The sequence below is a fragment of the Pteronotus mesoamericanus genome, unplaced genomic scaffold, assembly GCF_021234165.1.
Source record: "Pteronotus mesoamericanus isolate MK-2021 breed Mesoamerican mustached bat unplaced genomic scaffold, CSHL_Meso_final contig_56, whole genome shotgun sequence".
Classification (NCBI taxonomy): Eukaryota; Metazoa; Chordata; class Mammalia; order Chiroptera; family Mormoopidae; genus Pteronotus; species Pteronotus mesoamericanus.
Genome location: NW_026555201.1, coordinates 25,110,028 through 25,182,116, shown reverse-complemented (window position 1 = coordinate 25,182,116; position 72,089 = coordinate 25,110,028). Strand labels below are relative to the sequence as shown.

Sequence of the window (72,089 nt, the reverse complement as noted above, 5' to 3'; positions counted from 1 at the left end):
CTAGGCACTATGTTAAGCATTTTACAGGCATTTTTACCTTAACATCACAACAGTCCTAAGAATTGAAAATTAGTTATTATTACAAATTTATCGATAAGAAAACCTTCTATTAGTTAGGAAAGTCACATTGCTAGCAAATGATGGAACTGGAAAACAACCTAAAAGTTGGTCATCAATTTCCAGAACTTTTCTTAAATAATAAGTTGTCATTTTATTCATGTGTGTATGTGTGTATAGTGTATGTATTTTCTAAATCCCTATCATGTTTATATTGAACTATGTATCCATATTCTGCTCCCTTTCTGTCAAATTATATGATTTTAAAAAAGGCTAGGCTAATGGGACATTAAACATATTTATTTAAGATAAAGCTTATCCCAGCTATACAAACTCAGGTGAGATTTTTGGAAACCCTCCCTAGCAATGATTTACCAGGATAATCACAATGAATGACTATTTCTTAGTCTCACAGCTGCAAAATGTTTTTGCTCCTACGAAAATGTCCAATTCTGTAATCTCTAGCAGTCAGCTTTTATTCTTTTATAAGTTGAACTTGAAGTGGTTTTTGAATTGCTTAGTGAGTAACTCTGCTTACAATTCTAACATTTTAATTGACTATATAAGAACTGTTAGCCACTGTCCCATCTATGATACTTATTTGTGTAATAAAGAAGCATCGTACACACAGAATTGATTGTAGAACTGCAACAATGGTAACTCTGTTGATTTTTGGTTTTGATTGGTATGGTGGTTGACTTCTTGATGTTTATTTTCTGTTGCTCTACTATTAATTTGGGCTGTCCTTGTAACCCCATCTACCTTGCCAGAGATTTAGCAATAGAACTGGGACTTAATCTTTGCCTACAAGGTATGAGTGGAAACCTGCTGGGATGAGAGTAGAGGTGTTGAGATTTCTTTTTCCTAAAATAGACACAGAGATGATGAAATCCCTTTTGTGGAACGGCTGCAGATGTCTTGGCAGCCTTAAGTGTAAAAGGGCCTGATAAATTAGCAGAGGAGCCTGGAGAGCAAGAAAGCATTCAGGTCTTTGAGCTGATCCTGAAAACTCCCTACATTTAGACTGTTAGGTGAGACTGAAACCTTCATTATTATTTGTATCTTCTTATTTTTCTTGGATTTCATTATTTCTTGTATTGTACATATTCAGTGAAAACATATGCATTTTCATGACTATGAACCATATGTTTCTGTAATGTCAGTACCACATCTACACTCACATCTTGAATGGCCATAATAAGAACTTTCAGTCTGCTGCAAAGATTGATTTTCATTTATAATTGTGACATAATACTATATTAGTTCAAGACTGTATCTTAATATATTAATTATTTTTATTACAGAGCCTGGACTCAGATTTTTGTAGTAGTTGTTAGTGGTCATGGTTTTTAACTCACATCACAAGTATCTATTTAACAGTAACTTTGTTCGAGGCTCTCTAAGGAAAATAACCGTGAATATGACCCAGCACCAGCCTTCAGAGTTACACTTTAGGGAAGGAAGCAAGAAGGAACTTAGGAGTGAGTATAAGGTACTATGGGATTCACAGTAAGGTGATTAATAATCTTGTCTACAACACTAAGAGAAGATTTCCAGGAGGAGTGTCTTCTAAGCTTAGGTTGAATTAAAATAAAAACAAACAGTAGAATATAACCAAGTAAAATGTCACAGCATTTCAGTTTGCATATACAAACACTTAGAGAAATAAGGCACAGAGAGCCATATTGACCAATATACAAATAGTCAGTATGAACGAAAGCTTCAGTTAAGTGACAGAGGTTGGGAACAAGAAGACAAGGGAAAAGATGAGGCTGGAGGAGTCGGTAGGGAGGAGAGAAAATATTACAAAAGGAACCCTTTAAAGCCTTAGTATGAAACTTGTGCTGTTACCTGTATGAAGGAGGAAGTCACTAGAGAGTTTTAGTTTTATAAAAGGAATAACACAGAGATATTTATATTTTGGGGGGGAAAGTGTCCTTTTGCTTTTCTGTGGATGGAATGGGAGTAGACAACTTTAGAGCAGAGATGTCACTCAAATGTTTATTAAGAGCTATTAAGGAAAGAAATGATGTGGTCTGAACAGAGATTGTGGCATGGGAAAGAAGAGAAGCAGATGAATTTGAACAAGTATGACCAAAAAAATATTCATTAAGCAACTGAACTGGAGTTCATTAAAAGAGCTGCCCTGGGAATCAGCCCTGGGTGGTGTGGCTCAGCAGATTAAGTGCTGGCCTGAGAAGCAAGATGTTACTGGTTCGATTCCCAGTCAGGACACATGCCTGGAGTCTCAGCCAGGTCCCCTGTGGGGGATCTTGCAAGAAGCAACCACATATTGATGTTTCTCTCCCTCTTTCTCCCTTCCTTCCCCTCTAAAAATAAATAAATTAAATCTTTTTAAAAAATAAAAGAGCTGCCCTGGGAATCATAAGAATATAATAAACCTATGGAAATAAATGAAGTATCTCAGCAAAAAAAGAAAATAAATAAAATAGAAAAGAACTAAGGTCAGGTCTTTGAAACACAACAACATTTAGAAAAGGCAAAGGTAACAAAGCCCAAATAAGCAAATAAAAAGCTAAAAGTAATAAGAGTTAAGAGAAAACAGTATTTCATGGAAGTGGGAGGAGGCAAGAGTGTCCGAGGCAATACTAGTTGATGTGAGGGAAAATTAAAAACTGGGAAGTGCTCAATGGTTTTAGCAAAAACGAGATCATTAGTGACTTTGGGAATAGCGGTTTCAGTAGAGTAGTGTGGGAAGAATGCAAACTAGCAGTGGGGTTAGGAATAAATTAGAGGTAAATAAGGGGAGACAAATCTCAAGCTACTAATGTGAAGGGAGCAAGAGAAGGCATTAAATAGAAGGGACAACTAGTATTGGCCAAACACTCTGCACTGATGTATGAGTTGTCAAGAATTCTGACTATGTAACCCAAGAACTGTCAGTGCAAACTGGGACTTATGCTTATATATATACTGCTTACCAGACACAGAGTGGTACCTGTTTTGCATTTAGAATGATACTTAAACCACAACAGCGTGCTGACTCAGCAGACTGATTCATACTTGATGGAGAGTTTCTCTCAAGTACGCATGCAAAGTGCAGCGTTAGGCGTACAGTCATTCTTCAGCGAGCACCCACATGACGCAGTTAAAGCACTGCGTCTATTAATCTTGGGTTGCCTCTCAAATTTTGTGAAAATCATCTCGGATCTTTAGTTTTCTTTGCTTGTAATTTTTTTCCCCACTAATGCCAGTGTTATATTAGTGTAAGAAAAGGTTATATCACTTTCTATTTGAAATAATTCAATTTAAATGTTATCTTTAAATGTTCTTTAAAACAAACATTATTAGAATAAAATGTCTTTATGAAAAACCAAATCAGAAGACTTTTGAAACTAAGTTCTATGTACTAAATAAGAAATCCTAGTCTTATCACAATTTCATGCCTTTTTATTATCACTATTGCTACTATGATAACATACATCATTTTGAATACAGAAAATAAATAATTATTAACAAGTATTAAGTGAGACTAGAATGTCTATTTTCAGATAAAAACAATCAATTTCCAAATACATACACCATACTTGGCATAAATATTAAAAAATAAATCACAAACTGTTGAAACCATAACAAAAATAACATAGTTAAGTTGTTCTTTAACTGATTTCAATAGTAAAAAATGCTAGAAATATAATTTATACATATACTTACTAAATTTTATTTTATAGGGAAACTTATTTTGAAAGATTTTTAGCTAAAAAGGAAAAAATAGTTATTTCAATAAACAAAAGTTATGGATACCATTAGATGTTCATACTGTACATATTTAGAAAGAAAATTCCTAATCATAATAACAATAACAAACTGTAAAATAAATGAAGTTGTATTCTTCTGCTTTGTTATTATTGTGGAAATGTAACTTACCCTTCTCTTTAGTCATAGCAGAAAGAAAATGTCCTGGAACTTATCAACAAACCATCAAGGGCACAGTGAAATCTAAAAATTCAGAAGGAGATTAGAGATTCCACTCATTGAAGCACAACAAGCCTGTCACTTATTAAAGGCTGCACCTTTGGAGTCTTTGTAATAAAGTCTGAGGAGTAAACTAATGTGCCATTAACATCAATGTGTCTGCCAGCCTACAGTATTGCTTCTGCTTTAAAAATGAGTACCAACCACCTGACTTGCTTCCACAGTCCTAGATGCTCATGGGGTAAGCACTGGAACTTTATCATAGTTCCTTGAAAACAGAGTGGCATATAAAAGGCTTATAGAGAAAACTGTTTCTTGCAAAGTATCATTTTCTTTTCTAAAACCTATTTAATTCACATTGACCACCAAGGGCATTAATGGTGCAAAATACATAATATTCCACCACATGTAAGACAATATAGTAAACCTAGGTCTAAAAATCTAGAACAGAATAACCTAAATTTCTCAGTCACTGTATGCATCCCTGAGTCCCTACAACATTGCTGATTATTGCAGCTTCCCCCCCCCTACAGTTTGTTAGATCTTCATCATTTAATATGTAGGTAAACGCCATGTATTTATTTCTGTATAGGATCAAAAAGTGCTTCTCCACATAACATCAAATAACATCTCACAAGTTCTCACTTAAGAACATCATTATTTCCTATTATTCGGCATATCCACATATTTCTTTTTCTTTTCTCTTTGATATAAATAAATATGCATATACATATTCACTGAATCAATACCACATGGGCAGGGATCTACTCTTTATTCTGCATTCCTTTTAACTAGATTAAAATATCAAATAGGCACTCTTCTGAACTTTGTGCACATTTTACTTCATACAGTCACACCACAGCCTTCTCAAGTGGGTGAAGAATAGAGAGAAAAAGGTCCAAGAATGTATAAACAGAGTGGGGCAAATGTAGGTTTCCAGTTGCGAATGTGTGAAACATGGTTTATTCTCGTATTATTATTTATTAATTATTGTATTCCATATGAACACGTAAACCTACTTTTGTCCCATGCTATATGTAGTTTTTAAGCCTCGTCAGGGTTTAAACCAAGACACACTGGACTCAGATGCTTTGCACTCAGATACCCTGCTTTTTGCTTTCTCTTTCAGACCTGGCCACACTTGAAACACTTGGGGATATATCTTCTGTTAATTTATTTTTAGAAGAAATGTCTAGAGCCACTTTGTCAGTTCTTAGTGAAGCAACAACAAAAACCAATGTTATTGAGCTTATACTGATTTGTTAAATAAACAGAATTTTTATTTTTTCTCAAATAATTAGAGTAGTGGGACTATCTTGCCGAACTGTCAAACATTCGCAAGTTACATGTTTTGAGCTTTGATTTGAATTTGAACACTTTGACCATCTAATATTTGCCTTTGTTAGAAGGCTGTTGTTTGAGATTGACTAACACTATTAATGTACATTTTTATTTTCAGCTATCAATTTCTATCGGAATGCAAAATATCGGTATTATAATATTACCAAAATGAAAATTAGAATTTTATAGCCTCTAAAAGTTGGGTGAATCAAATAAAACTTCAAATAAGAAATATATAAATACCTTTTAAATTACTTATACATGTTCAGAAAAAGGCAAATTCATAAATTCTGAGGTTTTCAGCTCTACTTAGTGACATAAAAACATTGTTTATTGGCACTTAGATTATAATGATTCTTCTACATATTTGGTTTTCAGAACTAGATTATTTGCTGAATTAAACATTCTCTTCATAATAAATCAGTTTCCTTCTAAATGTTACATAGGTATTTAGGTGGCCAAAAGATTAGAAAGTCAGGAAATAACCCACCAGTTAGGTGCACATATATAATAAGACAGGACTTTCGCATATACCCCAAGGGTATGAGAACTTATGAAAAAGAAATCAAAATATGTTTGAAGGGTGTTGTCTAAGGATAAGTCTCTCTTTGAACATAAAGATAACTTGGTGCCAGAAACATTCTCTTCTCAATGATGTGGCAAATATAATCTGGGCAACTTCCCGGCAAATAATTTGCTAAAAAGGCTGTTTTAGAAAGTTGTTATTAGTGGGGAAAAAAATCTGATTTATACTTTTTATAGATTTTTTAACACATTACATCTGATAACCAAAACCATCAGTGATACTAAAACTCCAGACATACATTTTTAGTAGGTTTTTATTTCAATTTGACTAGACTCCCCTACCACCTCAACTGCAGTAGACATCCATTACTGTTCACAATTTTTGACCCTGAGAAAATGCAGTGAGGGAAGGGATGACCTGTTCATAATGTAATGGAAATTACTTTTCCCATTTGGCACATAAATTAGGAAGGAAGTGGAAAAAAAAAGGTGGGGGGGTGGGAGGAGTGTTTGAAGTGTATAGCCATCTGTTCAAAGTCAAACTGAGAGAGACATCTTTGCTACAAATCTGTGGAAAGAAATTATTCAAAATCCTTTGCTTCACCCTGGCTAGTGTGCCTCAGTGGATTGAGCGCTGGCCTGTGAACCAAAGCGTTGCAGGCTCAGTTCTCAGTCATGGCATGTGCCTGGGTTGCAGGCCAGATGCCCAGTTGGGGGGCTTGCAAGAGGCAACCCTGTATCTCTCACACATCAATGTATCTCTCCCTCTCTTTCTCTCTTCTGTACCCTCTCTCTAAAAAAATAAAATAATAAAATAATAAAAATAAAATAAATAAAACCTTTTGCTTCATCCTGCAAGAGATACAGGTGAAATTCCTTCAGGGTTACTCAGAAGATTTTTTCTTTTGGAGTGTTCTCACATAAACACATGAAAGTACAATTTATTGCTGCATTTTCAGTTCCTTTTCCTGATCAGAATAACAATATATTGGCATCAGCTTCTCCTTTGTGACAAATTCTGATTTTCTACTACATAATTAGATCACTTACACAGGACACATTTTGCTTTCTCCCAAAGATAACTAGTTGAATTGAAGTTCATTTACACAAGCATTGTAATTTAAGTGCTAATAACGTCTTTGAGTTAAAGGATGAGTGAAATTGAAAAGGTCAAAACCTATTTGACTTCCTTTAAAATGTCTGATAGCTTGTTTACTTGAATTTATTCTATTTGAAATGCCAAGACATTTGCCCTTTTCATGTAGATTGCAGGGTTCTTCATTAATATTTTTTTCTGACATCCATTCATTCCAAAACATTAAATATTGCCCAGTACAGCTATCTGTTTAGTAGTTTCTACATTCAAATAGCACACAGTCTGGTGAATGGAAACCACTACTTAACAACATCTAATAGCCACCATTTTTAGTGCCTTTTAATTCATTCAACACATATTTATAAGCACTTTTATTATATATCAGCCATATTCTTGGATCTTGGTGCACATCAGTACATAAAACCTCTAAAACCACCACCCAAAGACAAATATATCCAATGGAATAAACAGATAATGTATTATAGAATTGTACACTTAAAATTATGTAATTTTATTAACTAATGTCATCCAATGAATTTAATAAAATTAAAAAAAAAAATTTCCTCCCCTCATGGGGAACTTTAACATTAATGAGGAACAATTATAATGTTTTGGCTTCTAATTAGTAAGATCAAATCTTTGCTTCCCATGGGAATTTGCCAGAGCATAGGTGGGTAGAGATGGAGGCTGAGTAAGTATGCTCTCCTTCCTGCAATAAGGACAATATTTTGTGTTGCTAATATTAAGAAAAATCTACACAATCATATTGTGCTTTTTAATATTGTTTTTGCTACAAATTATATAAAAGCTAATATTTTGCTTATATAAGTAAAGTATAATACTGTTTCCTACCACATAAACCACACTTTCATCACTTTCACCATAAAGCTTTTCCTGACTATTTCTGACAGAAGGCTATTCACTTTATTCTTAAAAAATCTTAACCCTTAAAAAAAAAACTCTTGTATCATGCCCATTTTGTTTTTAATTATGTGCTTCCTATACCATTACTATATTTCAAGCTACCTAAAGGTAGAAACTATGCAGTAGTCATGATTCCATTATTTCTGGGACCTAATACAGGTCATGGCTCATACTAAATAGATAGTTGCTGTATTAAGTTGAAATATAACCAGTCTTCCCTGGGTGGTGTGGCCCAGTGGATTGAGCAGCGGACTGTGAAGCAAAGGCAGGGCACATGCCTGGGTTGCGGGCCAGGTCCCTGGGAGGGGGCGCGTGAGTGGCAACCACACATTGATGTTTCTCTCCCTCTCTTTCTCCATCCTTTCCCCTCTCTCTAAGAATAATAAATAAATAAAATCTTTTCAAAAATAAAAAAACAGTATATTAAAAAATAAATATAACCAATTTAAATTAAGCATTAAACAAAAAAACACACAGTATTCTTTATTCTTTGTCAATTTCAATTTAATTTTGAATGTCATGTGTTTGCATCCACATAAATATTTTAATATTTCCCATAGCCTCACAATATATTAGATACAGAACTGTAGTTTCTGATTTCTATAAGTGAACTTTTTTCCCCAAAAAGATAGAAAAAACATCATATTAAATTATGTTTATTGTATTGATATGATATTTTTAGCATCATCCCTATAATTTATGTTTTAATAGTGTGCATTTCTAAAATCATCTGTATTACTTTACATCATGAACACATATATCTATAATATTGTGTGAGAGAATACAACTGTAATATACTTATTCATTTATTATTTATAACTTTATTATTCACTTGTTTTCCATTATATTTGAACTTTTATGGTTTTCAATATTCAGGTTGTTCATTAATGTATAGATAATACCTGTTATAGTATATGAAGCAAAATTAGAAAAAGCATCAGGCTAATTACTTTTCTCTTTTCCAACCTGGATATATTTCTTAATTGCACTCACTAGACATAAGAAGCCACAAGTTCACATCTTCTGAACAATGGCTTTGATAATCCCTGATAACATTCACTAGCTAGTGTATGTTATTTCCCTGAGGAGTTCATCAGTTGGCAGGCTCTGTCTGTTTAGTTTGACTTTCTGGTGTTAATAAGAATTAACTCTCCTAGCTGTGGTGAATATATAACTATTGTAATGACATACATCTGATTGTTCCTTGCTGACTAAATTTTTTTTTTAAATAGGAGTCATACATAAAAGAAAACATTAGGATTTATTGGCATATCTGTTTCAAAAATATAAACAATCACTCCTGTTTCAAAGAGAAAATTTGGGGAATAGTGTTAACTCTATTAGAGTGCAGAGAGATCCTGTGAATGTTAAATTACCCTTGTTTCCCCCCCCAAAATTTATTTTAATTGCTTCCCCTGGTTAATTGACAGCTCTAGAAACTCTCTTTTGGGGTTCAGAGCTCCTGTAGTTTAAGCCAAAGATATTTATTCCATTGGTTTAAAGAAAACTTTTACAAAAAGCATTTATTGTATGAATTTTAGATTTTATATAAAATAGGCATAAAAAGCTATCTTAAATGAAAATTATCTATACAAATTTTTAAATTTGTATAGAAAAGAGCACTCAGGTACTATTTTAGGCTATGTTCTTGTCTGCAAGACAGAAGATAGAAGTGATGAATGTGAATGTACAGTTTCCAGAGAAAACTGGAGCCATGTAGCTCAGAGCAGGGTCCATGTGTTATTCATCCTTTGTCCCCTTAACATCTAAATGAGTGTTTGACAGAGTTCAGTAAATATTTGTTGATGTGAACAAGTTGTACAAGGAGAGCATGGGCAAGATCTCCCAAATCAACATGTTATTATACTTGGAGAAAGCGGCACACAAGGAATACAGGAGTCATGAGTTAGAAACTTGCAACGTAAAGTTCTAGTCTAATATTAAGATACGGATTAATTAGGGATCATGTTTATTGATGCCCTACTATATCATTTAATTCTGTTATGGAATAGTAACACTAATTCTTTATTATATTACTCCTTTCCCCTGTCATACATACAAAATAATGTTTTCAAATCAGGAGAGAGAATCGTTTGGATCAGATATCCCTATTTTTGCACTGAATCTTCTCAAACACATATATTGAAATATTATGAACATATTTAAATACAGACTAATGAAAAATACTAATTATGCAATGTTAAGTAAAAGCAGTCAGGATAGTAAAGTGTGCTTATAACTATATTTATCACATACCTGAATTTGAAAATCTATTCTATATACACGATACAATACTGGAACCATGATTTGGGACCTAACAAAAATTCATTTATCGGAGGGGCTAAGTCACTTGAAATATCAACAATTTTATCCTGAAGAAGCTGTATCTGAGTCCAAGATTCTATGCAGGAATATTTTTTAAATCTTCTAATGAGACCTCAGAACACGTTAACATTTTGAAGAGTGTGGGAGCGGCAGTGAGGACCAGGACATTAATTCTCTACCTAGAGCTACTATGGGTGCGAGGGAATTGCTCTGGGGAGAGGTTTATTTAGAGGACATTCAAGAGCATCTCAACTTTATTCCTGCCTAAGGCAGGTTTCAGAAGCCCTGTGAATGGAAAGAACAGTGGCATGGAAGTCTCAGAAAATATTAAAATTATGAGCCAATACTTGTAAGGAACAAAATGATAGAAGTTAACTGGAAACAAGATGATACTATAAATACTCTTGAGACATTTCCCGGAGAAAAGAAAACAAGATGGGAAATGATTTGAGGAGACTGGAGACCCTAAAATGAGCAGGCTAGTGTGATCCAGACAAAGGCATTTTTATGTTAGTTTGACATTAGCATGATAAGAGAAAACATAGTTATATATGTTTGGGGTTTTTTAGTTATTAAATTTATTTTTATTTTTATTGATTTTATTGAGATGACACTAGTTAATAAAATTATATAGGTTTCAGGTATACTATTCTGTAATATACCATCTATATATCGTATTATGTGTTCACGACCCCAAGTCAACTTCCATCGCCATTTCCCCCATTTCCTCTTATACCTCATTCCATCCTCTCTTTTTCCCTCTGGTAATCAAGCCAAAAAACAAAACAAAACAAAAGACAAACAAAGAAAAACAACGTTATAGACACAGATAAGTTATGTATGTTTTTAATGCATGGGAAAAATTGAGAATTATTTATACTAAAACAGTAACAATGTATATGTCATGGTGCTGAATTTACATGTAGTTTTTCTATTGTTCAAATGTTCTGTAGTGTAGTTAAATTTTCTTTTCATTAAAAAATATTGCATGCACCTGTTTGTAATATAGCTTTAACAGAAACCAATGAGGGTCTTGGCTGGTGTGACTCAGTTAGCAGGGCATCCTCCCGTAAACCAAAAGGTCACTTGTTCAATTCCCTTTCGGTGCACAAGCCTGAATTGCGGGTCTGGTCCCCAGTTGGGGCACATACAATTGGATCAGTGTCTCTCTCTCACATTGTTTCTGTCCCTCTCTCTTTCCCACTTTTCTCCTCTCTCTAAAGTCAATGAATGTGTCCTTGGGTGAAGACAAAAAAAAAAAAAGGAAGAATGAGTGTAGTCAAAACTACCCTGCTCCAGATGATTTATGTTCTGACAACTTGTGTGTCTCGTTTCTATTTATTTGTCTCTCCATCTAACATATCCTCAGTTTTTCAGGTTGATTTTTGAGTTCGCAATATCTTTGAAATCCTAAATGTAAACATTTGGAAAAGACTCAAGATATGCAGTATAAAAACTCATTATTTTGATTGATGGTATGAAAATGACTACTGTCAGGCAGTCAAGTTACTATCCAAACACTAAATATAGTCATGCACCATGCAATGATTTTTCAGTCAGTGACAGATCACATATACCATAATGGTCCCATAAGATTATAAGAAAGCTGAAAAATTCCTGTCACCTAATGACATCATAGCTTTTATAATGTCATAAGGCGACATATTACTCACTGCTTACACATTTGTGATGATGGTGGTATAAACAAATGTACTGCACTGAGAATCATATAAAAGTACTCTATAGCACATACAATTACTTACAATACATAATACTTGATAATTACAAACAACTTTGTTACTGGTTTACATATTTAGTATACTATACTTGTTATCATTATTTTGGAGTGCACTCTTCCTACTTATAAAAAAATAGTTTGCTGTAAAACAATTGCAGGGTTATGCCAACAACGGACTCATACATCTTTTGATTTCCATGTCTCTTGGTTGCACCATTTTCTCTTGTGCTTGACTTAAATTTCTGTTGCTTTAATTTAGTGTAGCTTCAGTGTACAGTGTTCTGAAAGTCTGCAGTAGTACGCACTAATGTCCTAGGCCTTCCCATTCACTCATCAGTCACTGACTGACTCACCCAGAAAAACTTCCAGTTGTGCAACCTCTCTTCACTCTAGGTACCTTCTGTGATTTTCACAGAAAATGAAATTGTCTAATGATTAATTTCTCAGAATGTATCCCCATTTTGCCCATTTTGCTATATGCCTTGGGCTCCAGTAAGGACATAATTATCTCTGTTACATCCCTTTTGTGAAATCTCACCCTGTTGAATATTAGCAGTAATCCTATTTAGGTCTGTGGAAGAAGACATAGTTTGCAGTATTTGGATGAGTTTTTTCACTCTTGTTTTAATTTTTAAATGTAAAATCTGAAATAATATGACTTGTTCTCAAACCCCTAAAATTAAGTAACTGACTCTTTCTTATAATACCAAGGAAGCAATGCCTGCCTGGTAAAGGTAACGATGCAGAGATTTAATATGAGTACTTGAACCTTGTCATCAAACTATTCAGAACATTTGTATTGTGTGTACATCACAGGATTGGGAACATGTGTGAGCATGAAAAGAAGGATGGGGATTTTAAAAAGCAGGCATTGAAGAGATTACATTTTATACCTAAAACATTTTACCATCAGTAATATGTATATTTTCAGAAAGTGAAAGGCCCCATCTGCCATTCCTGCCAAAGTTGAAGGAAAATTCAGTTTAGCAAAAGAAAAAGAAGCAAGTCCAGCATAATCTTTAAGAGAGAACTATGAGAACTTGAATAGTTGATTAGAATTCCAACACACTAAACTCATCTTTGTCCAAAAGATTGTTTCAACCTCTGTTTTATTTTCCCATTTTTCCAACCTCTTTTGAAATACCAAATCATCTTTTCTTCCATCCCTCCCATTTTGTGAGACTTATATGGTAATTTAATATGACTTTTTAAGTAAAAACTCTGTTCTAGGTAGAGTTCTAAACTCTAAGGATATAGCAGAAAACAAAACTGAATTTGCTCTTGTGATGCTTTGCATTCTAGTGAATATAGGTGGAAAAGAGCAAACAAATAATTACATCAGGTACGACAGGTGTTGGGAAGAAAATAAAGTGAGATAAGGGGACAGAAGAACTCCTTTAGGTAATGTGTTATATCAAGATCTCTCTGACAAAATAGCTTTTGTTCAGAACTGTGAAAGAAGTGAAATCCAAACACCTAGGTAAGTACATTCCAACACAAAGAGGAAATGCCTTGTGGTAAGCAGTCTTGAAACAGAAGAAGGCGAGTAGCAGATCAGGTGAGAAGTCATTATGCCATGGAATATTATTTATATTATAGAAATGGAGGTGATACCAATTGCTTGAATTTTGAAATAGTATGTAGATACAAATTGTAGTTGAAGACTCAGTACGGGGCCACTCCATTATTTGGAGATTAGACAATGAAGAAGAACCAGAAAAGGAGATGAAAAAGAATTCATTGAGAGAAGAAGAGAAAGGAAAGGTGGCATTTTGATAATAAAGAAAACAATGAGGAAGTTATTAAATGCATTTAATTTCAATTAAAGGTAGCAAAACTACAAAATAAGAAGTTATGATAATTATAAGGTAGAAACTGAAAAAATCACCTTGTTTTCAGATATTTAAAACCTTGAGCATCATTCTGCTCTAATGGATTTTTATGTAAAAATTTGGGAATTTATACATGACAGTAGTATCTTAGCACTTTTTCCAAATGCAAATCCAATTACAATATATTAAATTCTTAATTGTATTTTCTTCAAAATTCTGTCACCATAAGTGCTCCGAACTACAGAGCAATTATAAAAGAATATACCAACTTAAAAAAAATTGAAAAGTTTATTAAGGACTGGAACAATACAAAAGACCATTGGATTTGATGACATATAAGCAATCGGTAGCTTTGACAAGACAATATTTATGGTGTAAGGGGAACAAAGCTTATTTGGAGAGAGTTAAAAAAGAGTGGGAGAAAACAAAGATAAATAATGAATATATACCACTTTGTGTGTGTGTGTGTTTCTAAAAATGGGAGCATAGAAATGGAGGATTAGTTGGAGTGAATTATCAAGTCAAAAGAAGATTTTTTTTTGGAGAGGGAGACATTATATAATATTTACAATTTGATGTGAATATTACAATAGAGAGGAAAAAAGATCATCAATAACACTGAAGAGAAAGAGCGAAACCAGTTGCAAAATTGTTGTCTAAGACTATGTGTAAGAGGATGAAACTCAGACCGTGAAGTAGAGGAGTTGATCTCAGGCACATGATCTCTTCATTTTTACAGGAAGAAGGACAAATAAGCAGTTTGGTTATGTAGGTAGCTTGGTAGTTTGGTGATTTGGGTAGAGATGGGGACAGTAATATGAAAGTTCTCACCTGATTACTCCTATTTTTTAGTGAAATAAAATATAAGGAGATAAAGTAAGACAGAGAAGAGGTAGGAAATGTTAGAGGCTTAAAGAGCTAAAGATATAACTTTATCAGATTTAAGTTATTTCCAGATATTAGGAAGGAAAGGAAATGAACAAAGGAATTTTTCACCTGTAAATACAAATTCCCAAGAATCCCTCTTCACATACTGTATTCCAGCCATATGCATTTTTCTTACTCTTCAAATATATTTCACAAATGAAGTCTTTTAAAAGTGTGTTTTTTGTTTGTTTGTTTTTAGTATGAGAACTATGTATTTTAAAGTATTTTTAAACCTCAATTTAAATTCCAGGGAACCTTTAGGTACAAACCCCAAACTTGCTCATATAAGAGTACTTATCATATTATATTATCTACAATTATTTCCTTTCTGCCAACAGACTGTGTATTGCTCATGTGATGGTGGTATATCTCCAGTATCTGTGGGTAAAATGTTGCATATTATAAAATGACATAGATCCATTATTACATGCAGGTGATTTTGCTTTTGTTTTTGTTTGTTTGTTTGTAGTCTCTTCCTAACCAAAATTTAATTCAATGGAAATTTAATTCAATGAATGCCAACATATCAGCATACTAAATTTGTATTTAAAATTGGATGTTGTATTTAGAATTATAAATTATTATAAGTACTTTTATTGAACTTTTCTGTTCACATCTGCACTAAGGAAAGTGGTATGTATAGATTTGGGGGAGGGGACACAGAAGGTGAGAAATGAATAATAATGATAAGAAAATTCCCAAATCTTAAAAGTTCAGTTTGAGTTTATTTCTGAAGAGATTAAAATTACACACAATTCATCTTCTAGCTAGCGTTTTTTTATGATGTTTCATAATTAAACATTCTATTCAAACTTTGACTTCCCTACAAATATAAAGGTATAATTTAGCTGGGTAGAAACAGGCTTTGCAATAAAACAATGTAACAATAAGAGACTTTTTTATTTCATTCAATGACAGGAAAATGGAAAAATCTGTCACTTTTGATGGAGAACAGAATATAATTAATTTAGCCTTACTTCAGTTCTTTGTTTCAATTTGATTTTCAGTTAACCAAAGTTCATTATTTAGCTTAAAAGCTTATAAATTTGGTTTTCGTATCTGCACAAAGGGATACATTTAAAGTACCACACCTGATTTTTAAATATACTTTCAGTTCTATATGATTTACATTGCAGATTTCCTTATATTACAAATGCTGCTCTTTTAAAGAGGAGGCATGCATTTTGGATCTCTTATTTTCCTGCCTCAAAGAGATTTTATTTGTTTTTTTAAACTGTGAATTATGCCTATGTGATGTGTACTAAAACGGAGTTTCTTTGAGAATTCCTATTTAATTACAATTACTAATTACTAATTAATCACAAGTTTATATACAATGATTTCTAATGAACTATTTTTATTATAAATACTGTTCTCAGGTGTATATATGTGTATGTATATACTGTTGAACAAATGAGTCATGCAAAGATCCCATTTTTTACTGAAGGATCTTGCATTTTCATTATGATAGAACCATAGAAAGTGCCAAAAATCTATTTAAACATCGTAGAAATTAGGTCATGTAAACTTACATATACAAAATCCATAGTTTACAGGAAAGGGATGTCAGGGATGGCATCCATATATCGATGGGTTACTTTTAATTGAAATATATTTGTATCTTAACTTACCCCAGAAGGTATTGTAGAAGGATCTTATAAATCATAGCATTCTCATAGAAAATAATCTCCACTCCACTACTTAAAATCTACTGTGGAGTTCTTCTAGGATTAGGAAATAGAGATAAAACACAAGGCCATTTCAAGACACAGAATCTGAAAATACAATCCACAGGAAATGGATATGAAGCAATTTGACCTAACTTTAGAATCAGGTCATTGGCTCTGAATGAAAGAAACTTTTTACGTTTATCATTCAGCAAATATTCATTGTGTATTTACTCTATTTCAAGTATTATTCCAGACAAAGGGAATACAACAGAAAAGAAGATAGACAAGATCTCTACCTATATAATACTTTCAAAAGGTGTTGGAGATAGATTATATATAAATTATATATATAAATTATATATAAATATATATCTATATATAAATATATATATTTATGATTTCTAATGAACTATTTTTATTATAAATACTATTCTCAGGTGTATATATGTGTATGTATATATATTTATAAATTCTCAGTGACAAATATCATGAAGAAAATGAAACAGGATAATGTGATAGGAACTGATTAGTATAGGTGACCTAAAGGAGGGCTGCTAGGGAAACGTCTCTTTATTGATGTGATTTGTAAAGAGAATAACAAACATAATCCAGAAGGAAAAGGATTTATAGAGAGGGTACAAAAGGTGTAAAGACACACAAACAAGAGTAAGCTTAGAGAGCTACAGAAACAGAGATAAATCCATTGTATCTAGATTATAGACAGAGCTCTTAAGGGAAGCCAGAAATGAGATCACAGATGCGGGACCAGAAAAAGATGTAGAGCCTAGGAGACCACAGAAGAGTGGGGTACTCTATGGAATGCAATGGAAACTTAATGAAAGGTTCAATAAATGTATTCATTGTTACAAGGATTGCATAGACTCCCAGGTGGAGAATGGGTTTCAGAGGCACCTAATGGAAGCAGGAAGACCGCTTCCAGTAGTCTAGTAAAATGGTGGTAGGGATTTGACTTTAGCTGGTCACAGAGGTAAAATTAAAACTTGATTTAAAAGTTTTCTTCACATAACCTTCTTTCTCTCATTTTAAAGCAGCCTCAATAGATCTTCTTTAGTTTTAACTTTGATTTGAATGTGCAAAAGCTCTTTCTAATCACATACCATATAATCCACCAACGTGGATATGGAATTAATGAGTATCAGTACATGTACTTTTGAATTAAAAATGGCTAATGTCTCAATGCATATTCAGATCAATATCCTAGTATATTTTTTAAATTAATCTGTGTTAGATAACCATTAAACATAAGCTGTTGTGATGGTTGTTCTTTTAAGTTAGTTCTTTAAGTAGTGACATAACTATTACATGTAACAGCGAAAGAACACAGTGTGGTGTCATCCACTATTTATTTTCACTGTGAGGTCTAGTACTATTTTATTAAATGGCTAAGAGGTATGTCTTTCTTTGATTTACCATATAGTACCACCATGACTTTAAAACTGTGTAGTCACTTTGCTCCGTATGTGTGAAACAATCAATACACTGCAGTGGTCCCCAGTAGGGGTGGCCTTGAATAGGACAAATTAGCATTAGGTTTCAGCATTAGGCTTCACTTTTGGAAGGAACTGACGAGTGCATGCTTCTGTCCCCAAAGGATGTGTTAATTTAGATCACTGAAGCCAAAAAAACCCCACAAAGGCAAGTTATCAAGAAATCTCAAGTAAATTAAAAAGATATCCTCCAGCCACAAATTCTTTTATCCTTCAGTACACAAAGCTAATGCTCCAGGAGTTCAGCTATTGAGCTGGTATAGGAGATGTCACACCCTGAACTCTGTGGGGAACCCTGTCAAACTGAATCTACAGAACACACTCTTTCATGATACTCTTTAAAGGTGCAGTCCATGAAAGAAAGGTTTGCTGCAAATTATAAAACAATTATCTTACTAACAAGCAATGAGTGTCTGTCTTCACCTTTCTTTTTGGTAATTATTTAAAGCTTTTATATAGCTATCTGCAATATACATTGATACTATAATACTAATTAGGTGGTGAAAGTAAAAATCAATAAACAAATACAATTATTAAAATTTCTTCTATGTCCACTTGTTTATCTTGGGTTCTGTCAAAATTATGTCACAGTGATTTTTTTTCTAATATCAGAGAATGGTGTATTTACTTTTTACTTGTTTGTTTTGCTCAAACACATACATCTTTTGTAGCCTAAAATTGTAATAATAAAATAAGCATTTTATAAGAAATTTAATATAATAATCACTATCCTTTGGTTGTGACATCTTAGATTAAGATGTTAAAGTTTTTTTCCCATAGGTAGTTTGATGATATGTTACTTATTTAGAAGAAAATTTATACTTACTTTCAAAATGATAGTTTAGCAGATATGCAAATGAGATGGCTATTCTTTTATTTATCTTCTCACCTCCATACTCTCCATAAAGGAATAAGAATTCCAGGCCTACACACTTTGCACTTAGGAAGGAAATTAGTCTCTTTCTTTGATGAAAATGTTGGAAGATATCATATGATTTTTTTTCTCCTCCTAAGACACAAAGCAGTTCAAAATTACAGACACTAAACATGGATTTGGGACTAGTGCCTGAAAGGGTTCTACTTTAATATACAAAGAAATTGGCTAAGATCACATCAATTGTACTCACTTTTCAACAGGTGAAAAAGTAGGGTAAAGTCAAGTAACAAGAGAAGAAACTGTCTCGGCTCTCTGTAGGCAGAGTATTTCAACAAAAGAAACTAGGAGAAAGAAGAAATGGAAAGACATTGACAAAACAAGCAGTTAAAGACAAGAAGAACACAGTGAGAATGAAAATAGTTAATAAGATTGTTTCCCCCCCTCCAAAGACAAGTGGAAGCAAAGAGGCATATTGCCCAGTATTACTCCTAATCTCTGCTCATTCTGAATTAGATCTTTGTCATCTATGTTCTAACAGAACTGTAACAAACTGTGTTGATACACTAATCACCTTGTGGCATACTTGTTGGCTTCCTTCCCTCTGCAATCAGATTACATGCAAATTGAAAGCAACATGAAGTCTGTTATTTTTTTATCCCTAGTGCCTAGTACAAGATCTGAAATATATTAATTGTTTTTCAACTATCTGTCAAATGAATGAGTCAGGTTTCAACCATATATTACCCTGGAAGAGACAAAGTAATCAAGTAAACATCCACAACCAAATTTTTCTTCAGTAAAATCTGAGGTAAAATAGAAATGTACAATGCTTGGCCTACAGAAAAATTATGCTTTAAACATAAATGTTAATTGTGAATTAGGTGTTTTGAAATATTGAAAGTAGTTTAACGATGCTACTAGGTAACTTTATTGATTCCTAGTGGGAAGCTAGTGGGATAGAACTCCATGAAGTTCATGAAGACCGTGTCTGCAGTGTTCCTGACCCTGGACTAGAGCTGAGCTTGTGGGCGAATGTCAGGTGATGCCAGCCTCAGGACAGGAACACAGTCAACAAGGGAAATACGACAGAGGCTGACATCTCACATCACAAATCTTTGTAGTCAACTGATTTATTTCTCACAATTCTATTTACTGCAGTTCTGCACATTGTTGTCAGAGATTTGCTGAACATTGCACCTGCAAGTCAATCTTTGCTCTAAAGTGAATCCAGACATTTAAAAGGGATTTATATTGAAGGCAAAAATTAATATCACAACTTGATTAGGATCTATTTATTGAAGAAAAATAGAGACCTAAGTTACAGTAATTGTTTACTATATATACTTCGAGGGTATGTATCTATGTATAACGTCCTTGATTCAAATAGAATATTCTGAAATTGATAGGACATGATGATTAACAGGCTAGGCAGATAATGTGGGGAGCAAAATGGTTTCAAGTAAAAAAAAGGTAAAAGTTGAGCTTAAATTTTCAGGCTTCATCTTTGAGGGAATATCAGTCATGATTCATATAATTATTAAGAGACAAAATAGCAGACAGATGAATGAAAGGGTTTTGAATTTCTAACTGAAGTGCAAAAATGATGTTCGAAAACTCTTACTCAAGATGACTAGTTTGTTGTTATTTATAGAATAAAAAAGCTCTTTCTCACTTTCGTCTTTGGTGGCCATGGAATAGAGAACTGAGAACTTCTGAGAATTATGGAACTGAGAAGTAGAAAATTCACATTCTCATTAGTGCTAAGTTAGATTCCTTATTCTCGTGCCTCTTCTTTTTTGCTAATGCCTAGTCTTGTTTATAAATCTCTGTCTAGAGTAAAATGGAAAATATGTCATTTTTATTAAAATTATTTGAAAAATTACAATTGATTTACTTAAGATCTATTAAATTAATTAAACATGAAGTTTGGAAGAATTTCATGGGTCTTAAAACATGATGCTGATGTTAACCATATTAAGAATGTTGAAAGTTGCTAAAATTATTGTAATATAGAACTAAATATAAGAATCATAAAAAATAACTTTGTCAAAAGTTGTGATATACTTCTGTTCATATTTTCTCTAGAAGAAAATAAATCTGGAGGGATAAAGAATACTGATAATATTGTGGCTTTGAAGGTATTACTAATGATAAATCATAAATCACAATGTCGAATTAAATTGACTATATTTACAGATTTTCTTTTACAGAAGGATACCTGACTTTAACACAATGCAAATTTTTAATTATATGTCTCATAACTACCCTTAAATGCAGTTTACTTTTAGATAAAAAAATAATGCAAGTTCTGTTAATATTGTATCATATTGGTGAATATAAAATATGATCTTCTCTAATAATAACATGGACAGAATGTCATCAGCTTTTGTTTGGCCATATTTTCTTCAATTAATGGAAGGGTCTCATAAAAAGCTAATGCAAGGTCCTTATGCATACTGATAGTAAAATTCTCATTGGGAAAGAGTAATATATTTTAATCCAAGATTTAGATGAAAAGGTCCATATAAATTAAAGATTGAAAGTCAATTTTGACACTAATATATAAAGTTATTAAAAAAGAAAATAGTAAATTTTTAGTTGCTTATTCAAGTTTATTTTGTATTTACATGGACTTTTATTAGCTACTTGAATATATCTATTTTTGGGAGATAATCAATATACTACTTAAGACCATTAAGTACATAGTTGAAATTTGAAATTTTTGGATTAAATCAAATCCAGAGATTTCCTCTCCAAAATGTTACTATCTTTAGAGTTTGGGGGATTATAATTAGATTGTTACGGAAAGCCAGACTCAAGACACGATTCAGGGAACGGAGTAAGCCTTTATTCACACGCGCGGGCTCAGAGGAGGCAGTCTCCAAATTCTGAGCCCCGAATCGGGGTTAGATAGGGGTTTATAAGCCCTAGCATTCCGGCAGGAAACGGATGGGCTTCCCAGGTGGGGGAAGGGATTAGCATTCAGGTGGGAGATTGATGAGATTGATGTGCTACCCAGGCGGGGGAAGGGATGTGAAAACGGGCTACAGGAACAGATAAGCAATGATTAACAGTTAACCTGGGAGGGGTCTCTGGCTAGGCTGCTCCTCCCAAGTCATCTTGCCCTTATCATTCCCCCCTTTGATGCTAGACGAGATTGGCCTGAGTCTTAGCATCATCACACAAGCCACGGTGGTCACTCTGTTGGGGTTGGGTCGGGAGTCTTTGGTATCGGTGATGCTGGAGGAGCAGCACTCGAGCAGCGGCTCGTCTGGTGACCGCGGTCTCTAGGTTATTAATGAGGGTGCGCAGCAGCCAGGGTCCTAGACTTATTCCTAAGAGGAGTAATATCAGGGGGCCTAGGAATGGAGCCAGCCAGCGGAGCCAGATTTGGGTATCTAAGCTCCATGTCCCTTGCCCTGACTCTCGGTAGCGCTTCGCACCATCTTTCAGCTCCTTAACCTTCTGGGTTAAGATTCCAGCCTAGGAATAGGCAAGTCCCCCCTTTTTCTGCTGTGAGGAGATCTAGGGCTCGCCTCTTCTGCAGGGATCATGCCTTGGTTGCCGACTAAGATGGTTGGTCACTACTCTGGGGTGGGATCAGGTCTCTGGTTCCTTGGGTAGACGGCCCACTGTCCTTCAGTTCTCTTCAGCCGGACTGTGGGGGCTCCCTTCGAGGTGGAGGTTCGGTGGCTCCGAAGTCCTGGCTCGTCTGGATCTGCTGCTGCCTTCGCCCGAGTGTAGTGGATCCAGGGGGTTATTCCTGTAACTTTAAGGGCAGTAGGGGTGGTTAATAGTACTAGATATGGGCCCGTCCAAATGGGTTGGAGTGGTTCCTTTTTCCAATCCTTTACCCATACATACTGGCCTGGACGGAAGGGGTGTGCTGGCCTCCCTCGGGGTTTGGGTTCCTGGCCCAATTGGGTCCCGTAGATCCTGTCTAGGGTCTTACCCAACTGTTGTAAGTACTGGGTCTGCTGTAACTCCCCCTTCTGTCAAAGGTCATTGGGACTTCCTATTCTAGTTATAGGTGGGGGTCTTCCAAAAACTAACTCATAGGGAGTATACCCCGAGGGGTTCGGGGCATTCCTAACCCGTAGCAGGGCTAGTGGTAACAGGTCTGTCCATGGCAGGCCGGTTTCTTGATGGAACTTAGCTAGGGTTTCCTTGAGAGTTCGGTTCATTCGTTCCACTTTACCAGAGCTTTGGGGCCGATAGGCCGTGTGTAGCTTCCAGTCGATGCACAGGAGCCGGGCGACCTCCTGAACCACCTGGGCGATGAACGCCGGGCCATTGTCACTACCAATGGTGAGTGGGAGCCCATATCTGGGTATAATTTCCCTGAGTAGGATTCGGGTTACTTCCCGAGCTTTCTCAGTTTTGGTGGGGAAGGCTTCTACCCAACCCGAAAAGGTGCAGATCAGGACCAGGAGATACTTAAATCCTTGGCTGGTCTTGACTTCTGTAAAGTCAATCTGGAGGTCCTCGAAGGGCTGGGACCCCTTGTGTTGGACTCCCGGTGGGGCCCCTTGATGCGGGGCTGCATTGTTCCTTGCGCAGGTAACGCATTGAGCCAAGGCTGTTGAGCACAGGGTTGACAGGTTGGGGAAGTAGAAATACCTTTTGAGCAAGTTTTCCAGGGAGGTCTTATCCAGGTGGGTCAGATGGTGGCAGTTTCTGACTAAATTGCTGGCCTGGCTCTGGGGCACATATACGTGCCCATCAGGTAACCTCCAAGTTCCCTCGGGGGTTTCTTGTCCTCCGGCCTGTTGGGCCCATTTCATTTCTGCTGGCTCATAGTCCCGAAGGTTAATGGGGTCCCCCAGCAGGGGTCTGAGAAGGGAGGGCTGTACTTCTGCCATCTCACCACATACTGCGGCAGCCTTTGCTGTCGAGTCCGCCTTCTGGTTCCCGGGGGCAGGTATGGTGTCTTGTTTGGAATGGCCTTTGCAGTGGATGACGGACACCGCAGTTGGGGCCCACACTGCTTCGAGGAGACGCAGGATTTCTGTCTTGTTTTTAATTTCCTTTCCTTCTGCTGTCAGCAGCCCACGTTCTCGGTAGATGGCCCCGTGGATGTGCAGGGTGGCGTCGGCATACTTGGAGTCAGTGTAGATATTGACTTTCCGGTCCCGGGCCAACTCCAGTGCTCTTATTAAGGCCCAGAGTTCCGCTCTCTGGGCCGACCATCCAGAGGGCAAGGCTTTGGCTTCTACCACCTGGTCAAGCGTGGTTACTGCGTACCCTGCCACTTGGACCCCTTCTCTCATATAACTGCTGCCATCTGTGAAATAGGTCACGTCAGCACTGGGCAGAGGCTGGTCCCGCAGGTCCGGTCGGCTGGCATAGACCTCCTCAGTAACCTCTAGGCAGCAGTGGTCTGGGTCCCCTAGTTCGGTCGGCAGGAAGGTTGCAGGGTTTAATCTTTTTACAGTCTTTACCTGGACCCGAGGATTCTCTTGGAGTATGCCCTGATATTGTGTCAGTCTGGGGTTGGACAGCCATCGGTGCCCCTGTCCTGCCAGGAGGCTATGGATGCTATGGGGAACGCATAGAGTGGTCTCCTGCCCCAAAGTTAATTTGTCCGCTTCTTGTAGCAGGGATACCGCGGCTGCAACTGCCCTCAAGCAAGGGGGCCACCCGGCCGCAACGTTATCCAGTTGCTTAGACAGGTAAGCCACTGGGCGCTCCCAAGGTCCGGCTGATTGAGTTAAGACCCCCAGAGCAACCTTGTCCTTCTCATGCACATGTAGATAGAAGGGCCGGCTGGGGTCTGGTAGGCCCAGAGCTGGGGCTTTACTAAGGAGGTCCTTTATTTGAGCAAAGGCCTGTTCCTGTTCTTTTCCCCATGCCAGGGGTAAGGTGTCTGGCCCACGCAGGGCCTGGTAGAATGGCCTTGCTCTGGCTGCGAACCCCGGGATCCAAATTCTGCAAAAGCCGGCTGCTCCCAGGAACTCACATAATTGTCTTTGTCCGCTCGGGGCTGGGAAACAGGTAATGACCATTTTCCGGTCTGTATTTAGGGATCTTTTGCCTTGGGAAATTAGGAACCCTAAATATTTGACTTCTTGTTGGCAGATTTGTGCCTTTTTCCGTGAGACTCGGTACCCTTGTTGGGTTAGCAGTTTTAGGAGAGCTCTTGTCCCCTCTAGGCATCGGCTCTGGTCGGGGGCAGCTAAGAGGAGGTCATCAACATATTGGAGTAGAGTTAAATCCTTTCCCTCGTCTGAGAAAGATTGCAGGTCCCGGGCTAGCGCTTCGCCGAATAACGTGGGGGAGTTCTTAAATCCCTGTGGCAACCGGGTCCATGTCAACTGTGTCTTTACTGCCGTATGCGGGTCTTCCCATTCAAAGGCAAAGATAGGTTGGCTGGCTGGAGCTACCGGGATGCAGAAGAAGGCGTCCTTTAAGTCTAGGTATGTGCACCAGGCGGCGGTTGGCGGGAGTCGGCTCAGTAGGGTGTATGGGTTCGGGACTACCGGGTGCAGTGTGACGACGGCTTCGTTTACCCCCCGGAGGTCCTGCACTGGACGGTACCCCGTTCCGTCAGGTTTCTTGATTGGCAGGAGCGGGGTATTCCACGTTGATTGACAGGGGACCAATATACCCTCTTGGAGGTGCTTTCGGATGACCTCCGACATTCCTAGGCGGGCCTCCCTTGAGATAGGGTACTGTCGCTGGCGGCACGGTTTAGCCCCCGGTTTGAGTTCAATTATTACTGGGACCTGGTTTCTGGCTAGTCCAGGGGGATTGTCCTCGGCCCAGACCGTGGGGAATTCCTGCAGCAGGTTGTCTCTAGCCTCAGGTCTGGGGCCATGGTCACCAGATTCCCCAGAATACAACTGGTATTCTTCCTCTCGTGGCAAAATGAGGGCCATGAGCCTAGGGCCGTCCACTTGCAGTGAGGCCTCCCCTGACTGCTGGAAGGTGATTCGAGCTCCCAGCTTTGATAAGAGGTTTCGCCTAACAGTGGGACAGGGCATTCAGGTAGGTATAAGAACTCATGTCTAATCTGGTGGCCTCCCAGATCAACAATTCGGGCCTGGCAGAAGCGTTTTGGGCTACTTGGCTGACCAGTGGCCCCTACGATGGTGACTTCTCGTCCGGATGGGGGGAGCTACAGGGGTGGTGACGACCGAGTGCTCTGCCCCGGTATCTACCAAGAAAGAGAGTCTGGCCCCCAACAATCGCTTCGACCATGGGCTCATGGGGGCCTAGATTCAGGGAGCCCGGTCTTCCTCATTCTGAGTCTAGGCCCGCCAGACTAAGGATGGTCGGCGCCGGCTCAGAGGGTGCCGGACCAGCCTTCTTTTTCCGGTGCGGGCATTCTCTTTTCCAATGTCCTCTTTCCTTACAATAGGCACATTGGTCTCTCTCTACCTTGGCGTGCCCTTTCTGGTCTTTCGGTCCCCCTTTGCCTTTTGCTGCCGGCTGACTGAGGGCGGCTGCTAGCAGTGCGGCCTTTTTCTCTAATCTTTTCTGGGCTGCCTTCTCAGCGGCCTCCTCCCGGTTATTGTAGACTTTATTTGCTACCTCAACCAGCTGACTGATGTTCATGCCTGCAAAGCCCTCTAGCTTCTGGAGCTTTTTGCGGATGTCAGGGGCCGATTGGGAGACAAAAGCAGTGTTTACCATTAGCCGTGTATCTGGGCTTTCTGGGTTGAAGGGGGTGTATATCCGGTAGGCCTCTAGGAGCCTTTCTAAGAAGTCCCCGGGACATTCATCTGGCCGTTGGACAACACTGGCCACCTTTGACATATTGGTCGGTTTTCTGGCCCCAGCTCTGACCCCCTGGAGGATGGCTTCCCTGTACCGGTCCAGGGCTGCTCTTCCCTGTTCGGTGTTGTGATCCCAGTCAGGTTGGGTCTCTGGGGCTGCCACCCGAGCGTACTGAGCTGGGTCTATTGTGCCCACTGGAGCGTTGGCTTCTAGATATCTCTGGGCCTCCTGGAAGACTCTGCGCCTCTCTTCCGTATTAAAAAGGGTTAGGAGCAATTGGCGGCAATCGTGCCACGTTGGCCGGTGAGTTTGCATAATGGACTCCATTAGGTCTATGAGTGCCTGGGGCTTCTCCGAATATGAGGGTGTGTGGTGTTTCCAGTTCAAGAGGTCAGTCGTGGTAAAGGGCTGATAGTAAAACACGACCGGTCCCGGGTATAAGGTCCCATCAGGCCCCGTTCGTGGCGGGCCCTGGGTCTCCCGCAGTGGCATCTGGAGGGACTGGTGGTGTCTTAAGCGGGAGGCGATAGGAGATTCTGGGGGCGCTGCTGCCTCGGGCTGCGGGGGCGAGACTGAAGGGGGTGGTGTTTCAGGCGCCTCTGCCTGACCTCCCAAGTTCCTAGCTGGGTAAGGGGGAGGCTGCACCGGGGGGTCTTCCTCTGGTGGGCCCTGATAGATAGGGGGTCTCTCCACTGGTTTGGCAACTAGGATGCGGGTTACATCCCTTTCCTTTGATCGGGAGCAACAGTTCCTGGCTCCCCTGGCTCGCCCTCCCGTAGCGCCTAGGTGACGAGGTTTGACCCCCGCACCCTTCCGGAGCCAGTCGGGCATCTCTTGCGCTAGCTCCTGCCACTTTTCTATGTAGAGGAATTGGTTTGGGTGTCCTGGACTTCCTGTGACTATGAGATGGACAGCCCTAATTATGTCTAGGTCAAGGGTTCCCTCAGGAGGCCAGCCTACCCCGAACCTGGGCCACTCAGCGGAACAGAAAATTTCTAATTGCCCCGGATCCATATCGGGCTGCTGGCCCCCGGAACCGGTCGAAATTCCTTAACATGCAATCTAAGACAGTAGACTGTCTGCCCCCCATGATCCCTCCCGTAACGGCGCAGACAAACGGGGGCAGCAGGGATACTTTCACTTTCGCCCGCCTGGCCTCTCCTCTCGCGAGGGACTTGGGTCTGTCTTAGCTAAGGCTGCCCGAGTAGAGTCCGGGTTAGCTTCCCAGCCGTTATGCCGTATGACAGACCGAGGACCCGCAGGTTAGGGCTCACTCAGACTCCGTAGGCTCGGGGGAACACCGCTGGCCTGTGGAGCCACACAGTCAGTCACTCACTCAATCACACAGAGGTTAACACTTTCCCTCCCGACAGGGAAACCGTGCCAGAGGCCGGTAGGCCTGAGAGGTGATCAGCCTCCCCTTCCACCACTTATAGGTGGGTCTGATTCGGGTCTGGTCCCCGGGGCACTTACCAGTCTGGCGCCTTCAGGTAGGCTTGGGTCCGCTCCCCGAGTGCCCGGGTTATGGAACGGCCCGAGGTCGGGGCCAAGGGGAGCCCAGCCCCTCGGGACCCGAAATCACCGGGGCACGTGCTTCCCTCTGGAGTCCGGGCTCACCCGGCCGACCCCAGCCGTCTTCACCGGAGGCAAACGGCCTGCTCGTGTGAGTCGTTTCCCGGTCAGGGAACCAAATGTTACGGAAAGCCAGACTCAAGACACGATTCAGGGAACGGAGTAAGCCTTTATTCACACGCGCGGGCTCAGAGGAGGCAGTCTCCAAATTCTGAGCCCCGAATCGGGGTTAGATAGGGGTTTATAAGCCCTAGCATTCCGGCAGGAAACGGATGGGCTTCCCAGGTGGGGGAAGGGATTAGCATTCAGGTGGGAGATTGATGAGATTGATGTGCTACCCAGGCGGGGGAAGGGATGTGAAAACGGGCTACAGGAACAGATAAGCAATGATTAACAGTTAACCTGGGAGGGGTCTCTGGCTAGGCTGCTCCTCCCAAGTCATCTTGCCCTTATCAAGATCAGAGCAAAAAATTGTACTGAATAAAGTTACATAGGTAAGAAAGACTTTGTCCTAGGCTATTGCAATAGGTGATGCAGTCTGAACCCTTGCAGGACCTTTGTTCCTGTCCAAAACATTCACAGAGACATTTAATCCTTGCCAGAAGGTGCTTGAAATTTCATCCTGTTCAAAATGTCCATGGAGACATTTGGTCCATAATTAATATAAGTCCTACACTTATGAAAGATTAAAATCCCAACCCTATCTCCCATTGACAGTTAGGCTGTAAGGGCAAGAAGGGTTATTATTGGCAGTACAGCCACAGCACAATTATTGGATCAATAAAAATGATAGTACAATATTTGTTATCTGTTAATCCTGGTAACCAAAAGTGGAAATAAATGTTATGAGCTATTTGAACACAAAGATGTCATCTAAACTTTGATATTTTGGACAGGTGGGAATAGCAATAACTGTTTTGGGTGGACCAGATATGCTCGTGGATGCTTTAGGCAGGACCAAATATTTGCTAATTGCCTGAACCCAACTCTTTTAAAACTAAAAGCTACAGAGTTTTTAAGAGCTGTTGTGCAGGGATAAAGGCTATTTGTGTTTGCTCATTTGTTCTAGTCATAGGAAAAGTCAATTTCCCTTATATCTTCATAACAAAAGGTGGTTTTGTACTTGGAAAGAACTCTGGCATTATTCAAGTTCACTGGGCTTCTACCTTTCCAGAGAGTGGGAGACTGGAACACTATGTCCTTGAACTCATTTGGGAGTGACTCCCAAGTTTTTGAGAAATGCAATCCTGAATCATAAGCTTCCCAAGAGGCTTTTAAAAAAAGATTTATATCTCAAAATGGAAGAAAAATGATTTACAATGGCAAACTTTCTCAAGTAAATTCTCTAAGAAAAGAAAGGATCTCTACAGTTAGGCTATCTGCGTTCTGTAAGGATTGGAGAGAGAAGGAGGTCAGGGTCCCAGAGGCATAAAGCAGAGGGAGACATTAAGGTCATTTTGGTCAATGATAAGATTTGTTGGAAAAGCCCAGACTGATAGACTTCATCACTGGTTTAACTTTAGGTAGTTCTTATTTTATTTATTATTTTTTGGTTAAGTATCAACTGAAAATATATGCTATTAACTTAATGTGATTCTTAGTGTATCCACATTTTCTTGTATTCTAAATAAATGTTATTTAAAAAAAAATTCCTAGTGAATTTGATGAGTTGTAAATGCTCATTAATTCTTCATTCCATGGAGAATGTAGATTGAAGTTCTTATCAGTATGTTTTTCAAAACTTGGCATACCTTAATTTTATCACCTTTCATCCTATATACTACATAAAATTATTGTATGACTATGAGATTTACTGTATATGTATTTAAACTGGCATTTGGCATGTATTATATAAGTGTTGGCAAATCATCCTCCTTTGTTGTTCTTATACATGCTGTTATTCTTGCTCTCTCTTTGCTTCATTGGCAGTAGTATTTTTTCTATACCTCTGAAGATTTTTGTAGATTTCACATTACTATTTAGCCCTCCAAATAAATACTCAAAATTTGATTCATAATTCTCCTTTTATATCTTTGCCTTCCCACTTGATTGGATTATCAGTACTATGGAAAAGTGCCTGACACATGGAAGACAACTGGTAAATATTTGTTGAAAAAAAAACTGAAATAAACTGAAAAATGTTTTTTTAAAATTTATGAATTGACCAATTTTTAGGAGTACTTTGCCAGGTTCTTGAGATTAATATTAAATATACCAATATGACACTTAAAACACAGTATATGTCTCTGAATTTTCATGCTTTTCACATAATACACAGTTAATAACAGTTCATTTAGTGGATGGGATAAGGTAAAGGGAAGGAGGGAGAGGAGGGAGGAAGTGAAGAGAAAGAGAGAGAAGCAAGGAATAAAAGGAAAAGAAAGTCCATTAAAGATATGAGGGAAGTAAAATTGAATGAAGAAGGGAAAGAAAAGAAAGAAAAACCAGGAGATTTCCACTTAAATATCAACTTCGTCTGTGATAAAAACTCAGTGCATCCTGCCAGCATTCCTGCTCCCAAAGCCTGCGGCCTGCTAGCTAGGGCCTTCTTGGCTCAGTCAGCACTTCAGCTTCTTTTTAACTGTTGGATAATGAACCATTAATGTTGCCTAACGTAGAAAGATAAAGCACCCGTTTGGTAACTATTGTTTCCTTACTTAACTAATTTAGTCCTTTTTTTTTTCCAGTATCCAATTTTCTTTTATCTATTTTTAAAGCTATCTTTTTACGACAAATTCTTGTTCAAAAAGGCCTCAGTAAGTTGTAGTCTTTTTATAATCAACATACAATTGATCGAGCACTATGTTTGCACATGTCTCCTCAGGCAAGGACAACCAAAACAAAAATAGACAAATAGGACTAAATAAAACTAAAAGCTTTTATACAACAAAGAAAACCATCAACAAAAAGAAAAAGCAATGTACTAAATAGAAGATAGTCACAAATAATATATCTGATAAGTGATTAATATTTAAAACATATAAAAAATTCATAAAACTCAATGTCAAAAATAGTCTGAATAAGAAAGAAGACTTAAAGGCTTTTTTCCTAAGACATACAGATAGTTAACAAACACATAAAGAGATGTTCAACATCACTAATCATCAGGAAAATGAAATCAAAACCATAATGAGCTATCACCTCACACACCTGTCAGGATGGCTATTATCAAAAAGACAAATAACAGGTTGGTGAGGATATTGAGAAAAGGAAACTCACATACCCTGTTGGTGAAAATGTAAATTGGTGCAGCCACTATAAAACAGTATGTAGGGTCCTTATAAAATAAAGATAAAACTACTTTATGATCTAGAAATTCTATTTTTGGGTATTTATCTGAAGAAATCCAAAACACTAATTTGAAAAGGTATATGTGCTCATGTTCATTGAAGAATTATTTATAATAGCTTCATGATATAGAAGCAACTTAAACTTTCATCAATTGATGAATGGGTAAAGAAGATGGAAATTTTATATATATATAAAGTTCAGCCATAAAAAAGAAATCCAATTTTGCCATTTGCAACAACATTGATAGACCTAAAGGGTATTATGCTAAGTGAAATAAGACAGACACAGAAAAACAAATACCAGATGATTTCACATACTTGAGGAATTTGAAAAATGAAGAAATAAAACAAAGCAGAAACATAATCATAGATACAGAGAACAGATTTATGGTTGCTAGAAGGAGAGGGGTGGGGGCTGGGAGAAAAAGGTGAAAAGGATTAAGAGGTACTAATTCCCAGTTCTAAAATAAATAAGCTAATGAGGATATAATAAACAGCATAGGAAATATAGTCAGGAATATTGTAATAATTTTGTACGGTGAACAGATAGTTACTAGCCATAGTGTTAACCACATCACAAGGTGTATAAATGAGAATCACTGTTATACACTTAATACTAATATATTATTGAATATCAAATATACTTCAATAATAAAATAATAAAAATGAAGCACAATCCTTAAATAATTCTATTAGCATTATGAACATTTAATTTTTTAGTTAAAAATGGAAATACAGTTTTAGATTATTAAAATACATGGTGATACTAAAAAAATGTTTAATGTCATATATATTGTATCACAGGGTAAAAGATAAATTATTTATTATTTCTCAAATTTCATATTTGAATACTGCATTTTAAGAAAGCAATTTTTCATGGGGCTATTTTTAATGTGATGAAATCACTTTGAAAAAAATTAACCAGCATTAATTATAATCCTCAATTATCAAACTGAGAGAAATGAGTTTTCAGTGCTTACATTATAATAAATCCTGGCTATATTTTAAAGACATTTAATTTCTACAAATAATCACTTTATTAACAAATCATTTCTGCTTCATTGCAATTTCACCATGAATTATACAAACTTGATTTTTAAACTTACTTCTCTGAGAATTAACATTTATTGCTTTCATAAAAATTGCTAAATCCAAATTTTTACATTTGATATTTATACACTTGTAGAATAGAATTTGTACACTATAATATGTGCTTAGATCAACATTTTTGTGTCTTTCAATTATATAACTTTATTCAATTATTTTAAATTATGTGTGATTCATAATATATAAGTAATTTTACTTTTATCTTTGTTTTGATTTATTTTTGTTTTCTTAAACCCCAAAGGACACATAAACATTGTTTTATATCACTAATATTCATTTAAATTTATTCATATATTACTCCCTTGTGTGGTTCATTATTTTTTCTTATATCAACAATTCTAGCAAAATTTTCTTTCTAAATAACTATGTCCTTGTCATCAAAATTCCTTGAAGTGAGGATATACTCAGGGAAAAACTCTCAGTTTTTGTTTGTTTGAACTTTTTTATTTCGATTTATGTCTTAAAATAAATTTTTGTTGAGACGTATACTACCAGGTCTTGATTTTTTTAATTAAATTTGTTTTCTTTGTCTTTATGATTCTAAAGTCTTTGTTAGTCTAGAGGTTAGTTACAGTGCATCAAGGAACTGATTTATATGTATTCCTTTTGTGGGGAACAATATTCTTGGAAAAAGAAAAATAGAGAGGCAAGTCCTCTATTTAACCTGGAATTTTGCCTGAGGACATTTTATTAATTATACAGAGAGCTATTGAGGCAAAAATCAGGGTTTGGAGCTGCTGAAGAAACAAGAATTTGATTAGGTTAACAGAGGGAACATAATCGGCCCAAGAAGGACTCTAAATATCTTTTTTAGAAGTGTTTGAAGATATTCAACTGAAAGGTGGGCTTCACATGTTCATAGTGACTCTATGTTAGACCTAGAAGATTGTAGTAGCCACAGTCCAGCTCAGATCTCGGTGGAAGTACCATGGTTCATACCAGTACAGGTGTCACTGGAGTTCCAACATAGCCGTGGAAATTCATTTGAGAATCAGATAATTCTTGTTGAAATGGTAATGTTACTTTTTAATGTTACTTTAACACATAACCCTTGAATGAAAGAGACAATAGAAATGAACCTACCCTAACTGAGCATAAAATAAAGCCTAAAGTGACAGATATATTTCTGGCATAGACTATGGTGTTTTGTTTTATGGATGTATATTTATCTCCAAACCCATCAAGTTTAAATATGCACAGTTTTTTGTGTGTCAATAGAACATCAGGATGAACCCTGAGAAATTTTACAACCTATCAGAAGAAAAATCAGTGCCATCGAAAGAAAGAAAATATAATTTCTCCACTCAAAGCAATATTGACACTATACAACATTTAAAAACATGCCCTAGTTATTTAGGAAAACAGAACATGTGTTGCATAAATAGCAACAAAAGAAGTCAGTAAAAACATATTGCTAAATGAGATAGGTTTTGAATTTGCAAAAATTATTGTAATATAACAAAATGTTTAAGGTGTTAAAAAAGGGACTTATTAAGGAACAGTTGGTGAAATGGCAAAAAATGGAAGTTATAAAAATCAAATGGAAAAACAGTCATACCTTGGTACTCGTCAGCGGCATGCACTCATCAAACCTGGTATTTGTTGCATTTTGAGGAGAAAAATGTTTCAGCACTGGGCGCTTGCTAGCCACTCATCCAAATGAATTATCAATGAGTACCGAGGTTACCACTATACCAGAAAAAAATGCAATATATAAAGGAAATTTATTAGAAGGTCCAAAAGGCATTTTAGACACTTAGGAAAAAAAAGAATTAGTAAAATTAATCACAGGTCATTAGAAATTATGTAAATTGAAGATTCAGAAAAAATGTTAAATGTTAAAAAGAAAGTCAATAATATGTGGGAAAATATCAAGTAACATAACTGAGTAATGGTGGTTCCAGTTCTGGAGAAAATATAATAGGACAGAAAATATTCAAAGAAATGCCTCAAATTTTGCTGAGTTTCATGAAATACATCAACTTACATTTCTAGAATATCATTGATACATAAGCAAACACGAAAAACTCTTTAAGAAAATGTTAACAGATTGAATTTAGCAATAAATAAAAACTGTAAATTCATCATGACCAATTGGATCTTTTCCGTGGAATGAAAGTTTGGGTTAAGATTTAAAGAGCCATTAATCTAAAGTACTACATTAATAAAGGAGAAATATATGACTACATCAATCAATAATCTTTAACACCCAGTTATGTTAATAATTCTCTATAAATGAGAGTAGATTAAAATTCCTCAATCGATGAGTATATTTCTGGAAAGCCTACAGTTTACATATCACTTACTGACAAAATATCTATGTATTGCCCTTAAAATATGAAATAAGAAATGTGAGCCTATTACTTTACTAACATTGTACTGGAGGTTGGGACAGTGTGATTAGGCAGAAAAATGAGGGGAAATATTATAATGACAAAAAGGGAAGGAATAAATAAAACATTATTCACATATGACATAATTGGATATGTAAAATATCCTGAGAACTGTTCGAAAAACACAATAAATATTAAATTATTAAAAGTCACAGGATACAAAATAACATAAAAATTTGTGTCATAGCAAAAGCAATTCAAAAATTAAAACTACAACCTTAATAACACTGATATTATAAAAACCATATGAATAAACTTATTGAAAAATATGCAATATATTTGAACTGAAAACAAAAAAACAAGAGAAATTAAAGAAAAATCAATGGCAAGATAAACCATGTTTGTGTCTTGAAAGCTTCAATATTGCTAAAATATTTAAGTTATTCAACATTTTCAAAACAACCTTTATAAAAAGCACATGAACCAATTAGTTACAAATTGACTAAAAATTTTTTAAATTACTCTAGAATTGGAAAGAACCTAGAATAGTCAGAACAATACTAAAAACAAATTTAGAGGACATTTGCTGTCTAACTTCAAGATTCATTTTATAGCTTCATTAATCAAAACAGTGTGTTCTTGACATAAGAATGGACAAATAGAACAATAGAACAGAGTAGAGTCTCTAGAGAGTAGACTATAGTAAATACATACATTCAGACAACTAGTAATAAAGATGTCAAGATAGTTCAATGGGAACATAATATTATATTATATACAAAAATTATTTTGAGGTGAATTATATGTAAATGTAAAGCTTTTAACATCATAAAATTTCTGAGAGAAAACATAGAAAAAATAACTTTCTTCTTGAAAACACAAACCATAACCTGGGAGAAAATATTTGTTATCCATCTGTCAAAGGAATTGTATCTAAAATGCATAAAGAAATATCAATCCTGGGGAGAAAATGGGTAACATTTACATGAATGTCTAATAAGAACACTGAAAGATGCTCAACTTTATCAGTCACCAGGGAATTACACATTGAAACTACAATGAATTATGAGTTTCTGTCTACCATAATGTCTACAATAAAAATGACAAAAGTCAAAATTATGGACATAAACTCTCATAATGCACTGGTGGTATATAAAATTTTCATAAAATTTTGGAACCATTTTGGAAAAATATCTGGTAGATGTTTTTTTTTGCTTTGTTTTGTTTTAATAAAGTAAACCATATACCTACACTATGAAGTAATTAGATATTTACCAAAGAGAAATGAAAAACATCCATAAAGTTACTTGCATAGGATTTTTAGAGAACTATATGATTAATGATCAAAGACTGGAAACTACCAAATGTCTATCAAAAAAGAAATGGATAAATTGTAATATATTCATAAAATGTAATACTATAATACATTCAGCATGAATTATAGATATATCAACACAGATGGATCTCAGTAATATTATAGTGAGCATAAGAAGCCAGACAACTCCACATCAGGCAGACAAACAATCCAATTAAAAAATGGGCAAAGGACCTGAACAGACACTTCTCCAAGGAAGGCATAAGAGGGCCCGGAGATGTATGAAAGGATGCTCAGAATCACTAGCCATCAGAAAGATGCAAATTAAAACCACAGTGAGATACCACTTCACACCACTGAGAATGTCCACCATAAACAAATCAACAAACAAAAAGTGCTGGTGAAGCTGTGGAGAAAAGAGAACCCTAATGCACTGTTGGTGGAAATGCAGACTGCTGCAGCCACTGTGGAAAACAGTATGGAATTTCCTCAAAAAACTAAAAATGGAACTGCCTTTTGACCTGGCAATTCCACTACTGGGGTTATACCCCAAGAATTGTGAAACACCAATTCAAAAGAACCTGTGCACCCCAATGTTCATAGCGGCACTATTTACAATAGCCAAGTGCTGGAAACAGTAAGTGCCCATCAATAAATGAGTGGATTGAAAAACTGTGGTACATTTACACAGTGGAATATTGTGCAGCAGAAAGAAAAGAGGATCTTCTACTCTTCATGACAGCATGGAGGGAACTGGAGAGCATTATGCTAAATGAAATAAGCCAGGTAGTGAAAGATAAATACCATCTGATCTCATGTATAAGTGGAACCTAAGCTACAAAACAAACAAGTGAGCAAAGTAGAACCAGATACATAGAAATAAAGAATAAACTGACAGTGAACAGAGGAGAGAGGGGAAGGGGATAACGGGGAAAGAAGGGGAAAGGTCAAGTCAAGGAACCTATATAAAGGACCCACGGACAAAGACAATGGGGGGAGGACTGAATATGGGAGGGTAGGGGGTGAGTAGGGCAAGGGGGAGTAATTGTGGGAAAAATGGGGACAACTGTAACTAAACAATAAAAAAAAGAAGACAGATACACTAGAGTACATACTATATGTTGCTATTTTTATGAGGTTAAGAAGGCCAGATTTACCTATGATATAAAAATAACGTAGATTGCCTCTGTAGAGTTTAATAGGGGCCATAAATAAACTCCCTGGTGGTGGAACTTTTCTACATCCTCACTTGGCAATTAGTTACATGGTGTATACCAGTAATTCCAACCTTTTTATCTCATGGCTCACATAAAACCAATTACTAAAATTCTTCAGCATGCGCGCATGTGCACACGCACACACCCTTTTTTTGCTGACCTGACAAAAATAGGTAGAATTTTGATTGATTCACAAAAAATAACAGTAATTGCCTTCCTTTTTTGTTCAAAATTGACTTTAAAAAAATCAGATGCATACACACACACACACACACACACACACACACATATATATATATATAAATAAAGAATTTCTGGTCACATTATGTAATGTGACCAATAAGATGCAACTCTATTACATGACCTATATGTTTATGGTTCAAGAGATGTCATACCTGATGACTGTTGTTGCTGGCCATTCTCATTATTTTATTTGACAATCTAAGGGAACATAGGTCAGTGCTCCTGATTAAATAGTCAGTTATTGCATATTTTGAACAATTTTTGGAGCACACCAATTGAAAGTCACTGGTGTATATAAGGTCTGTCCAGAAGATATTCAGCCATGTAATATGAAAAATAGAGACATTTATTGAAGAAAATACAAGATACAAGAAACATTGTACATAGGACTATGATGCCTCAGTCCCCTTGAAAGTTATGATCTTCTTGAGGAAATCTGATTCATTGGTAGTGGTTCGAATCAAGTCATTAGCAAGTGCAGCATAATGTTTCTTCTGCTGTGGTAGCAGAAGCCATGGAATGAATTTTGCCATGACACATTTCATGCCAAGGTCATGCATCAAATCTCAGACACATTAATTTTTGGAATCTCCAGATCAGCTTCTAGTTCTCACACTGTCAGTCACCAGTCTTTGTTGATTGTAGCCTGTACACATTCAACATTCTCGGGTGTTCTGCTTGATACAGGCCTTCCAGAATGTGGATGACTTTCAACAGATTCTCAACCATCTTTGCAGCATTTGTGCCACATTTTTATTTGCACTGCACTGATTGCATCATCCCTGAAAGACTTCTGAACCATCTGAATAGTTTCCACAGAAGAATGTTCAAGCTTAACACAAAATTTGATGCAGATTCATTGCTCTACTCACTCAGTCATTTTGAATGTGATGGCTCACTCAACAGCTCCTACTGCCCCTACTGATTAGTACACTGAAGTTGTCATTATTCACACATGTGTATTCCAGTCCACTCTCCTTGGCTGCCAGGTTATAGCGATGTCACACAAACCATTGTCATTATATTAACAATGGCTGGACTTCTTCTGAACAGACCTCATTCATGTGCCAAAACTCATCTTAATCAACACTTGAGAGTGGTGCTTTTTAATGTATACAAATTTAACATCAATTTACAAACACTTAAAAAATATTAAATAGTAAATTTTAGCAGGCAGTTTTCTGTTTGAGTTTGTCACTTTCTTATATAGCAACAATGACTACATTCTCCTAAGTAATGTTACATTTATTTAGAGATTAATATTTACATATTTCACACTTCATAAAGTATTTTGCCTGCATTATATTAGCATTTATGACAAATGTGATACCTGTTTTACCAATTAACGACTGTATAGACCATAATGCAAACTTAATAAAGGAAGAGATTTTTAAGAATATTTTGTTTTTACAAATATATCTCCAATGTGTACAAACTGAAACAGGTGATATGTTAAATACATTATATTAGATGCTGAATGACAGGATGAATGATGAAATTAAATGTGACTCAGAAAATTTTAAAAAATTACAAAACTATGTGGCATCATCGGTGAATTCAAAACACAGGTTGTTCAGAACAAAATTCTACCATCTTCTTTTTAATTATTTTTAAAACTTATCATCTATACCACCAATTCAACAATCTCCTGACCCTGTTCTCTTCCTCTCTGCTTCAGCTCCTTGCTGCCTCAGTCATAAACCTTGGTGCTCCAACTGCTGCTCAGTGCTCCTCTATTGTTATGGTCTTAAAGCATTCTCACTCTTATGTTAATGTTTCCTGTTGGCATATCAAAAGTAATAGCCACATGTAGAAAGATCTGGAGATACAGCAGTAGCAGTCTATCAGGGTGTTTGTGTCCTGAATAAATTCTCGAACATATCAATTTAGAATAATATTTAAAAAACAAACCAACAGTAACCAGAGGGAAAGAGAAGGGGGTAACGGGGAAAAGAAGGGGAAGGTTCAAATCAAGGAACATGTATAAAGGACCCATGGACAAAGCCAAAGTGGGGAAGTATTGAGGGAGGGAGGCGGGGGCGGGTGGAGCAGGGGAAAGTGGTGGTGGGAAAATGGAGACAACTAAACTTGAACAAGAATTAAAAAAACAAATTAAAAAAGATAAAATTATTGTAAAAGTGAGGCTATTAAATTGTTCAATAGTGTTTTATTTCACATTCATGGCATGTGTTCTTCGGAAGTTCCAGTGAAGAAAAATGAGCAGATTCTGGCACAGAATTGATCATTTGCTGCATGTTTTTGTCTATTGTTGAGCCATATGTGATACCTAAGCTTACAAAAGTCCACTGTTCTTCATGGCATACTCTGTAGTACATCCTTGGTGCCTTAGAAAGAGGAGATTTAACTTAAGAATGAAGATGTGCTGGTGTGTTCAGCAGGGGAACAAATGTGTGGCATTAAAACTAATATTAAGAGAAATGCTCTCAACTCATGACTTTGTCATAAAATCAGTCCACTCTGAACCAGGATTCCTAATCAAGGTATAAATTCTACACACAATAGAGTCTCAACTGATAAAAATTTATAAACTCCTACTCAAATGGATTCAAACCACACCAGGAAAATGAGAAGAATTGATGGAATAGAAAGGAATGTCTGTCATGAACAATGAAAACATGAGAAAGATACATCGCAAAAATCCATCAAAATAATTTTCCCAATAAACCTATGTAAAAACACTTAATTCTTTATAACTGTTGAGAAAGTTATTTAAAAAGAAAAAGAAAAATCAGAAAGTCAAATACTGTGCTCATAGTAAACAGGAAATAAGATTAAGATAATATTTATTTGATGTTTTGAAATAGAGTTGATATTACAAAAAATTTGTGACTCAATGGCTTTTAGACCTTACCAATAAATGGAAACATATTTTTGCAGCATTTTTGATATATTATATATTTATACACCCACTTAGACTGTATAATCCTCTTAAATGTTTGTTATTTTTGAATTTGTCACAGTGACAACATATTTGGGGCTTTATGTTTAAAAGTATTTTATTAAACCTAAATGCATTAGACAGTGTTTTGAATATCCCTCAAAATGAAGTTTCTCATAAAATTCTGATCCTAGTATATGAAACATATGAACTTCGCAATTTCCATTTACTGAGAAGTCTGTTCTAGCAATATTTTAATTGAACTATTTTAGTCTTTTTTTCTGTTTAACTGTTAATCAACCAAAAAAGATATATCTCTCAAACAATACATTATTTTAATGTTTATAAGATTTCACTCTTATCCATATACATCACAGTTGATACTGCAAGGTGTCCTTCCAATGCTTAACAGTAATTCCGTTAAAAATCCATCTTCAGTATGTGAACCAAGATGGTGGAAGAGTGAGTGGAAGTGACACTGACCTCCTCCCAGGACCAACCTAAAATTACAACTAAATTGTGGGGAAATAACCTGGAACAAACAGCTGAACAATAGCAAGAAAGGAGCCTTATAACCTCAGACAGACAGAAGAATCAGCTTTAGCACAACCTAACTGGTAAGGAGTGTGGTAGAGACTCGAGAAGGTAGGCAGGGACCCACAGGCAGCAACACCAGAAGGATATTGAAACGGCTAATTGGATCCCCTTGAGAAGAGCAGGATCTAAACCATAAGTGGGGATCTCTAGCCTACAGCACCAGAGCCCAAAAAGTACACAGAAAACAACCAGCTGCAAAAAGCGGCAGGGTTGCTCTCTGCCAGAGATGGGCAGCTGGAGATGCAAAGAGCTGTTTAAAGGGCCAAAAAATAAATTTTTATTTGCAACCACTTATCATTGTCTCCAGCAAAGGTGAGGGCAGAGTGGGCTGGAGATGCCTGAGGAGATACTGTGGAAGGAGGCTATGGGAAGAGAAGTGAGAGAGTAGCCAGCAGGATCCCAGTGCTGACTCCTCCCCCATATAGCAGCAGCCAACTTGCTCAAGCAGACCACTTCCCTGAGCAGTAGCAGGATGAGAGGACACAATTGCCCTACTCCCAGGAGGGCCTTGTGCCCCGCCCCCCACCAATGGTGTCCCTAAACTGGCTTGCTGAGTGCAGAGTGGTAGCCACAAATAGTAGATCCTTGGATGAAGGGTGTGCAGATTGGTCTAGAGACACTGAGGAGAGACTGGAGATGGAGGCTTTAGGGAGGGAACAGAGAGAGTAGCTGACGTGATCCTGGTGCTGACTCCTCCCCCACATGGCAGCAGCCATCTGGCTCAGGCAGACCACTCCCCTGAGCAGCAGCAGTGTGAGAGGACCAAATAACCCTGCCCCCAGGAGGGACTATGCCCTGCCCTGTGGTGTTTCTAAACCAGCCTACTGAGTGCAGAGGGACTAGATTAACAACTGAAGGAGACAGCCACAGACAGTAGATTCTGTAACAGACCACGTAAAGTCAGAAAGAGTCAACATCTGACATCATCAGAGACAGATCCAGAGAGAGAAAAAATGGTCTCCTGTCATAGAAGTTCACACCACAAAGTCAGGAAATTATGATAGATCAGTTTAAGAAACAGAAACAAAAAAGAAGAGTCTCACAAATAATGGGAAGACAAAGAAACACCCCCCAGTTGAAAAGAAGGGAGGAATCCCCAGAAAGAGAACTAAATGAAATAGAGACAACTGTCAGATACTGAGTTCCAAACAATGGCTCTAAGGAAGCTCAATGAGCTAAGTGAGCTCAGAGAGAATTACAGAAGACTACAGGAAACTATGAGGAACGTACTGCAAACTATATCAGCGTGGAAAAGGACATAGAAACTATCAATAAGATACAAGAGAAAATGAAGAATACAATTTCTGAATTGAAGAACACAGTAAAAGGAATTAAAAGTAGAAGTAGATGAAGCTGAGGATCAAATCAGTGAGCTGGAGGATAAGGTAGAAAAAAGCTCCCAGAAAGAGCAGGAAAATGAAAAAAAGACTCAAAAAGAATGAAGAGGAATTGAGGGAAATGCAGGACAACCTGGAATGTAATAATATTCAGATAAGAGGGATACCAGAAGGGGATGAAGAGGAGGAAGGGATAGAGAACCTGTTTGAAAAAGTAATGATGGAAAAATCCCCTAATTGGAGGAGACAAAAAGTCACACAAGTCCAGGAAACACAGAGGGTGCCATTCAAGAGGAGCCTAATGAGGCCCACTCCAAGACACATCATCATTAAAGTGGCAAAGACAAACAGAGAATCCTAAAGGAAGAAGGAGGTAGTAACTTATAATGGAGCCCCGATACAGCTAGCAGCTGACTTTTCAACAGAAATACTACAAGCCAGAAGGGAATGGCAAAGAAATATTCCAAGTCATGAAAAACAAAGGTCTACAACCAAGACTGCTCTACCCAGCAAGGATCTCCGTTAAAATTGAAGGTGAAACAAGGAGGTTCCCTGACAAAAGAAAGCTAAAAGAATACATCTCCACCAAACTAGCATTGCAAAATATGCTAAAGGGACTGTTTTTAGAAGATAAAGTAAAAGAGTTTACGAATGCCCAGTTCCTTTCACAGTCACCAATACTTGATATTACCAATATTTTTAATACTTATTCATCTGATTGTGACAACGATGGGTTATTTTAATTGTTCCTTTATTATTTGTTGAAACTAAATCTGTTTTTGTATATTTCTTGCCTATTTCTATTATTTTTAAAATGCTTTAAATGACTTTTTGGTATTCTTTATCCATTTTTTGATTAAAGGTTTGTAGAATTTTTGTTCTAAAAAAAATGCCTTATTAAACCTGTTTTAGATATGTTGCAAATACTTGCCTATTCTATTACTTGTCCTTTAACTTTTTTATATGTATATTACTATATAGTCTTGAATGTTTAATATAGTCATATTGTCAATATTTTACTTTATAGCTTCTGAGTTTGAATATGTTATTTCAGGGTAAGAAAAATATTATTTTGAATTTTCCCTGAAATCTCCTTCGGTTTTACATATTGATTTTTATCTCACCTGAATATTTCTTGTATAATGTGTGAAATAAGGCTATATATTTGTTTTATTTCAAGTAATAATGGTCCATGCACCTTATTTGTTGAATAAGCCTTATTTTCCCTATTGATTTGAAATAGAAATTGAATCATGTATTACATTGTTAGATATATATCTAGATATATATGTATATGTAGAAATACTATAAGCCTATATATATATGCATTTATATATATTTGCAAATCTATATACATGCATTTGTTTTTAGAACGCTCATTTTATTTCACTGATCTACTTGATTATTTCTGTGCTGGTGTCATGTCGTTTTAATTGCTGAGACTATAATGGATTTAAGTTTTTAATATTTTATAATGGATCTTGACATTTAAAAAGTAAATAAATAGAATCAATCTGCATTGAAAGAGAAAGAAAGAAAGAAAGAAAGAAAGAAAGAAAGAAAGAAAGAAAGAAAGAAAGAAAGAAAGAAAGAAAGGGTCTCGTACCTTTTTTGACATCATGGATGGAACTGGAAAATATTTTGCTAAGTGAAATAAGCCAGTTGGTGAAAGATAAATCCTGTATGATCTCACCTATAAGTGGATTCTGTTTAACAAAATAAATTAACGAACAAAATAAACCACAGATAAGGAAACATGGAGCAGACTGAAAGTGACCAGAGAGGATAGGAAATGAGGACAATGGTGGAAAGAAGGGGAAGAGACTAAACAAAGAACATGTATGAATGACCCATGGACATGGGCAACAAAGTAGGAATTGGCTGTGGGTGAGGAGGTTAGGGTGGGATGGGTGGAGGGAGGCAAAGGGGAAAAAATGAGACAACTGTAAAAGAATAAACATGATTTTAAAATAAAAAATAAATTAATTAAAAAATATATTCTCTGTAAAAAATATCCATCTTCTACTCTTTTCAGTTAAAACAGATTATAATATTTCCACTTAAAAATATATTATCTATCATCTATCATATCTGTATATATCATCTCTGCTTAAAAAAGAAAAGGACCAAATATCCCATCCAAAGTATATTTCAGAATTATAGAGGTCTTGTGAATATATACAAATTATCTATATTTAGTAAAGAAAACCACTTTTGTCCTTTGCAAAGTTAAGAATTGTAAATCAATAATACATACTGTATGAGTTTTCCTATGTAATATACATATATTTGTGCAGAAAAATAAAAATATAGGTTACTGTTTAATATATGTGTGCCTGTGTTTGATACATGCAAAGAATGTATTTTAGAATCATTTGGCTGATGTCATATAAAAATTTAGTTAACAATAAAGGATTATTGTCTTAATATTGGTGAAAAGCAGAAACCACAACTTTAAAATATAGAAAAATGCTCACTTAAACTTAAATCTTGACCTGGCCAGGAGGCTCAGTTGGTTGGTACATTGTCCTGTTTGTCAAAAGATCATGACAGGGGCACATTCTTAGGTTGTGAGTTCGATCCTTTGTTGGGGCATGTATGGGAGACAAGAGATCGATATTTCTCTCTCACATCAATGTTTCTCTCTCTCTCTCTCAAATCAATAAACATATCCTTGGGTTAAGATTAAGAAAAAACATAAGTCTCAATCTCTTTGGTTTTAGACCATATCAATAATGGAATTAAGCACACTTCTCTGTAATAGATTTTTATTATCAGTTCACAAGTGTTTGAATGATTATAGCTTGCATAACTAACAATTTCTTTAATTCAAATAAAATTTGTATTTACAAAATTCATTATAGGTATTTTATTGAATGTTTTGATTGGACAGTTTAATCAAATCATTTTATTATTTTCCTTTATGCGAAACATTATGTGGACCAAGTGCTAAAGTTTGAACGTTGAGTCATTGTTAAAAATCAACTGAAATATTGAATGAATTGAAATAATTAGAAACAATTACATAAATAGAACAAAGAACTTATGAGAAACAGTTCACAATCTGACAACTTATTTAATGAAATAATTGATACAAATTTTCACAGTATTTTTTATTGAATTGTTTATGACTTAGTCAATATGTCATCTCCAGATTTCTTCCAATTCCTGTGTTAGACAGGCTCATGGTCAATAATATATGATCAGGTTTGCATGCCAGAATTGTCTATTTAAACACCTGAACTACTTTCAGATCTTTCTTCCCTAAAGCCCTTATATCAGAAATGTTATATTTTGCAAATATTTTCTCAGTATTTTATTTTTATCTTTTGGCAGCCTTATTCTTAAGGATTGTTTTAGGTCATGGATACAGTAGGACATGAAGTGCTTGATGATATATGTGAAAGCAAGTTACAGTATCAAAACATGAAGTATAGGAACCTGGCATTAGGTGCTGAAAAAATATTCCACCCATTATGCAGGTAGTTAAGAATCAAGGCACTGAAAATGATCAGGCAATATTGATTTTTAGGAGCCATTACAAAAATGTTCTTTATTCTCCCGAAAAAAGAATGTTGCAAGCAACTGCTGCTTCTTTATTTTTTCTATGCTTATTATGTTTCTATGTGTATTTTTTGTGTGTGTAGTTAGTATACACACATATATGCTATATTTATGTATGTGTATTTTTTGCATATATACATACACAGAACTATGAAAGGCGTGTGGAAGAGCAAAAATATTTGTATTTGGCTATTATAATACATGGTTCAATGTAATGCACAGTTTCAGATATTTGTTTCCTGTTATACTTGTCAATTCTCTCATATATGGATAAATATAGTTGCCTGTATCAGAGTATGATAGAATAGATGATGTTCTTTCAGAAGACGTAACAAATAAATCTGAAATATTTTAGTCTTTTTACTTTCAAAAATGCCTATAGTCATAGTATGAGATATTTATTCTGTTAAGAACTTAAAGATATTAACTCATAAAATTAATTAAAAAATCTAAATATTTTTAGGATATCCAGTATCTCCTGCATTAAATATTTAATTTTATTAGTATCCTAAAGCCAATCATTATAATCTAGTAAGGGAAAACTAGCTTTTAGGAGAACAAACATGTTGTGAAAGCAACTATAAAACCTATTTTTATTTAAATCTATTTCAATATTTTGGAGAACTAGTTTGACACCCAAAACCTGAGGAACCAATATCCCAAAGAGACAGGAACTGTACTTAGCAGAGGCTGCTTCCTGTGCCACTTTTTCCTTACTGAATTGTGCAAAGAATTAAGGTACTGAGAAATTGATCAGAGCTTTGGGCAGCCTCTTGGGACTAGCAAAGTGAAAATCAGTATTGATGTCACCTAGGGCAGCAAGAACTTGAGGTTCCAGGAGCACAAAAAGAAAGAGGAATGCAGAAAAGGGAGTCTAATAGTGCTTGGCACCTACCCAAGAATTTGCTGATTTTTAAACTTTAGCCAAAATGCTAAGAAGCTGAAGGGAGCTTTTGCCAATTTCATGGGCAGGGGAATCAAACATGTAGTTCATAACCTGCCAAAGAAGATGTGCCCTGGTAAATACTTCAGATTTCAACGGGGGTAAGCGCAAACCCAAATAAATCCTCTTATAAAGGCAGAAAAACCAGCTTTGAATCAGTTCTATCCCAGACTGATTATATTAATCTGCCCCTAATCTACTGCTTGCCAGACATGTAAAAAATCCTCTCTGGTTGAAATTAACAACACTCAGAACCTCAAATTATTTTTTTAAAATTTTGCATACACAGTATTCAGCATTCATCAAAATTAGCAGATGTATAGAAAGCGGAACTAAATGATAAAAACAAAGGGGTTAAAACATTATCATTATTGGAATTATAATATGTGGATTTTTAATAACAATAATTAATATGCACAAATATATGTGAGATAGAAAATATCAGCAGAAAATTAAAATCTATAAAATATATGATAAAACTTTAGAACACAATTTAAGATATAGCTAGAATAAGAGTTAGCTAGTAAATAGAAAGGTCATTTGAAAATAGAATGAGCCACAGAGAGAATAAACTGAAAGTACAGTAAACAGCATGGAAGATTAATATGTGATAAAAAATTATAGTATATCTTCTAGGTAGCAGAATGAAAGAGAGAGGGAAACAAAGAGAGGAGGTAAGAAAGGTGATTTCAAGTGAGATGAGGCAATCTGAAGTAAGACAAGAAGCAAAACAAAAGCAGTAAATTAAATCTAAAGCAGTAAGTAATCCTCAATTCCTTTGAGGATTACTATGTTACACTGTCAGGGAACACATGATTGGCTACCTGAATGTACTATCATTCTATGAATACAAGGAGTGGCTTTGGAGACAATGAAAAAGGACTTAGAAAGTGAACTACAAGAGTTTCCCTACAACCTGACTACACTGTTTTTTGCCTTCAAAGAGAAAAACAGGATTTATGATTTCAAAAGTGAGAATCACATACTTGCATATGAAGGTGTTTTCAAATATGATGCATTTTTAAGAAATAAAAAAAACTTCACTTGGCAGGAGCTCTTAGAAAAAACTAGTGTTCTTAATTTTTAATTTCTACTTATGCTAAGAAGAATAAGGCAGGAAAAGTCCTTAAATTAAAAAGAAATATAGTGCAAAAATTTTTAGTGTCTTCTGATTACTTATTTTTCCTAGTATTTTTTATTTTTGCTGTCATAATACTAACTTAATTTTGTGATATTATGTGATATTATTGTGACATTTTTCAGGTGAGTGGCTACTTAATATGTTATTACTGCAAAGGAAAGATTGCAGGTTGGGAATGCACTTAGGAATTTCAGTTACCTAAATAAATTGTTTATATTTAAGGTTGTTTTGATATTTTAGTAGTGACAAAAATAATTTTATTGGAAACCAAAGCTATTTTTCCGTACCAGTTCTCTCTACGGTGGGTGAGAAGTTGAATAATGATGTAGGAAGTCTGGTGTTCATTTTGGAGTGTTATTTTTCAAATAGAAAAGACAGTTAAAATCACCCTCAATTCCAGAAAGAGGGGAGTATTAGTCTTAATCAAAAAGGGAAAAAAATCATATAATTACCTGAGTCAAGTTTAAAAAGTAAGTTTGTGGTCTATAAAACATATTTCTTTATCTCCATTCAAAACCTATCAAATCTTGTTCAGTCACCTTAACCTTAAAAAAAAAACATATTCTTTAAAATGTAATTAAAAGTTGTTATGTATCTATAAATTTATTTATTCATATTATTTATTTAATTTTTATAATTTAATAATTATTATTTTAATATTCATTAAATAATTTCATTATAAGCAAGTTGTAGTGAGGTGTTTTATTTTTTTGCTTCCAGTATATTCAAATGCGCAGGAAATCTTTTGTCGGTTGCTCTTTTAGCTAGAATTGGGATTTTAAAATTATATTAGTTAATGAATTCCCCTTAATGCCACAACTATATACTAAAATGCACAAATCATTTGTTTCAAATGTCCCAAATGTCATATCTACAACAAAGTGTAGAATTATTTTTCTTCTTAGTAGAATTGGAGGTTACACAATTTACTTGTTTTGAATTGTCAGATACTCCTGGGTGTATTTCTATTATGCATGTGTTTATGCATTTTACATCTAGTGCCTCAGAACATGTAGACCAAATCGGTACCATAGAGGCTGAGTGAGCATGTCCCTCCTGTTTGGCAATTTCCTTTCATTTTGCTTGTATGCACTTATTTTATTTTTTAAATTATATTTTATTGATTATGCTATTATAGTTATTCTGACTCTTCCCCCTTTGCCACCTTTGACCCAGCAGCCCCTACTCCCTCAGGCAATGCCCCCACCATTGTTCATGTCCATGGGTCATGTGTGTAAATTCTCTGGCTACTCTTATTTCTATACTGTACTTTACATTCCCATGGCTATTCTGTAACTACAAATTTGTACTTCTTAAGCTGCTCACCTCTTCACTCATTCCCCTGTAACCTCTCCCATCTGGCAACAATTACAATGCTCTCTGTAATCCATGATTCTGTTCTTCTTGTTGCTTAGTTTGTTTTTTAGATCCAATTGTTGATAGATATGTATTTATTAACATTTTATTGTTCATAATTTGGATCTTTTTTCTTAAATAAGTCCCTTTAACATTTTATTTAATAATCATTTGGTGATGATGAACTCCTTTAGATTTTCTTGTGTGGGAAGCTCTTTATCTACCCTTCAAATCTAAATGATAGCTTGCTGGGTAGAGCAATCTTGGCTGAGTGTTCCTGCTTTTCATGACTTTGAATATTTCCTGCCAATCCCTACTAGCCTGCAAAGTTTCTTCTGAGAAATCAGCTGACAGTATTATGGGAACACCCCTGAATGTAACTAACTGCTTTTCTCTTGCTGCTTTTAAGATTCTTACTTTATCTTTAATCTTTGGCATTTTAATTATTCTGTGTCCTGGAGAGGGCCTCTTTGCATCCATCTTGTTTTGGACTCTCTGTGCTTCCTGTACTTGCATGTCTATTTCCTTCACCAAATTAGGGAAGTTTTCTTTCATGATTTTTTCAAATAGATTTCCAATTTCTTGTTCTTTTCTCCTTCTGGTGTCCTTATGATGCGAATGTTAGAATGCTTGAAGTTGTCCCAAAGGCTGCTTACACTATCTTCATTTGGGGGGAATATTTTTGCTTCTTGTTCTTCTGATTGCTTGTTTTTTGCTTCCTTATGTTCCAAATCATTGATCTGATTCTTGATTTCATCCACTCTACTGTTGTTTCCTTGTAAATTGTTCTTTATTTCAATTAGTGTATCCTTCATTTATGACTGGATCTTTTTTATGGTGTTGAGGTCCTCACTAAGTTCCTTGAGCATCCTTATAGCCAGTGCTTTTAATTCTGCATCTGGTGGATTGCTTTTCTCCATTTTCTTTAGTTCTTTTCCTGGAATTTTGCTCTGTTTTTTCATTTGGGCTATGTTTGTTTGTTTGTCTCCTCTTTTTGTCAGCTTCCCAGTGTTTGTTTCTATGTATTAGGTAGAGCTGCTATGACTCCCTGTCTTGGTAGTGTGGCCTAATATAGTAGGCATCCTGTAGAGTCCAGTGGCAAAGTCTCCACATCACCCAAACTGGATACTCGAGGTATACCTTCTGTGTGGGCTGAGCACACCCACCTCTTGTAATTGAGCCTTGATTGCTGTTGGCAAGTGAATGTGAAGGATTTACCCAGGCCAGTCAGCTTCAAGGACTTGCCGTGACCACTGACCATGAACCTCCACCTTCCGTGGAGGATTGACGGTGTAGGTGGCACAGTTGTGGCTCTCCAGGGTGGTCTGTAGTTGTCTCCTGGGTGCACAGACTCTGTTTTTCTGGATGGAGCAGGCCATTGTCAGTTCCCACCTGTGTCCTGCTGGGGGAGACCCTGAATGAGCTAGAAAGCAATCTGAGATGGCTGCTACTTGTGCTGGGCTTGGAGTTTCCCAGGTGAAGCCAAGCTGTGAACCTAGTCTGGCTGTTGTTAGTACCATACCTGGGGTCACTTAGCAAGAGGTACAGGGGCTGGGGACTCATTGAGGCCAACTGTTGCTTGTTTGAGATAATTTAAGAAATTGTGAAACACAAACAAAGACCAACCATTCATGTGGAAAAGCCACTGTTAAGAGCTTTGGTGGGCCTGTAAGTTGGGTGGGGCAGAGCTCCAGGGCTCTCAAGGGCAGGCCAATATTAGCCAGGTTGCTAGAGTCTCAGATATAGTACCCATCTGCCGGCTCTGTAGTTCTGTGGGGAGAGGGTGAAGAGAAGGAACAATGGCCATTGCCTGCCTTTCTGTCTGTGAGAAAGCTTTCCCCCAGCTTTTGCTTTGATGCCAGACACTTCAAATTCATCCCCATATGCCACTGGTGCCTTTCAAGCTTCTATCCTGGTGCTGGAGCTCAGAAGGAGTGAGTCTGAGTAAGTTCACATCCAGGTTCTTTAAGAGGAACTTTTTGGGACTCCATAAATTTCTTCCACTGACTCAATCCCTGTTGGTTTTTGCAGCCAGCAGTAATATGGACTTATCTTCCTTGCCCTGAAACCCTGGGTTGGGGGTCTGTTGTGGGGCTGGGACCTCTCATTCTTCAGATATCCCTCTCAAATTTTTATCCAGCACCCATTGTTGTGCGACCAGTCCATTCAGCATCTCCACATCACTCTGTTTCCTACCTGAATGGATGTGGTTTCTTTAATTCTGTAGTTGTCAGATTTCCATCCAACTCAGTTTCTGATGGTTCTGAGTGATGGTTGTTCTATAGTTTAGTTGTAATTTCCATGTGGTTGTGTGAAGAGGTGAGCCATGTTTACCTAATCTGCCATCTTGACCAGAAATCCACATGTATGTTCTACATGCTATGCTGTGCTGCATACAGGCAAAAGGGATATAATATTTACACTCCTGAGAGAATTTTAAATGCTGTTACAAACATTCTTTTGTATTCTGCCACCAAACAATCACTGTGTACACAAATTCCAAGCTTATTTTTACCAGTAGAGAATTATCTCTATGCTTGAGTAGGCAACTTAAATTCCATTCTCCTAAAATCACTGCAATTTTCAAACATTTTTCATTGTCATTCCATTTAGTTGTTTCATGATCCTTTTTGAAAAAAAAAAAATACTTCTCCAGAGTAACTTGAGCAGAAAAGTTGAAGCAGGTAAGAAAAATCCAATCAATGCTCATTGAAAGAAATTTACTTGAATTTGGGCAAAGGCTCACTAGGTTCTCATCGCAGCAGAAATATGTTTCTTCTTCCATGACATATGTCAAAGTAATTTTCTCCTTATGTATTAGGATCTTTGGATTTCTGGAGATTTTCTATTTTTAAGTTGAATGAAATATTTTTAATGAGTTGCGACTTAGATAAACAACCCCTTTTTAATATTATCAAGCCTGGAACCCTGAAAAATAACATTTTCTTTGTAGGAAAACACACTATCTAGGCTTAAAGTCATAATACTCTGTCTCATTCCAATTTTTTATTCCCATTACAGGTTTTCTTAAAATAACAATGAACTAGTTCCTATTTTTAAAAATCTTGTTATTTAACATTCTATAAAAGACAAATCTGTAGGAATGATAATTGTATCAGTGGCTTCCAGGATTAGGAGGTAGTGAAAATGGGTACAAAGGGTAAGAAAGCCATAATTTTGAACAATGGAAATTATTTTTTTATATTGATTGTGGTGGTAGTTATATTATTTCAACCACTTGTCAAATTCACTGAGTTTTATATCTAAAAAGGATGGATTTTACTACATACAAATATTACCTCATTATGCCAGAAAGAAAAGTTTTACAAAGCACTAAATTCATATTAATGGAGGACTCCAGCTGTATGAAATTAAAATAGAGCCATATCAGAGAGAACCTTTAAGAGAATTCAATTACATAAATTAGGCTGGCTTATGGATTAAAATTTTTCAATATGAAATTCATTGCAAGACAAAGAAGTAGGAAGAGTATAATTTCCACTTTTAAAAATGTTCATACAGTGCTCTGTTAAACTCTCAAAGTGTATGAACTAAACTAATGAATAAAATCACTGATACAGGAGATTATAGAAGTATAATTAAAATGTTGACAATGTTTAAAAGGTCTCATTTAATATAAAAATAACTCATAATGCATCAAAATTAATTAAACATATTAAATGCTGAAAAGAAAAAAGAAGAGACGTTGCTCTTATTTGATACACAAAATATGTAAGAGCAAAATTCCAAAAAAAAAATTCTTACTGAGATTTCTCCCAGAATCTACTCCTTAGTTTCTCACAGTTTAGCTAATTCTAATGTTCCTTATAGAAGTGATGTTAGTCATGATAGAATTTCTTGATTATTAGATATAGAAATGTTCAGATCAGTTGTTAAAATATGCATTGCATCGGTTAATGTATTTAGGACTCAGGAAGCATTGATTATCTTATACATTCCACGGAAAATTTGTACATATTATTTAATATAATTATATCTATGATATAGTTTAATATGCTCATTGAATGCTTCTGTGTTGAATTTTGTACGTGTTGTAATTTTCTTATTTCAAAATAGTATGTAAATCCATGTCTCCTCCAAACCTTATATTGGTATCCGTATCAATGCAAGAATTGGGTAGCTACTTCTGGTGTGGTAAGGTAGGTGTTCAATTACTGTCAAAACAGCCTTTAATCTACAAACAAGTATATCCCTAGGAGGTGAAGAGTACAGTATTGGATAAACAAATAGTGAGGAAAAAATTTTGATCTAAGGATCCAGAAAAAATCAGAGAGCTACAGTATCACGACAAAGGTGGGATTCATAAAGGCGAGAGCAGACTTCAGGACTTTAGTCAAGACAGAAATCTATGAGTTGGTTAAACTAAGCATTGTTGAGAGACATCCTGGCTAAAACAAACAAAATGAAAGTGCTCAGAACATAACTAGCCATGAAAGGATAAGCCAGTCTTAATGTTAACACAAGTATCTTAATTTGAATTTAATGGTTTTAAAACAAGAGTTTTACATGTTTCTCTGTCTGGGCCCAAATCTAGTGACAGGGAGTTATCAGCTTAAATAATCCCCACCATGGAAATGAGCAGTATTTTTTTTTTAAATCCTCATCTGAGGACATTTTTAAATTGCTTTAAAAGAGGAAAGGAAAGAGAGAGACATCAATGCAAGAAAGAAACATCAATCTTGCTTCCCTTACCCACTTGGACCAGAGATCATACATGGCCCCCTTGGACCAGGAGCAATCCCTCAACCAAGGTATGTGCCCTGACTGGGAACTAAATACACAACTTTTGGTTATAGGAGCATGCTCCAACCAGTTGAGTCACATTGGCCAGGGCTGAGCAGGCATGTTTGATTAAGGGAGAGCAGTCTGTGAGTGAAATTTCTGCTGAGGTTTCTTAACTATAAACCAAAAAGAGTAACAATATGCAATGAAAAAAATGGTAGGGCAAGAAATGTTATTTTAATTTTCTGAGAATAGCAAAAACAAGGAGGGAAAAGTCAGCATTCTGCTCTTAATCAATTTCTCACTATAACTGTGAATATCTATGCACTTCAACCAAGGAGTGAAGAGATTAAAAATGTTCCCCCTAGCCAATATACCTTTTTAAGTTGTCAATTTAATGTTCTTCCCATCAACATATTTATTGTGCTTACATTTTATGTTCACATTCTCAAGTCATCTTAAAAATATGAAATTTTTATTCAATGATAAGCATAAACAAACTGCCTTCTACATTATCAGTAGGAAGTAAATACATTTTAAAAATGACTGTCCTAATAGGTTGGAATTCTTTTTCAATATTAAATAATAAATCTCAATCTAGTGGGATAATCACAATGTAATAAGAATCTGTCCTTATAAACATGAGAATGGAAGGCTAAAGTTCAGATGTAAATGATTAGTAAAAAGAGATATATCCAAAATATATATTTGGCACTGTAATTGTGTTCTTGCAAATCCTTTTGCATGAATTATTTCATAAATAATATTTTATTTCAAAGAAATATTTTGCATGTTATATTAAATATTAGAATACTGATGACATAGTGAAGAAATATTTTATTTTTATGAATTCCAATTGTATGAAAAGTTTATGCCCCACCACTATTTCTTGGATATCAGGGAAATCTAATGTTCATTAGATTGTCTGTTCCACTTTGTAGTTGTACTTAAATTGCTCCGCATGTTCCTCTTTCAACATATTTTTAGTGTACACATGGAAGTTGGTATCTATTATTAAAGTGTTTTGCATCAAATTATAGTGAAGAAAGTTAAAAGAAAAACTTTTGTCTTTAGGAATATCATGGGTTGCTTATACACTGTTTTTAAGAATGTAAATTAATACAGCCATTATAGAAAACATTATGGAGTTTCCTCTAAAAATTAAAAATGGCAATACCATATAATCCAGCAATACCATTTCTGGATATATGTATGCATATGAAAGAAATAAAATCCAATATCTTATAGTGATATATACACTCCCATGTTCATGCAGTATTATTCCCATGTTCATGCAGCATTATTCACAATAGAAATGAAATCAGTATCTTATAGTGATATCCGCATCATCATTTTCATTCAGCATTATTCAGGTTGACTAAGTGTCTGTCAATGGATGAATGGGTAAAGACAATATGATTATACACACACTGGGAGGAATATTATTCAGCCACAAAAAAGTAAATCCTTCCATTTATGACAACATGGGTAAACCTGGAGGGCACTATGTTAAAGTAAACAAGATGAATATACTGTACGATCTTATTCACATGCAAAATTTAAAAGCTGAACTCAGAAGCTGAGAGTAAAATAGTAATTGTTGGGGGTTGGAGAGGGGGTGGAAATGGGGAAATGTCAACCAAACAGTATATTTTCAGTTCTAAGATAATTAAGTTCTAGAGATCTAATGTACAGCATGGTGACTATAGTTAATAATGTTGTATCCTATACTTGGGATTTGTTGAGAGAGTAGCTCTTAAGTGTTGGTACCACACACAAAAACACACACACCACACCCTCACTCATGCACACACACACACACACACACACACACACACAGGTAATTATGTGAGGTAATGGATGTGTTACTTAGCCTAAGTGTGATATTATTTCACAATGTATGCGTATATTGAGTCATCATATTGTACAACTTAAATATATACAATTTTTATTTGGCAATTATACCTCACTAAAACTAGGGGAAAATATAATGGGAATATTTCAGGTAAGTTAATCTCATTATGATATCTACCACCATTCTGAGTATTATGGTTGTTTTTTCTAATTAGGCTGTCCAATTGTGTCTTCCATCTCCCACCTCCTCTGTTGATGAGAATTCCTCAATACCTGCATCTCCTTGCTAGAACCTATATTTGGCACAAGGATGCCTTGGAAGAGCTCTAGGTTATTTTTATTGAATAGTAAACTGGTATTCTTACACAAATTTAACCAACCACACTACATTGAATGGAGAAGACATGATGGAATAGTAAATGGGTCAGACATACTGCATTCTGCTTCTCCACTTTGGAAATTAAATAAATGAGAACAGAGCTTCAGGCATATAGTAAGTTCTCAACAGATTCCTTAATTTAATGCAATAATGAACAGTTTCTTAATATAAACATTATCTCTCCTTACCACTTCTGCACTTGCTGAATAAGAAAAACAAAAACAGCAAAAATATATTTTTACTTTAAAAAGGATTATATAGGATGTAATGTATAATTTAACTAATGTAAAATTCACAACACACAAGAAAATGTCCTTATTTATAAAAAAGTAAGAATAACCTTAAAAGAAATTTAAAAGAAAAAACACTGAAGAATATTGTTAATCAATAGATATATTCTTATTTCTTATTTTTCATATTCTTTTTCAATGATTGGTGTTACATAGTTTATGGTAAATATTTATAAAGCTGAATGACAGAAACATTTCTGAATATATAGAGAAATAAAAAGAGGAACTCACAAGAATAGTAAGTGAATCAGATAAAAAAAAACAGTTACTAATTACATTTTGGCAGGTATAATACAAAGTTATACACAGGTACTGTCTGACCTATGAATCATACAAAAAAAAAAAAAAGAAGGAGTTTGGGAATGCTTCCACCCAAAACTATGTTTGAACTCTCTCTTTAATGTGATCATTAACAAACCAAATAGGCAAGGTTGCAGAACAATGGAGTAGTGAAATAGAGGATGTTTCATAAATAGTGAACGTATGATCCTTGTATGCAAATAAACAAGCAACCATAGTACTTAGGCCTACATGGAAAATACATAAGTTTGAGACTTTGGTGAGAGATCAGGTTTGAAAATGAAGCAAATGAGGTCATGGACAACATTTTAGCTCACATTCAAGCAGCAGTTCTTAATGTACAATCCCAAAGTCAGCATCACCTGGAAATTGGTTAGAAAGACGAATGGTCAAAGTCCATTTTAAATACTTAATCAGAAACTCTGAGGTAGGGTCCTGGAAATATATTTTTTTAAGATTTTATTCATTTTTAGAGAGGAGGGAAAGGAGGAAGAAAGAGAGAGATAGAAATATCAATGTGTAGTTACCTCTCACATACCACCTACTGGGGACCTGCCCTGCAACCCAGGCATGTGCCCTGGCTGGGAATCTTATGGTGACCCTTTGGTTCACAGGCTGGCACTCAATCCAGTGATCCACACCAGCCAGGACAAGATTTTTTTTTTAAACAAGTTACTCAGATGATTCTGATGCACATTAAAGTTTGAGAACCACTGCACTAAAATGTTTGATATTTATAATTTGTTGGCAGATTCATTGAAAGGAGACATGAATGAAAGCAAGATGAATCAGTAACATTTTGGCACTCAGGTGAGATTTGATGAAGTTTTTAACACACTAAATATGGTGACCATAGAGTATGATACAAATTTAAGAGAAAATTGTGGTGTAACATTGAGATATGAGAAGATATAGAAGCATAAGGTAAAGGGGTGAATTTTGATTGACTTTGAATTTCTAGCTTTGTTAACTAAGAAAAGCAATCATATTACATAAAAATTATTCAATATATTGCCAAGTGCTATTTGTATATGTTACTTTTTAATAGTTTAATCATTTATGAGGGCTTTATTTAAAAATATAGTTATACTCTACCTAAACTTTGTATATTCATTCTTTGGTTTAAGCCAAATCTACAATAATTTAAGTGACAACTGAGTTTCTTGTATTATAACAAGGGACTTCCACTATGTGCAGTCAATTATATTCACCAGCTGATGTGTATTGGAATAGATTTTTTGGAAAAATCAGATTTATTATTAATATATAAGTAGTTTTAAATACCAAACAGTTAAATGTTAATATTCTTTTAAAATTAGTATAATAACATGAATTTCAAGTTTATTACAGAAAATAAGAATGAGTATCAGACAATTCATCTCCTTCTTTATTTTTATTTCTAAAATGGCAAATTCATCAGTTACTCCTCAACCTCTTAAAATCAATGGTAGCATTTTTTAGTCTAGGATGGAGTTGTATAAAGCTTGTTTTAAGAACTTTCATCCAGAATGTTTATGTTATAGGAATTACTAACACTTATTTAATAAGTAAAGCAGACTTGACTGGAGCCATAAAATGGAAGAAAGCAATGAGTGCAGAATCTTAAGGAAAGTTTTGTTTTAACAGTGGGTGGAAGGAGCAACTCAAAGATAATACATACATATCCAGTGACATCTTCTAAGTACTGTAACTATGTATTATTTCATTAAACCTTCCAAAGAATTATTAATAGGAGACAATATTTATATTTTTAACTTTACCTATGACAATGTAAGACTTAAATAACTTATTTGATTCACATAGAAAAATAAAATAATACCAGAATTAATATCCAGAAACGTCTTCTTTTGGATTCTTAACTATTCTTTACTACCTTGTACAAAAGAAGATGGAAAAAGAAGTGAGTGTGTAAGTACTTAAAGAATAAGGTAAATCCAATAATAATGAAAGCAAAGAATATAGAAATATCCACAATGAAAATGAACTAAGTGGTTTATCTGTGTGTGTTTATAGTGTGAGTTTTGGTGAGAATAACGAATTTTGATTTTTATTGTGAAAGAAATTTGCAATGGCATTTGGGGTGACTATCAAATATTATACTATTTATTGGCTGTTTTCCTTTTTGTATAAGAATGTGACAATATTGCTTGAAGCTAGACACACAAAGCATTGATTTTTGCAGACAAAAAATTGTATCACAGTACAAGTAAATAAAACCACAAAGGGAAGAAGAAGGGGAAAGAACAATATTATGGATCATAACACACAGTGCAAAAATAAAATGTAGAGAAGTCATAAACATTCAGGAAAAGAGAATAAATAAGAAATATTAATGAAATTCTCCCTTTTATATTTTTTTTTATTTTCTCGGTCGGACTATATTTTAGAAATATTTATCCTAGTAAATACGAGGTCTGTTTAGAAGGTATCCAGCCATGTATTATAAAAAATAGATACATTTATTGAAAAAGATACAAGATACAAGAAATATTGTACATAGAACAATGATGCCTCAGTCCCCTTCAGAGTAACACCATGGGACCTCACACAGTTCTCCCAATCACCATAGGTGCCCTGTTGTATTTTCCTGAATCTCATTGACAGTCTGAAATCTCTTCCCTTTCAAAGGTGATTTTAGTTTTGAGAAAAGCCAGAAGTCGCAGATCACCAAATCTGGGATGTAGGGAGGCAGAGGCACCTGTGTAATTTGATATTTTGTCAAAAAAACTGCATGAGACATGATGCATGTGGATGCATTGTTGTGATGAAGCTGCCAATCACCGGTTGCCCACAAATGCAGCCTTCTGAAACATCTGAATAATTTCAGCAGAGGAATGTTTAAGCTTAATGCAAAATTTGATTCAGATCCATTGCCCTACTTGCTCAGTCATTTTGAAAGTGATAGCCACATAGTACACACGCTCACTCAAGGGCATCTCCTGACCCCAATGACTAGTATAGTGAAGTTGTCATTGTTCAAGCATACATATTCCAGTCCACTCTCCTTGGCTGCCAGGTTACATCGATGTCATACAAACTCTTTTCATTATGTTAACAATGGCTAGACTTTTTCTGGATATATCTCATACATTTCCCTCACATCTATATAAACATTTAGGTAAATATTGCTACACACACACACACACACACACACACACACACACACACTCACATACAGTGTCCAGCAGAAGTAACTCCCGCTTGAGTGTCGTTGGTAGAGTAATAATATCGGTGTAATAATTTATAGTTTTAATTTGATCACTTCACCTAAAATGTCATATGGTGTGATTGAGTGTGATATTGATATGTTATAGAATTAAATGCTTATTATTTTGTAATAAAATATTTTGTAATAAAAAATGGATGTTATTTGTGCCAGACTCTGTATATTAATATTTTCCTTTCAAAAGAGTAGTAAACTATTCTACTGTTTAGAAACAGTACTGTGAAAGGTTTAACAAAATATTGGATTACTATTTTGAGTATAAATGTATGTTTGGAAATGCAAAAAATATAAGTGTATAAAATATTGTAGCTCACTGTGACCAATTTCTGCTGATCTTTTACATGTTATTTGAAAAAAAAACATTTTGAATAAAAATAAGCAGCTAATTGGAATATCCTAAAATAATTGTTCTATTATGGGCATTACTGCTTGAGATATATATGGTAATGATTACAAAACATTAACTTTTCTAAAAATATATGCTCCTAATATAAATTGGTGGGTCAGTCATATTGTTTTAGTGATATTCAGAATATGTAAATGTTCACATATAATAAATTTAGCTGTCCAATATAAAACTTGCTGAACACAGAGTTAAACTAAGTGTTCATAGTAATAAAACTCTCTATTAGGTGAGGGCTTAACAGGAAGCTCTTCTAAAGAAATATATGAATACCTGTTTAAGTTATTTACTCCCTCATACTAAAGAATTTACAGCTATGATCACAATTTATCCCAGCCTGAACTGGAAATCTCCTGCAGAAAATTAATGATTGCATTAATGTAGATTTTGTAGCTAACATTTTTTCTCTATGACAGTTTCATGTTCAAAATTGTATATGCATGACCCTCTATGCATATAATTTTATGATTATATTTTAAAATATAATGACTGCATAATTTTATACCTTAAAAAGTCATCAATGGATTTAACAGCTTTAATAAATTGAATCATTGATATTAGTTATTAAAAAAGATATGTAGAATAAATTGAGTCAGAACACCTGGGTTTGGAACTCAGTCAGCATCATTACAGATTATCTCATTTTCATTTGCTTTAACACTGCTACCCTAAGAAAAAATCACTTAAGTTCTAATTATTAAAAATACAATCTTTAGTATATACGGAAGTGGTCTTTTTTCTGAGTTGAAAATCTAACGTGTGCCCTTAGCAAACTTAAAGAATGTACAGACAATAAAGTAAATTCTATTAATCAGAAGGTAAGTGGATGATAAATTATATGTTGCATATATTAGCTCTAATTGAGTGGTTTCTGGCTGTGTATGGATTTACCACATGTAACTACTATTTGTGAAAATAGTTTATTATGTCTATATCCTTCATTAAAATATCAGAAAATAAGAATCCTTCCTGTTTTTAAAAAACATTTTTTCCACAGGGACTAACAAAGGGCATGATTCACTGTGGATACTCAATGTTTTTGAAATAAAATAAAACAAAATATTTAAATTCAATTGGCAATTATATTGTGTTAAACACTGAGTATTTTTCAGTATTTTAATTTGAAAAGATCAAATATTACAGATGGAGAAATTGAGCTTAATGACAAAAAATACTGTTTCTAAGATCAAACAAGTAGATGAGGCTGTATATAATTAAAGTTTTCTGAATAAAATAATAATAATCAAGACTATAATATTAATAATAGCCAAGACAAATAATGCTTAGCAAATGCTATGTCTTATTTTAAACCTTTACTCATATCAACTCATTTAATTCATATAAAATCCTCTGGGATAAGTAGGATTTTACTCTTATTTTACCAGAAGGCAAAAATAAGGCAGAAAGAGAGAGAGAGAGAGCACACGAGAAAAAGAGAGAGAGGGAGAGGTGTTATGGTAAGTAATCTCCACACAGTCATGCAAGTAGATAGTTCAAGAGGTGGAATTAAAAAGGCTGTCTAGCCTCAGAATCTTCTATTTTAGACATTAAACTTTACAGCTTTGCAGGATGGACATTTCTATTTATGAAATAACTTGGTCCCTATGTGAATCTACTTTAAATTATAAGATGTGAAGTATATCAATGAATACTAGGGATGAGAAATACTCTTGTAATGCAGATTCATTCATTGATTCAGCAAACATAAAGTTTCAACAACATGATGAAACGGGGGATGCATATCAAAATAAATGATTACTGAAATTCATAATCTTAAGAGAAATTTCTATACTGTAGTTATTACCTGTTAATGAGTATTTGATGCAGCATGGTAAATACTAGCCTATAAGAAAAAAGTCCCGGATTCTAACCCCTAGCTACAATATCAATAACCATTGAACAGTCATATAATTTATCTGAACCTCAGATTCATATTTTAAATTAAAATTTATTGGGATGACATTGGTTAATAAGATTACATGGATTTTAAGTGTACAATTCTATGATACATCATCTCGTATACTGCATTGTATGCCCACCACTCAAAGTCAAATCTTCTTCATCACCATATATTTGATCGATTTTACCCCTTTACTACTCTGCCAATCCCCTTCTATCTGGTAACCACAATACTGTTGTATGTGTCTAGGAGTTTTGTCTCCTTTTCTTGTTTGTTGCGTTCAGTTTTATAACCCACATATGAGTGAAATCATATGGTTCTTGACTATCTCTGTCTGACTTATTTCACTTATCATGATATTCTCAAGATCCATCCATGTTGTCACAAATGGCAATATTTCATGTGTGTGTTGAACTAATAATCCATTATATATAAGTACCACATCTCCTTTCTCTAATCATCTGTTGAAGGACACTTGGTTTTTTCCATATCTTGGTCAACATGAATAATGTTACAATGAACCTCATTTCTTCATTTGTTAAATTGGAGATTATAAATTCCTGTTATGTTTGCTTTAATGAGCTATGAAGATAGTTGATTGACAAAATGTTTGTGAAAGGGCTGTGTACACAGGGGTGTTTTGCAAATTTTCAGTAATATCTTAACTGCTTATTTACATTTAACTCCCATGATTGTAAACTTGAAAACAGTGCTTTTTACATTTTGGAAATTCTCCAAATATCCAAAAAATGCCTCATATTTAGAATATTTCTCCCCAGGGACCAATACCAAGGATTTAGCCTCCAATATAGGTAAACGTTCTGCTTAAATGATTCAGTAGCTCTGCCAGCTTGGGCAAATGATTTAATTTTTTTCAATTTTACACTGTTCATCAAAAAATAGCTAAAGAAATAATATCAGACTACTTCATCAGGTTTTTTGGAAACTATATATTTTAATTAAAAAATACACAGTAATAAAAGAAACAATGAGATAGAGCAAATGATTGGTTATTTGACAGTTTCTTAAATTTACCCAAAAGGAGGTGTATAGTAGTTTCTGTGTTTAAGGAAAACAGTTTAAAATATATAGGCTGATAAAGGGAATTTACAATTCTAGGATTTCTCCCCCAAAATAATGACTTGCCGTTAAATTTGGTATCTAGCATTCTTTCCCCCAAAAATAATATTTGCCTTTAAACTTGCTATATAACTACATGCCTCTCAGCCTCACATCCTAGTGGTACATGATTCCTGTAGGCAGCACATTTAGCAATAAAGTCATCCTTGCACCTTCATCGGGTTTTTAAATGAGACATTGAAACTATGTTTGCAAACCAGTGACACATAATAAGTGCATAATAGATGCTACATATAGTGAAATAAGTATTCTTGAGTAAATGTATTAACATACTAATGGCGTAGAAGCATTAGCTTTTCAAAGAAATCTATACTTTAGGAAGAGTTGCAAATAGAAGATTTTCTAAAATTGTCTAGATTTAAATGGCATGATTTGGGGGTTTAAGGACATTTTTAGTGTCCTTATAGACACCAAGTTTGCAGCCTAACTCTTCTTATAAGGATTCTGGTAGCATGACAAATTATCCTGGTTTTCTCAGGCCGGTCACAGTTCAGCGTGGAATGTCCTAATTATAGAATACCCTTTAAACCTAGGCAAATGTGAGAGTTGGTCACCAATGTTCAAAAAACTCTAGTCACACAGGAAATCTCGGCAAGCAACTAGTGATACTTTCTCTTTTGTTTTCGTTAACACATCAGACAGCAAAAAATTCCTCACTTCTTCTTCACTTCTAAACCATGTATTGTCATTCAGAACTATATTTATAGGGAACATCTCTGACATAGTAAGAAATTACAGAAGTTTTTGCTGTCTGCTTCTCCCTTGCTAAGTTCAGATATAAGAAAATATTGCAAAATTGGGAGATCGTTAGATATGCAACTCCTTTCATTTCCCCCTTAATATATTTTCATTTTGCTTTCTCCATATCCTTTTTGCTTCTTAGCTTTATTTTTTGTTTGTTTGTTTTTAGTGTATGATATACTATACTTCCTCCAACCCTCCAAAGGTATACACAGTCCAAAAAAGTTGATGTGCGTTGCCTATGCATATTGTATGTCTACTTTTCTATATGTTATATGTCTTTCTTTTTTTTAACTTATTCATGAGCATCTGCTATGTGCTTGGCTCTTTATTAGATGTAGGTATATAGATCAGATAATAAAGTGATCTTACCATTGAGGATACCAATAGGTAAACAAAAACAGGTCGAATAAATTGGGTAGAGTCAGCTTGTGCAGGGAAATGAATAAGAAAGAATTTACATGGAATGAAGCTTCAGCTTGAGTTTAAAAACAAAATGAATAACTTCTTCAAATGCAAGAGGTTTAGGGAGTATAAATTATCATTACTAGTCTGACCTATATATACCATATAGCTATATATTAGCATATAGGAGCTATATAACATCTTAGTGTGTTCAGAAAAGATAGAGAATCAGATAAGGGGAAAAAAAGGTAAGATCCAACCAGAAATTAGGCTATGAACCAGGCAAGGGCGAGTCTATGAAGAACCAAGACATCAAGGCCATTACTCTCTCCTGTGTTTTCATCTTTACTGTGCATATCTTCTCGTCCACTTGTGGTCTTCAAGTTTAACAGTATGAATGGAAACAACAGAAGAAAATGATGCATTCTCTTTTCTATCATGATTAAAAATCGATGAGGATCACATTAAGTACTAAAAAAAAAAAGTGAAAATTGGTGGTGGTTGTATTATTCTTTGATTAACATATGGATCTTTCCAAAACCTCCATCATGTAATTTGTTTTAAAACAAAATAAGCCAAAATAAACAACAACGACCACAACAACAAAAAGTGCTATTAAAGACCCTATGTTGGGAAATTTCTAGTGCTGCTTAGATTCTACAAAACTGCATTCAACAAGGAGCTATAGCATAGAAAAGGAAGCCGGGTGATATAGACCAGAGCAGTAGCACAAAGAAAAGGCTTACAAAAGGAAAGAAGATATTACACCAAATTCTACATTTCACATCGCCTGTGCTCACCACCTCTACACACGGTTTGCACCCCAGTCATAATCCAAGCAACACTAATGGCAGAAAGTACACAATCACAATACAACTTTAATATCAGGAAATTAATACTTTTACCACATTGTTGTCTAATACCCAGACTTGATTAATGCCTTCAATTGTCTCAAGAATATTCTTTAATGCACACACACACACACACACACACACAAATCCAGAATCATGTCTCGCATTCAATTTTCCTAGGTATCAGTCTGGCACACTTCCTAAGTCTATTTTTTTGTGGGAAGGGGGCTCTTGACACATAGACATTTTTGGAGAGTTGAGAGTTGTTTTGTAAAATATCCTTTTTTTAATTGTTCAAATACATTTGTCTCCATTTTCCCACTACCAGTTTCCCCTGCCCCACCCACCACTGCCTCCCACCCTCAATCCTTCCCCACTTTGGCTTTGTCCATGGGTCCTTTATACATGTTGCTTGATTTGACCCTTCCCCTTCTTTTCCCCATTACCCCCTGCCTCCTTCTGTCAGTTTGCTTTTTCTCTCAGTGTTGCTGGTTATGTTTTTCTTGCTTTTTTGTTTTGTTGGTTAGGTTCCACTTATAGGTGAGATCATATGGTATTAGTCTTTCACCCCCTGGCTTATTTCATTTAGCATAATGCTCTCCAGTTCCAACCATGCTGTCACAAAGGATAGTAGCTGTTTCTTTCTGCTGCATAGTATTCTATTGTGTAAATGTACCATGTTTTTTTTGATCCATTCATTTACTGATGGGCATTTAGGTTGTTTCCAGCACTTGGCTATTGTAAATTGTGCTGCTATGAACATTGGGGTGCATAGGTTCTTTTTAACTGGTGTTTCGGATTCTGAGGGTATAATCCCAGTAATGGAATCGCTGGGTCAAAAGGCAGTTCCATTTTTAGCTTTTGGAGGAAATCCCGAACTGTTTCCACAGTGGCTGCACCAGCCTGCATTCCCACCAACAGTGCACTAGGGTTCCCTTTTCTCCACGTCCTCGCCAGCACTTGTTGTTTGTTGATTTGTTTATGATGGCCATTCTGACTCATGTGAAGTGGTATCTCATTGTGTTTAAATTTGCATTTCTCTGATGGCTAGTGATGCTGAGCACCCTTTCCTATGTCTCTGGGCCCTGTGTATGTCCTCCTTGGAGAAGTGTGTGTTAGGCCCTTTGCTCGTTTTTTAATTGGTTCTTTTTTCTTCCTGGAGTGGAGTCATGTGAGTTCTTTATATATTTTTAAGATTAAACCCTTGTCTGAGATTTCATTGGCAAATATATTTTTCTTTCATTAGGGTTTGTATGATGTTACCTCACAAGTTTTTATATTTTGGTCTTTTGGCAGAAATACTTCATAAGGATGGTGTGCATTATATAGGAAAGTATGGCTATGAAATTGTTTTATTTCCAGTGATAATTGCTCAAGAAAGAATTTGATAAGCCAGCAAAATAATTTAACATTATAAATGTATGGCTGGGAAATTTAATTATTACAGTTAATAAGGTTAAATTTGGATTACATTTTGTTTTTCTGCATACAAATGATGAAAAAAGACAACTTATCAGTAAGAAAAATGCATTTACATCTATAAAACAGCACTAGAATGATGCTGAATATTTCCTGAATAAATTCAACATTCATTGTTACAAATGATACTTAATAAAGTACCACTAGTTGCACTATTTAAATCCATTTAGAATTTTATCATAAACAGCAATCCTAGTTTTGACAGCTTCTTGTGCAATTCTCTTTGAAATAATTTAATGTATTTGGAAAAGAGTGTAAGTTCATGGAGGACAAGCAATATATCTTATTCACTGTTTGACCAAGGTCCAGCTTACAGCATTTGTAAATAAATGTTCTCGTAGAATTTAGTTATAGTTTAAAAAGATAATCTTGAATTCTGAATGTTCACTATTTCAGATCAAGTTTTCTTCAATTTGTTTTGATTATTGAGGTTTCAGTGTTTACTAATTCAGTAAATATTAACCACCAGCTATATAAGTGCTTCTCAAAATACTTGTGATAAAGAGTGTGAACATGATCTCTGAACTAAAAAAACACACAATTTTCTACATATATCATCTTGATTATCATATTATTGTATTGTACTGGTTATTATAATTTGTAATTCCAAAATTACTATCCTTTAGTAAAAATGTGCTATTCAACACAAATTTGCCATAGAAAATTTGTTAGCAGTATGGGTTTTGATATTAGGATCAAAAGTCTAGTTACAGCCCTGGCTGGTGTGGCTCAGTGAATTGAGTTCCAGCCTGTGAACGAGAGGGTTGCCAGTTCGATTCTCAATCAGGGCACATGCTTGCATTGCAGGCCAGGTCCCTGGTAGGGGGCATGCAAGAGGCAGCCACACATTGATGTTTCCTCTCTTTCTCCCTCCTTTCCCCTCTGTCTAAAAATAAATAAATAATTTTTTTAAAAAATATGTCTAGTTTGTGGATCTACGTCTTTCTAGACATGTCACTCTAAGCACTTCACAAAAACTCATGAACCTTTGTTTCTCCATAAGCAGGCTTCTTGTGAAGATAAACGTAAATGAGATAATGTACCAAAATAAAAGGTATATAATTTAAATTAAGAATTACAAATTATAGACAGTGAAGTTAAATTGATTATTTAATGACACACATTTGCCAATGATGTTAGTATGCCAAGTTACCTGGTTTTTATTTTGTATTCTAAATTAACATGAGAATCGGTTATCTTTTTCTCAATTATTCTCTCATATGTTTGGATTATTTTGATTTTATTATTTTGAAAATTTTTCTTGTATTTTATGTAATATACTGCTGCTATAATATAGAAAGATGGGAAATAAGGGTTACCTACACTTCTAAATGTTGTTACATTATGATTATTAGGGATCTAACAGTAGTTTAAGGCTACTTAGTCAAATTTTATTTCAAGCACAGAGTTCGTAACTTTTCTTCCTTCCAAGTAAAATTCATCCTTGAAAATGCTATATCATGTTTGGAATCAGTAACAGTTTGGGATTTAAGTTGCATTTTATTACTTTAATAATTTTCTAAATGGTTTGCAGCCTGTCAAAAGATATACTTATCCTCAGCTGAGCACCTAATCCATTATAGTTGACTGTAATTCTGTGTCTATGTGCCCTTGCTTTTCAACCTCCAATACATTTAGATAATTTTGGCTGTGGTTACTAAGGTAATAAAAATAAAGAAGTTGAACACAGTAAAGCAGCACAGAGGTTCTTTCAGCATATTATTTTCTCTTGAATGTATACTGAACCTTCAAATTTAAGTGCATAATTTAAATACTACTTAATTTTTTTAATTTACTAATTTTAATGTATATAATAATTTGCAAACACTTAGCTTAATAGTTTCAAACCCTGATACTGATGAGGTTAGAATCAACTCCAATATGGCCAATAAATGTCTTTCTGTATTTCAGTATTGGATACTTATAAAAATAGATAAAGTAGCTGTCCATTGCATTAATTAAATAATGGACATGACTTGTTTATCATTATATTTTTTAATTATGGTATTTTTGGTAGGAAAAATTAGTTTAGAAAATACAATATTAAAAAGAAGATTAAGTATACCTGATTCGTATCATTTCAATTTGATTTGAATCAAAATCCCACAGGGGATTTATTTTTTTATTTATTTTTTTCCATTCTTAATTTTAAATTTTATTTTAGCAAGCTAGTAATGGAAAGAAATTTTCTTTTCTTTTTCTTTTTCATCTAATTTATTTTCTTTATTTTTTCAAATACATTTGTCTCTGCCTTCCCCCACAGGGGATTTTTTTAACACTTGGTAATATAATTCTAAAATGATAAAAGTGATTCAAATAATGTACCATCTTAAGAAAGCAAAATATTTTGAGGAGGAATAATGAAAGAATTTACCTACCACATACTTCCAGACATTGTTAAGCTTCAAATAAATAGTTTACTTTGTGAACTAATACACGAATGAAAACAACTTTTAAAGTGGCAAATGTTTTGTTCCTTGGTACACATAGCTTTTGGTATTCAGTCCATATGGTATTTATTTATTGTATTCAGTCCATTTAATATTCAGGCCATTTGGTATTGATTGATTGATTGATTGATTGATTGATTAATAAGAAGTTAACAAAAATGCATGAGAAATATGGACTGTTATAAAATTATGCTTAAATTACATGTAATGACAAAAGAAACCAAAAAAGCAGACACCACTGTTTCTCTTTTCAAGACCAACACCATTAATATGTCCTAGACGGCCTGCTTAACCAGCTCCTGCCTCTCTCTGCAGCTACACGGCTTACGTGTCTAACCCTCTCCCTCTCTGCTACACCAGCATTCTTACAATTCCCAGGCGTGCTCCTGGCATACTAAGGCCACTGTCCATGTCCTTTCTTCTGCCTTTAGTGCTCTCTCCTCAAGCCTATACTCTCATTACTACAAATCTATCGGAACTCATCTTAAAATCACTTATTCAGCAAAGCCATTACTTAAATCCTAATATACTCTCATAAAACACCATTTAATTTTCCAATAGAAGTGACCATAGTTTTTGCTTATATAGTTGTGTGAATATTTGATTGTTTGTCTCTCAAATTAGAATGTAAGCTTTCTTAATGTGTGTTTTTTTGCTCAGCATTGTATTCTTATTACTTAGCAGAATGCCTGGCATAGAGTAAATGCTCATTGACTGAATACATGATGAAATAGCAAAATACTTGCATTTTGATTTTCTAAAGTATTCTATTTTCAATTTTAAAAACATTGGGAAAAAAGTTGCCCAGGACCGCTAGTACCTTTCAGTTGTGGAGCTGGTTGACAGCATGTCCTCTCCTGAGGAGCCCCTGAAACAATTCCATGATCCTTCTGGTGCATGCCATCTCTAGGTGCTTATGATGTCAAAAGGTCAGAAGTGTTGGAAGGACCAGTATCCTTTCAGAAATTACAAAGGTTTATAAAACAAAAAGAACCTCAGCAAAGTCTTACTGTTAACAAAGATGCTACCTTGCCAGCTTCAGCAAGAAAAGTTGACTTTTAGATTAAAAAGGAAATCAATAAAATATACTTTTTTAAAAAAAGGAAATCTCAAAAGAATATTAAAGACTTGATGATGTTGGAAAAAGAGATTCGTGTCCTTGTGCATGAACGTGGTGCTCAGGACAAGCCACTCTGACTCTGGGATCTGGAAGCTGAGTTGGAGAAGGTGGTGTTAGCAAAGCTAAATCCCTGTGTCAAGGAAAAAAAACTTTTCCCTGAAAGTAATGCTACACTGGAAAAGCGGCTTACTGAATTAACTAGGACTAGTGGGCTACTAAAATCTAAGTTTTCTAAAGATGGTAACCAGAAAAATCAGAGAATTCTAAGCCTCGAGTGGGTGAAACTTAGAAACAAAAGAACTAAAATTAGGAGTATGATGGCTGAACAATAAGGCATGGAGGTGAACCGGCAGGTCGCCCAGAAGAATCTCGAAGAGTCTCAGGGGCAAGCATAACTCAAGGAGAACTCACTTTATAAAGGAAAAATTGATGAAAATCTTAAAACAGAAAAGCTCTTAGAATACATTGAAGAAATAAGTGGTGCCTCAGATCAAGTAGAAAAATATAAGCTAGATGTTGCCCAGTTAGAAGAAGATTTGAAAGAGAAGGATTATGAAGTTTTAAGCCTTAAGCAGTCTCTTGAGGAAAATGTTATGCTGTCTAAACAGGTAAAAACCTGAATGCTAAATACCAGCTGCTTGAAAAAGAAAAAGAAAGTTTCATCAACAAGGACAGAGAACAATGAAAACCTAAATTTTGAAACCCAAGAGCTAAAAGAGAAGTATATTCTTGAAAAACAAGAACATGAAAAACTACCACAAGAAGAGTTGGAAGTCAATTCACTTCTGCAACAAGAAAAGGAATTATATCTGGTCTTCAGCAGAAGCTATGTTCTTTTCCTGAAGAAATGACGAAAGAGAGGAATCTCTTTGAGGAAGCTCTGGATGAGCTGGATAAATTACAGCCAAATGAGGGGCAAGCTGAAAACCTGGTCAAACAACTGGAAGAAGAAATAAAAGCTAGTGCTTAAGAACTGAATCTTTTAGAAGAAAAGCTGAAGGCTAAAGAAACAGAACTCAAGAAAAGTAAGCTGTTCACACTCAGACCACCCTGCTTTTGCAGCAAAGGTATAAGAGTAGGTGCAAAACCTTGAAGATTCTAGTGCTCAATTTGAAAACTATAGAGCATTAACAGCTAGTGTGACAGATATCCTTAAGTTGAAGACCTCATCACTTAAGGAAAAAGTGGCCAAGGCCAGGAAAAGAGCAGAGGATGCTCAACATCAGATATTGGCAACTAAGAGCTCAAATCAAGAACATACAAGGAAATTCAGGCCACAACAGCACTTAAAAAAGCAGAAATTAAATAAATCACTGTTTCTTTTCTCCAAAAAATAACTGATTTGGAGAACGAACTCAAGCAACAAGGTGAAGACTTTAAGAAGCAGCTGGAAGAAGAAGCACGAAAAGGTGAAGAAAA

General features: G+C 35.4%; 1 pseudogene; it reads left to right on the top strand.

Moving 5' to 3' along the window:
- The first annotated feature begins 70,397 nt into the window (after positions 1-70,397).
- The window catches only part of LOC129075932 (hyaluronan mediated motility receptor-like), a 2,118-nt pseudogene continuing 426 nt past the window's right edge, over positions 70,398-72,089 (top strand).